The 64,687-nt window shown below is 35.6% G+C and overlaps 3 protein-coding genes across 4 annotated transcripts; 1 reads left to right on the forward strand and 2 right to left on the reverse strand.

Annotated features, from left to right (window-relative positions):
• Window positions 1-20,648: 20,648 nt before the first annotated feature.
• Window positions 20,649-32,074, reverse strand: LOC110449364 (TNF receptor-associated factor 6-B-like). Its single transcript, XM_021496191.1, has 7 exons — window positions 31,992-32,074; window positions 27,354-27,532; window positions 26,482-26,554; window positions 25,820-25,927; window positions 22,838-22,993; window positions 21,805-21,969; window positions 20,649-20,998 (listed from the first exon to the last, which is right to left on the reverse strand). The coding sequence occupies exons 1-7, from the start codon at window positions 32,013-32,015 to the stop codon at window positions 20,792-20,794; spliced, it is 912 nt and encodes a 303-aa protein (XP_021351866.1). The 5' UTR covers window positions 32,016-32,074; the 3' UTR covers window positions 20,649-20,791.
• Window positions 32,075-41,980: 9,906 nt separating this feature from the next.
• On the reverse strand, window positions 41,981-51,433 carry LOC110449398 (voltage-dependent anion-selective channel protein 2-like). Its single transcript, XM_021496255.1, has 9 exons — window positions 51,328-51,433; window positions 48,880-48,950; window positions 47,980-48,114; window positions 47,439-47,559; window positions 46,736-46,846; window positions 45,413-45,529; window positions 44,792-44,942; window positions 42,835-42,892; window positions 41,981-42,597 (listed from the first exon to the last, which is right to left on the reverse strand). The coding sequence occupies exons 2-9, from the start codon at window positions 48,941-48,943 to the stop codon at window positions 42,506-42,508; spliced, it is 849 nt and encodes a 282-aa protein (XP_021351930.1). The 5' UTR covers window positions 48,944-48,950; window positions 51,328-51,433; the 3' UTR covers window positions 41,981-42,505.
• Window positions 51,434-51,612: 179 nt separating this feature from the next.
• Window positions 51,613-60,610, forward strand: LOC110449408 (sphingomyelin synthase-related protein 1-like). Of its 2 annotated transcripts, none has more exons than XM_021496274.1 (5): window positions 51,613-51,711; window positions 53,552-54,223; window positions 55,505-55,622; window positions 56,214-56,364; window positions 58,129-60,610. In XM_021496274.1, the coding sequence occupies exons 2-5, from the start codon at window positions 53,565-53,567 to the stop codon at window positions 58,470-58,472; spliced, it is 1,272 nt and encodes a 423-aa protein (XP_021351949.1). In that variant the 5' UTR covers window positions 51,613-51,711; window positions 53,552-53,564; the 3' UTR covers window positions 58,473-60,610. The 2 variants fall into 2 exon arrangements, with proteins under 2 accessions (XP_021351949.1, XP_021351942.1); XM_021496267.1 differs by having other exon boundaries at window positions 51,613-51,702.
• Window positions 60,611-64,687: the final 4,077 nt, after the last annotated feature.

The raw sequence follows: 64,687 nt of genomic DNA on the forward strand, positions 1-64,687 counted from the left end.
TTAAGATGTGTGTGTTTTAATCAGGTTGACAAATACTACCCCGCGACTATTTTAGTGAGTTTTACATGCAATTATACAAGGAATGTGATCAGTTATAGTGCATACCTACAAGTAAGATGTATCAATGTCATATGAAAAAATACTGAACATCTGTTTTCGTTTTAGGAGACTTCAAGCATAGTTGTAATACAAATTCAATTCGTGCATAGCGGAGAAAATCTCCTTCAGCATTAACTCAACGTGTTTCAATAGTTGGTCTGCATTCTACATCAGAAGATATGCTACTCCTAGCCAATCATAGAATGTATAGTGTTTTCTTCTGTCATCAAGAAACTGGGCTCAGCTGTATGGAGACTCCCACCCACATCAGTTCATTAGAAGGTTTTCTCGCATGTATAATTTTTGAATCTTTCTAGATTTTTCATCGTCATGGATATTTTTCATATGTTTTTCCTACATTCCGTGACACGCTGTCGTCCCTATATTTCAGTAAAGTATAGCGTGTTTACTCTTAATACCTTTTACAAGACATGAGGAAATGTGTAGATAAATCATAATGACATGTTTATTCTCATAAAATTCATTCTTTGTTTTTGTATATAAAGACAAAATATTTGTGATTATCGAATTTTGACAAATAGAACGATAAAAATGTTGTTAGTACACATGCAGAGGTCATAAGTGTGTGGAGTAAGAAGTCATTCATGACTACTGAAAGACCAAGTGTGTGAGGTCAGAGGTCATTCATGACTACTGAAAGACCAAGTGTGTGAGGTCAGAGGTCATGAATGGTTAGTGCAACATACAAGTTTGTGAAGTCAGAGGTCATGCATGACTTTCGTATGCATGGTATATTTTTAATACACAAAATATTGACAAATAAGAGGTATGAGTGTTGCAGGGGGTGTGGCTGGAATAACGGATGTGGTCAGATCGAACGTGTGGTTTAAAATATGGCTTATTTTGCTGAATTACCGTTTTGTTCCAGTTTCATTTACATGACAATTTTGTATGTAACAAATAACACATATAACAGAAAAAAACATATCAAACACAAGAACCTTTTTTTACGCATTTGGTCTTCATAACAATATGGGTTTTTTAATTATTACAGTTATATCAACATTAGTCTGCTTTAACTTCTTCGTAGTATACGTCATTCTGATACTAACGACACTAGCATCTAGTACAGTGTACGTATAAAGAAGGTTTTTTTTTTCTATATCTCTTATACCCTGGCGATGTATATTCAAATTAATTTGTAAATATAATTGACATCCCAACGGGAAAAGTCTATTGTTTGTGCGTAAATATCTTGGTTTAAAGTAGAGGATGACGTCAAACATCGCTGTCTTCACATTGCAGAAAATATTTGCTAGATAAAAAAATAAATACGTCAACTATATTCAAGGTTTTTCGAACATGCAACATATATCACATGTATCTATGTCCTGTGACAGAACACTTAAATAATCCCTTATATTTGGCGCTCGATGAAATATCGGCATTCTGACACATTCTATGAATATTATTTTATTTAACGAGGATTGATAACATTTCCGCTGTACCTGTGAAATAATTGTTGTTTTTGCTGCTATTATTGATGTATGACTAACGTTTGTGACAGCTGATCTGAGCCATATTTCAGTACCTGACATTTTATAGCAATGCGGTGTTAATATTGGTATTATCAATGAATCTTAAAAACAACCGCTATACAAAATTCCATGTTGTTTTTTCATAGATACACACTTTATCAACTTTTGTATAAACAGCTTATGTACAATATCATATTTTGTATTGACAATACATGCGATGCCATTGTGTATTAACATATGCATACATTGTCATATTTTGTATTGATAAAATATTTAATGTCATATCGTTTATTGACAATACATTTAATGTCATATCGTTTATTGACAATACAGACAATGTCATATCGTTTATTGACAATACAGACAATGCCATTGTGTATTGAATTGACATTACCAATGCATATATCGTCATATTTTTATTGACAAAACCTTCAGTCTCATTGTATATTGAGAGCTTCATACATATGCAAGACCACACACTTGTGATTTTCTAACGAATCAGAAAGCACGAGTTTATTGCACGGACGAATATATTCACGAGTGCGCGGAGCGCACGAGTGAATATAGACGTCCGCGCAATAAATGAGTGCTTTCTGATTCGTTAGAAAAACACAAGTGTGTGGTCTTGCTTTTATCACATACCTTCCGTATTTGGTAGAGATCGATACAAAGATTTTATAAACTTTGATATTTTTTGCAAATACCGGGAACTTTTCAGTTCGCCATGGCAAGGGGATTCCCGTAAAAAGTAGTTACGGCTAGTAGGGAAATACAACATTCCATATTGCACATGTGCAATACAGAACGTTGTATTTCATGGTCTGAAAATTATACTATAACAAGATTCAACAGGTATGTGATAAAATGTCATATTGTATATTGAGAGCTTCATACAATGTCATATTTTGTATTGGGAGCATCATACAATGTCATATTGTGTATTGAGAGTTTTCATACAATGCCATATTTTGTATTGAGAGCTTAATACAATATCATATTTTGTATTGAGAGCTACATATATGTGCAGTCTGCTTTAGTGGACGTACATGTGTGCGAAAATATGCCCTACCTTTTGTATAACTTAGATATTTGTTAAAAATATTTTTCTCGTTTGATAATTTCTTCCCATTCACTAAGTTTAACAAAGACCAACATACCACAGATAAGGAATGGCATCTCTATATAACTAAAACCATAGTTTGGTTATATACTAACAATACTCTCGGTAATGAATTTAATTTATACTAATCTGACACTTTTGTGCAAAAAGAAATGGTTTGAAATATGTTATATGCACATTCAGTGATTTTTAGAATGATGTTATAACTACTAGTGATTCACGATTGATAATTAGAGGCCAAGAAAAAGTCAATGGTGTTAAATAATTTCTGTATCAATGTAGATGTTACAGTTCATCAATGTAGATGTTACAGTCCATCAATGTAGATGTTACAATCCATCAATGTAGATGTTTCAGTCCATCAATGTAGATGTTACAGTCCATCAATGTAGATGTTACAATCCATCAATGTNGTGTAGTTGTTACAGTCCATCAATGTAGATGTTACAATCCATCAATGTAGATGTTTCAGTCCATCAATGTAGATGTTACAGTCCATCAATGTAGATGTTACATTCCATCAATGTAGATGTTACAGTCCATCAGTGTAGTTGTTACAGTCCATCAATGTAGATGTTACAGTCCATCAATGTAGATGTTACAGTCCATCAATGTAGATGTTACAGTCCATCAATGAGTGTACTTCCGGGTCTGCTTTACTAAACAATATTATTCCTATACTTTTTGTTTCCCTTATAACTTTCATGCCTGCTAGTGGAATTGTTGAATATCATAACCTATTTTTTTGTTTTTATACGATCTGATAGAATGACAAAATAACAATACTCTCACATGTTTAAATGTACCTATTTAACATGAGGTGTGGCTGCTATCTCTCCTCGATTTACTTCGTGAAAGGTTCGAAATTAAGAATTGTGACTGGTAAGACAAATTGTTCAAATATGCTTCGATGACGGCAAATTGTTTGCTTACACGCAAATGTTAAATTATCTGGATACATGTTTGTACGGATGCGTTTGTCCCTGACATGTACATGGCTCTGTGAGAATAGTGTGTATGACATTGTCAGATATTTGTATACAATTTTTGTTTATATATGCGTATCATTTTGTAAACAAGAGCGTCATTCATGACGGTGTTTGCTTGTCATTTTTTTCTATTGCCAAATGTTATTGTCTTAATTACAACTTTTTGTTGTTGACAAGTATGATTAACTATATATATAAATATATGTGAATATATATTAATCACATTGCATATCACAAACATGGATGCCGTTTTATTAAAATTCTGATTTTACATGTAAACGATCTTTCTGTTGTACATAATTTATCTATTTCTTTTTCTTTTAAACTGCTTTAGGAAGTATTCCATATGTCTATAGGACAACCCTTCCTTAGTTACCCCGGATCTAACCGATCTATAACATCCTTTCGTAGTCACCATCGATCTATAACATCCTTTCGTAGTCACCATCGATCTATAACATCCTTTCGTAGTCACTATCGGTCTATAACATCCTTTCGTAGTCACCATCGATCTATAACATCCTTTCTTAGTCACCATCGATCTATAACATCCTTTCGTAGTCACTATCGGTCTATAACATTCTTTCGTAGTCACCATCGATCTATAACATCCTTTTGTAGTCACCATCGATCTATAACATCCCTTTGTAGTCACCATCGATCTATAACATCCTTTTGTAGTCACCATCGATCTATATCATCCTTTCGTAGTCACCATCGATCTATACCATTCTTTCGTAGTCACCATCGATCTATCCCATTCTTTCGTAGTCACCATCGATCTATCCCATTCTTTCGTAGTCACCATCGATCTATCCCATTCTTTCGTAGTCACCATCGATCTATACCATTCTTTCGTAGTCACCATCGATCTATACCATTCTTTCGTAGTCACCATCGATCTATCCCATTCTTTCGTAGTCACCATCGATCTATAACATCCTTTCTTAGTTACCATCGGTCTATACTATTTGTCCTTAGTCAGCACCGGTCTATCAAACTTCCGTCAGTGAGACGAAACCCGCATGGTTGGAGTCATGTAGGCGATAAACCCGTCAACCAACCAACCAACCAGCATCGGTCTATAGCGTTCTTTCTTAGTTACCATCGGTTTATATTATTCTCCCTTAGTCACCACCGGTCTATAGTTTTCTTCCTAAGTCACCAACGGTCTATAGTTTTCTTCCTTATTCACCAACGGTCTATAGCATTCTTTCTTAGTCACCAGCGGTCTATATCATTTGTCCTTAGTCACCGCTGGTCTTCAATGTTCTTCCTTAGTTACCATCGGTTTATAATATTCTCCCTTAGTAACCGCTGGTATATAATATTCTTCCTTAGTAACCCTCGGTCTACAATATACTTCCTTAGTAACCACTGGTCTATGACATCAGTATTAAAATGCTTTTTAGTATTCGGGAACATTATACCTCAAACCAAACTGAAGGACTGTCTTCGTTGTCATATTATCAGACTTTCTTTCCCAAGAAGGGCGAACGGCAATATTGAGAAATGAACTTTTTATTTCTCAACAGTAAACATTCTGTTATATATACATACGGTGTTAACATATTGTAGTTTGACTCAGTATTAGAAATCTTACTCCAAATTGGATAATTTCTGCGATAAATGTCGACTGCTCATTACGCATCGGGGTTTCGAGTAATGCATATTGATAATGACAAATTGTAAGGTCGTTGGCATGATCTCATTGGGAAATATACTATTTCCTTGTTCAATATGAAGATCGATATTTTATCATTCTTATTATATTGTCTTGTTTTTGTTTACATTATCCCAGCTCTCGTTTTGAGGATATGACATTGATTGACCTACATTTACATGGCGGGTCGAAGATGCGAAGACGCGTAAATTTCCAGAAAATGTGTTCTTATTCTCCATGTACTCTTGAAATTATGGCTTGGTTGACGCTCGGTATTTTCTCTTTCTTGTTTATTAGGTGGTGGACATGTTTAACTGACCGTAATATCAGGTACATATAAATGCCGAGTCTCATTCGTAGTAAGGTCGAAATATATAGGGATGTTAGAGAAAAAACAATATGGGTATTTAACGAGGAAATTGGCTACGATAGCAATAAAGACATACGTCTTACGTTATATGCACGTCTTGGTTCTAAAATAATGAATCCTCGATGGATTTCAGCACACATATACATTTCAGATTGATAATGTAATTAATAATGGTAAGTGTATTGATGTTACAGTAATCCCCTCCCCCTCCAAGGTTACTAGCCTGTAAGATGTCAAACACACTAAGGCTGGGATGTTAAGCATACTTGATGGGTTTATTAGGTTTGGTTTGGTTTGGTTTAGTATTTTAACATCCTATCAACAGCTATGGTCATTTACGGATGGCCTCCCCTGTGCACGCGTGTAGTGTATGCGTGTGTGTTTTGGGAGGCTGTGATATGTTAGTGTTTGTCTCCTTGTGATAGCGCGAAACTGATTCCGACGTTATAGTGCTATCTTACTGAAACATACTGCCGAAGACACCCAGTAGGACACCCCACCCGGTCACATTATACTGACAACGGGCGAACCAGTCGTCCCACTCCTAAACTGCTGAGCGCTAAGCAGGAGTAGGTATGTCTCGGCCAGGGGACAGATCCCAAAGCCTTCCTCACAGGGGCGAATACTAAACTAAAGTTCAAAAGTGAGGCATTGTCAAGGGAAACATTAAGAAGAAGAAAGTTGTTTAGAAAGAAGAGAAAAGAAAAGGTCCCACATTTAGTCACCTCTTACGATCATGCCATGGGGGCAGCAAGTACAACTCTTACGCCCTACCTGCAGAGACGGGTTTATTAGGCAATTCGTACGCAGCTTATTAAAACTAACATATGTTGTGTTTTATTGACTCTGCGATGCGATCAGTTAGGAAGGTAGAGCTATTCTAGAGCAACAGGAAATGAGAAAAATGTACACGGCGTCGTGAAACGAAGCCAACACTGTCACAATGCTTATCCCGGGTAGTGTTTGCGTCACTTAGTTACTACTACCGTGGAGCACATGGTCATTATATTTCTTTCAACAATGATTAATACCTTAACCCCAAATTCGGTATTCCCAAACACGAAAACTACGAACGTAACACTAACATTCAAGGATGATGAACACATGGGGCGTTAAAATACAGACCAGTTTCCCGCAGACGGCAACACTATGCTGATATAGATTTTTAGCACGTATATACTCTAAATGGTAACTACATTTCATTTCTATATGCAAAATATATTCTACACCATAACAAAAATTGAAATATAAATGAATTGTATAACGCAGTATTGGTGTTATTATGTAATGACTCGCTGTTATTACAGGAAATAGTCATTTCTATTGAAATGTCGTTTGAACTCAGGAAAGCAGGCTTACAGAACGTATTAGAATTCAGGAAAGCAGGCTTACAGAACGTATTAGAATTCAGGAAAACAGGCTTACAGAACGTATTAGAATATGCCTTGTACTGTTCATTTCCGTTTGTTTGTTTTTAGGGGTTGAAAGTCCTCACCAGAACCAAGGCCATATGAAGACAGGTTCATTTCAATATTATTGTTTATTTGTTTTCAATGAGAAGGAGGAAAAACTACTGATGTATTTATACATAAAGTATTTTTTGCCTCTTTCGCGGTGGGTACATTGTACATGTGGCACAACCGGGATGTGTGTGGCTGCTTTGACCAGTGTTTGAAGTCATTTATTTGATATCAATTAGCAATATCACGCGGGCAAATTACCAAATCTCAATACGAACACGTGGCATGTCTACTGGTACATGATTGTCCTCCGTGTTCTCGATCTTTGGTTGTTTGGTGTACATAATGCAAATAATTTATTTATTTCAACAAAATCAAACCTGCCGGAATATTTCCTTTTTTTTTTTTTGCTTTACATGTACAACACAGAAAAACGTGCCGTCACTTGAGTTTCATTTGGTATGTATTTCCTAAAAAACAATCAATGATCTTAAATCGTAAGCCTTTAATGGTGCCTTTATGACCGAATGAATGTTATGGCATTGTCTTACATTAGATAAGATTCAATGGGGATGAAACAAAATCGTGTTATACATTTGATGCATTTCTTCTCTGTGAGACAGAAACATCGTGTATTGATTTTCAGCTGGGTTATACAGTGTCATATAGAAGTTAGGTTGTAAACAATACAAACTAAAATACTAACGTGTTCAATATATGTATAGAATAAAAGATATGTCCAATTTCTGGCAGCAAGATTCTTCTTCTGATGTAACAAACTTCAACTGTGAAATCTGAGATGGCTGCCTGGTGGCCATCTTGGTTTTTCTTATAAGTCTAAAAGTTAAACATATACAACTACAGGCTAAGGGAAATGTTCATTTGAAATTTGAGGTCAATCTGGTACTTCTTGAGAAATAACAATAAAATGAATTGTCAAAATCCAAGAAAGCTGCCAAGAGGTCATCATGGGTTTTTTCGTTCAGTTTCAAATGAATCATGCTCAACTTGTTTTTTCAGTTAGTGTCCAAGGTAAACCTACATATAAAATTTAAGAAAGATATATTGTACAGCATTTTTTTAAATAAATAGCAATCATAAAGTTCAAACTGTCAAACACAAAGATAACTGCCTGGCGGCCATCTCATTTTTCCGATCAGTAGCAAAACGAAACCAGCTCAGCTACTAACAAAGGAAACCGGGCATATGAAATTTGAGGAAGGATCTGTCCGTTACTTATTCATAAATAGTGAATATTGAACTCTGAAAATCCAAGAAGGCTGCCTGGCGGACATCTTGTTTTCCGATCTTAATCTCTAAAAGAAATATACCCAACTTGTCACCTCCTTAATCTAGTTAATTTCAAAATATAGTTACTCAACTACTGACAAAAGGGAACATACAAACACCATCGAAGTAGGATTTGTGACTACTTCACTGTCAAAATCCAAGATAGTTGGCTGGCTACCTCGTGGCCATCTTTTTTTTTCCCAATTAGTCTCAAAACGACACATGCACAACTATGGACCATGGGGAACCTATATCGAAATTTGAGATAGATCTGTCAAGTATTTCTTAAGAAAAAAATATATAACAAACTCCAACTGTCAAAATCTAAGATTGTTACCAGGTGGACATCTTGTTTTACTAATCAGTCTCAGAATGACCTGTGCTCATTTAAAGTCGGAGGGGAACATACGTGTAACGCACCAAAGTTGTATGCGTTGCGTTGCGTTCAATTATCTGACGACCGGGAGTCCGTAAATTATGCCGGTCGCTACCTGAGCTTGGATACCTCACCTTTGGCTTCCAATATCAGGCAGGAAAGACATTTTTTTTATTTTTTATTTTTATTTTTCTGAATATAAGTAATCCAATGATTTAAGTATCCTCTGTCGCCCATCCTTCGGAAATTCGGGGTTAGGAAACGTTATAGAACATCCATTGCCATGTTTTGAGTATTATTTTTGCATTTTGGCGAAAATTTAGTAGGGAAATCGTGAGGTAAATTCCGATACATTTTTCGGGAGACGTTCCGGTTCTCATACCGTTTGGAGGAGAAATGTTTGTAGATAGCACTTAGGTAGTGGCTGAACATGTTCTGCCTTGTCTACTTAGGGCATTTGCTCTGCCATTTAGTGATAGTTTCTACGAGCTGGGCTCCTCTAGCTCGCGTAAAGAAATGTTGCGAAGATGGAAGGGTTTGACGGGTAAGCTATTGAGTGAAAGTGATAGCCGTATTTTCTCGACCACGTGTCATCTTTATCTCGGGGAAGGCTTAAGAATTAGTTCCAATGTATCTAGCTAGGTTGTAGATGGCGTACACATTAAAGTAAGGGTTATTATATACTTTGTTTTGCCGAATTTTGGTGTAAATTGGGAACCCACTTGTCGCCACGTGCTTTGTTAAGTTTGATACTGTAGACGTACAATAAACGGGTAAATCTCTGCTTCATCTTTAATATATCATTCTTCATTTAAAATCCATGGAATCTGTAAGCGAAAGCGTCAGTCGAACCTCAGTGAGTAGGTAATGTTCATTACAGTTGGCGCCCACATAGGGACCCGTTCGTTACATTAGATAGATCTGTCTAGTACTTCTGAAGAAATTGTGATTACAATCTTTAACTGTCAAAATCCAAAAATTGTATAAGGACTGACAAAGGACAAACAGACAGCAGACCACGAAGTGATTTTGACAGCCTAGCCTAACATCTATTGATGGTTGGTAGGCTAAAAACGAATGTCTTAAGCTTATCCATAATATGTAATGAAATCAACATGTTTAACAAGCAGAGGGCCTGTATCGCTCACTTGGATATCTATGCAATCAGTGTAAAATATTCTCCAAATGAGATTCAAGGGAATAGGCCAGACCCCAAGGTCAATCTTTGAAGCATATCTGTATTATATTTTTCATGCCCAGCAATTTTATGTATGGTTATGGGGTGGGGATCTCGACTGTTTCCAAGTTGTGACTCAGAAACTAGGTCCCTAGGGTTGTAGCCAGACCCCAGGATCAATTCTAATATCATGACTGTATTCGTCTCTTTATGCCCAGCATTTGTATATATAGTTTTGGGGTGGGTATCTCAACCATTCAAAGTTATGACTCAGGGGTTAAGTCTGCAAGGATGGGTCAGACCCTGGGGTTAATTCTAATATCATGACTGCATTCGTCTCATTANCCAGAGGTTAAGTCTGCAAGGATGGGTCAGACCCTGGGGTTAATTCTAATATCATGACTGCATTCGTCTCATTATGCCGAACAATCATATATATAGTTTTGGGGTGGGAATCTTAACCGTTTCAAAGTTATGACCCATGGGTTAAGTCTCCAAGGGTGGGGCAGACACCGATGCCATCATGGAAGCGTATGCGCATTCATCCCTTTATAATCAGCAATTGTATATATGGTTATAGGGTGAGGATCTCAACTGTTTCCAAGCCGTGACTCGGAAACTAGGTCCCGAGGGGTTGGGTCAGACCCCAGGGTCTATTCTAATATCATGACTGCATTCGTCTCTTTATGCCCAGCATTTGTATTCATAGTTTTTGGGTGGGGATCTCAACCGTTTCAAAGTTATGACCTAGGGACCATGTCTCCAAGGGAAGGGCCAGACTTCGGGGGCCATCCTGCAAGCAAATGTGCATTCTTCTCTTTATACTCGGCAATTGTATAAGTGGTTATACGGTGGGGATCTCGACCATTTCCAAGTTATACACTTTTTTTGGCCCCACCCCTTAGCCCAGGGGGTCAGTCCCACCATTTGTACAATTTTGAATTCCTGCCACCCATGAATGCTTCCGACCGAATATGATTGGTATCCATGGCATAGTTCTACAGAAGAAGTCGTTTATAGCAATATAACCAAATTTCTCCCTTTTGACTCGGCCCCTCAGCCCTACCATTTGTACAATTTCGAATCCTCACCACCTAAGGATGCTTCCAGTCAAATATGGTTGATATCCATCACTTGTTTCTAGAGAAGATGTCGCTTAAAGCAATATAGCCAAATAACTCTGTTTGGCCCTGGCCCTCAGAATCCCTGCCTCCCATGAATGCTTTTGATCAAGTATGATTGATATCCAGTGCATAGTTCTCCAGAAGAAGTCGATTGTAGCAATATAGCCAAATGTTCCCTTTTGGCCCTGTCCCTCAGCCCCCTGGGGGGTCAACCCCACCATTTGTACAATTTTGAATCTCCACTACCTAGGGATTCTTCCATTCAAATATGGTTGATATCCATCCCTTAGTTCCAGAGAAGAAGTCACTTAAGCAATATGGCAAAATAACCTTTTTTGGCCCCTCCCCTCCCTTTGGGTCGGCCCCACCATTTGTACATTTTTGAATCCCCACCTCCCGTGAGTCCATGGCATAGTTCTACAGAAGAAGTCTGTATAGCAGTATAGCCAAATTGCCCCCCTTTCGGCCCCGACCCTCAGCCCCACCATTTGTACAATTGTGAATCCCCACCAACTAGGGATGCTTCCAGTCAAATTTAGTTAAATTCCAATCGGTGGCTAAGAAGAAGAAGTCGTTTGAAGAAATTGTTGACGTACGGACGACGGACGCCACGGTATGGCATAAGCTCACCTTGGTCCTTTTAACAATATCACAATTACGACAGTTTCATTCAAATATAAATTAAAACAAAATATGGTTTTACACTGAAATCAACACGTTAACAATTTTACAATTATGACAATTCCATTCAGTTAATAATCAAAACAAAATGTGTTATCCATTTTTTCTGACTAGATTTATTTGATCAACATTATGTGTGATTGATGTATATGAACATAGTTTTACAATTAGGGTGTGATAGAGTTACACTTGTCCACCGCATTTAACATAAACATCTGTTTATAGGAGGAATTATGGAACCCCTTGGAAATGAAAACTTAAAAAGTTCAAGAAATTGATTTGTTTTCAATCTGATGCAAAGGTATACGTATATATTTGTTTAATCTGGGATGTACAATGTAAAAACCCAAACAAGCACATATAAGTATAGGAAAGAGCTATGGCTGGTTGCTTATTTTCCCAAAGGTATGATCCGCTAGTGCGCGCGTCTAGGTATACAGGTAGCTCTATCGGAAACCTGTGTCTAATAATAGATTATTGTAAACAGACGAATTCAAGGCCATTGCTTTTCACGATAAAAACTCGACAAATGCTTATTTCGCGATATGCTGAATAAAACACAACATCGTACAATCATTACCGACAAGTTTGAAAGGATTTAATTTTCATTACTACTGCCTACGTCATGCCGTAACCTATTTTCTAAAAAAGCACACATCTTGATTTTGTTCTTCCTGCACTGCACCTTGGAATTGTAAAATTACATATAGTCTTCGAATAGCATGTCTTACGCGTGTATTTCACTCCTTACTTTGTGTCTTCCTGCATTTAAAACAAATGAGACTGTCCTCGACAATGCATTTTCCAGCATGTTCCGTAATATCCGTGCAATAATAACAGTTTATTTTTTTTGCTTTGCCTTTTTTTATTCTGACGCAACAATCCCATATATTTTGTATTTTGGCATCTCTTATTTGTGTTAAAATAAAAAATAAAAAACTATAGCCAATTGGAGGTAAAACAATTCATCAATATCATTTAAAATTATGTTTTAACTACAAAGTGTAGCTGTACTGTACACGCGTACAGGGATTTGTTGACATGAGTCCATAGAAGTAAAATAGATAGAAGATACATAAATAGGTATGTTTTTCAAATATCAATAAAATGTTCCATTGATTTGAAAAATATTTATCACTTAATCAAGGAAAATGATCACATGCCTAAATATTTAAAAACATATTGTACCTGAACGTGGATTCGAACCGTCACCGTTCACGTCTTCTGGTTATAAGCTAACTGCGTTACACATACGGCTACATATAGGGCATAGACGAAAGTGAAATACAAACTGTTTTAACCCAAGAAACAGCTGTCGCAGTTTTGACAAACTTGATCAACCCTGTTTTTCATTATTTTGAGCACTTACCCAAAGGAGAACCACTTTTCCGTCATTCGACTTGTTTTTTGCATATTACATCAAGGAATCAAAAAGTTTATTCAAAAGTTGGTCCTCGGATTGGAAAGTATTAAAAGTGTTTTAAGTCTGGGAACCCCCGTCACTTTCAAAGATATTAGTGAATATGGCTATATTTGCAGTATTAAATTAACAATACCGAATATCTCAACAGTTCAAAAATTCATACTCAGTTTTTATATCTATTCCATGCATTTTCGTAACTCAAAATTATTTCCTCGTCAATGATTTTTTCCGTTTTCAAAAATGCCGACTTTGGGAAATACGGGCAGTTTTCCGCCTTCGCTCTTTGGTGTGGACTTAACAGTTCTGCTAAAAGTAAAGAAGGATGGAAGCAATCTTGTAACTGAGTATGAATAACAGTGTAAACTATGACCATTGGTGTAACTCTTGCTTGAAAACATCAATGGCTGTTTTTGTCAGGAAAGCAACATTTGACCAAAGGATCATTATAAGTACATGTAATAATATTATAACCACATCCATATACTCCTTAACTTCATGTAAGTATCCATGTATTGACTGTTAGGACTAAGAAAATGCGTTAAATGTCCAGAATATGGACATGAATTTTTGATAGTTTAATCATAAAGCTAACAAGGCTGAGCACATAAACTTAAAGCAAGGCCACCTTATACAGTACACTATGCCTGTCTACACACGTGTTGTACACAAACAGTGTATTATGTTCAATTCAATTCAACATTTTATTTGCACATTTGTAACTACAAAGTTTTTTGAAGGCAAAATAGAAAAACACAGTGAAATACATGCATAGACATGTACATGTAGATAAGTCGCAAAGTGAATGCTCATATTTCTAATATACAGTAACATGAACAAAATTAACATAGCTTCAAAAAGAAAATTGTATTTAAACATGTTTAGCTTCAAAGTCCATACCTTATACTGTCAGCAAGCCCACTCTCCTCAGTTCTAGAGACTGTTTAATGAATAAGCAATAGTCCAATATAAACTGTTTGTTTGTAGATAATATTGAGGTCAAATAATTGGTATCTAAGGTAACATCATTGTGATTAGGAATGCATTTTTGGAAATATTCTTTTCTGGCAGATTCATTAAGGGAACAGTGAAAAAAGAAGTGCACTTCATTTTCTAGTTTACAAGACATATATACATGTGTAAGTACGTACATATTACAGTGACTCCTACACAAAGTTTGACTGTTCATATAAACACTGCTGATTATTCTCCGACAGTCTGAAGTCTTAATGACATAAAATGCAATGTTTAGCTTTGCTTCATATTGGTAAGTGTAATAAAAATGTTGTTTGCACTGGTAATGAATGATGTTTGAAAAATAACGTAATTTCATTAAATGTACATTGCAGATAAGTGTTATTGTAATGGTAAGTGCAACTGCACTTTTACAATGAAATTTGTTATGAAATTTATTACATTTTTGCCAATGACATATCGGATTCTATCAACTTGATAAAACTGATATCTTTCACACTATGACAAATATCAAAATATCACTTTTTGGTATTGACCAATCATAATGGTAGCTTCTATTCGCTGCAATCAAAGGAAGCTCGCTCGGCTGTTTTTGAATGCGCCGCGAATATCGTCAGCTGATCGTTGTCATAATCTTTTGTCAGATTAATAAATGAAATCTGCATTTTTTGTTTTGAATATCCTTTATCTGCATATTATTATACTGCTTAAGTAAATTTTCATTTTATTAAGTTATACGACTAACTTCCGGTCAGGCGCCATTTGTTTATTGATGTCGTCTGGGAGGCAGAACATTGTAAATGACACGTAAGAGGGGGTATTTCCGTTCAGAAAAACAAAGTAAATGTAGAGAAAATATATCTGCTGCACAAGTAAGGCGTTGGACCCAAAGAAGACTAGATATAGTTCGTCTGTCCCTGTCCGCCCTGATAACACAACTCCATTTGATTTGCCTGATCTTTCCTTTGTCGAGAAAGACGTTTGTGTCGGAGACAGTGATGATTGGAGGGAAGGGAGGCGGGTGGTTGAGCTCTCTGTTCTTGCAGATTGTCTCGCTGGGTGTAAGATGTGCAACAACCCATTATCTTTGTCGCATACAACCTGTGTACTGAACTATGGACATGGAGCACTGTTAAAGATACCATGTCTAAATACAGACTGTAATTTTACAAACAAATTACCAACAGGAAAGAGGCATCAACAGGTGTTTGATATGTTCTTTACATTTTAAACAATAGGCTGGACTTACTCTTTTTCAGTCGTATTTTAGAGGAGGGGTGTGTGTGTGGGGGGGGGGGGGGTCTTTTATATTTTATCAATTTTGCAGTGAAAGGTGAAGGAATCCTATACGAATTTGTACCATGTCTGTTATTTTTCTCTCGTTATAACATGATCAAATAGCTGACAGAATGCTAAAAATACTTTGATAATAGATGAAAATACTGAAAGTCCATATAATGGGTAAACAGCTTTAAAATAAGCAAGTGTACAAACCTAAAAAAAATATTCATATGTGCATTGGGAAAAACACAATATTTTTTATATGTACATGCAGACTTATGTATCCGGTACAGGGTCTAAAGAACAGAACTTAGTATTTTTGCAAGCATTTCCTGGGTAGCCCTGAACAGAGAAAGTTTTTCTATTCTTAAAATTCATATTTTTTTTTAAACCTGCATGCTCAGAACGCCACATATTAGTTGCATACAATATTCTTTATGGTTAAAAGATAATGATCGTCAACCGCTTAACATATTCTAATATCTGCTTGCTTATTCTTACCAAAATTAATGGGGTTTTTTATATGGCTAATTTATAGGAAGTTATTGTCCCTGAAATGTATTTTTTTACCAATTTTGGCACTGAATTATCTCACGAGAAAATTTAGATACCATCATGGTAAACATAAACATATATATCAAGGTAGACATAAGAATTATTTTCTAGTAGTCATAGCATCATATTCCTTTGATGTGGAGTACACCAAAGAGGTATGGCGGGTTGCTATGCCTATTTCCCCAAAGTTATGTTACGCTAGTGCGCGCATCCAACCGTGAACTGTTATGACGCGTCATCAGGTATTTTTAGACAGGTATACGTAGCTATATCGGAATCCTTTGTCTAAGAATAGATTATTGTAAACAGACGAATTTAAGGCCATGGGTATTAATACATGCGTTTAACGATAAAGGCTCAACACAATGATTATTTCACGTTTTTTTATATTGATTTATAACAAAATATACGCTTATATGTAATACAAGATCGTGCAATCTATACGAAACAGTTTTGAACGGATTTAATTTTTAACACTACTACCTGTGTTCGGTAAATCGGTAGCATTCAGAATGAGTTCTGAGAAAGTATCCGGTCTCGGGCGATAATCCGCATGTCGCACTAAATAGTAACGAAATTATTACTAACAAAACTGATAAATCAATAGGTATGTTATTAAAATGTAAACAAAATTTTCCATCGATTTGAAAAACAAAATATTGCTTTATTAAGGGAAATGATTACATGCCTAAATATTTAAAAAAGAAAAGAAAAAAAACCTGAGGGAGGATTCGAACCTGCACAGTTTATTTTTTAGTCACAAGTAAACTGCGTTACACATTCGGCTACATAGAACATATAGATATTGGCAATTACAAACTTATTTAACCCTAGAAACACCTGTCGCAGTTTAGAGAGACTGGATCAACTCTGTTTTTCATTTTTTGAGCACTTCCCAAAGGAGGAGCACTTTTCCGTAAAAATACGATTTGTTTTTGCATATTACATCACGGTCACAACAAGTGTGTTCAAAAGTTGGTCCTCAGATGGGAAAGTGTTGAAAGTATGTTTTTAAGTCCGGGAAACCCCATCACTTTCATAGATATAGCGTATATGGCTATATTTGCAGTATCATATTAGCAATACCTAATTTCTCAACAGTTTAAAAATTCATATTCAATTGGTTCTATATCTTTTGTATGCATTTTTGATACCCGAAATGTTTTATTCCCTAATTTGTTTTCCCGTTTTCATAAATGCCGACTTAGGGAAATATGGACAGTTTTCCGCCATACCTCTTTCCTTAAATAATCTTAAGTGCTAGTGATTTTTTTTAATAATAACATAATTAGAAGTTTATATTTTCCCTAAATTTACAAACTTACAGGTATAACTCATATTGTTTATTAATTCTATAGGTGTGCTTCATGCTGGAATTGGTACAACACAAATAAACAGCATCTTGACAGCTCTCAATATACCTGCTGTTAGTCAGGCAATGGTGGATAGAAGGCAAAGGGAAACTGGTGATGCACTTGAGACCTTGGCACACAAATCTACTGAAGAATGAAGAATTGAGGAAATGAGATTAACATTCGAGTAAATATACCCATTTTAATAATTCCAATGTGATTTTCAAAACATACAATGCAGGGATTTTTAATACCAAATATTTTTAAAAACATCAAATGCAATGATATCATTGGCAAATCACAACTTCTGGAGACTTGACACAAAAACACACAGCATTAAGGAGTAAGAGCAAAGACTGGTCCACATATGAGTAAGAAGATTGAAGCTTTGATTTGAAAATGATAATAGCGAGAGCAAATATGTTTCGATGTCTTTCAAATAGTCTGTAAAGTGTACAATGTTAAATAATGGCAATTAGCTGTTCAGAAAGTCTAAAGTTGTAGAATAACTCCTTGTATGAGTTATTGCTTTTATTGTCCATTTCAAGGTTTTGGTCAAGGTAGTATTTGATGATGTAATTAAAGTCCAATCACCTTGAAACTTAGTACATATCATGACATGCTAAGCATTGTCTACCTTTTCAGCCTTTGTACTTAAGGGATTTGGCTATAGAAAAAGTCCTTTTGATTTGATTTGTCCTTCAACATTTGTATTTGTGTTTTTTTTTAATATTTTGGCCTGAAGAGAGACCAATTGTCAAAATGTCCTCCTGGTGCAATACAATTGGTATGGTTTTTGATATTACATGTATGTTTGTTATTTGTTTAACTTTAAAACATGAATGTTAAACATAGATTTACTATTATCTGTCCATTTTATCTGGGTCTGGGTCAATTATATTTCAACATTAACATCTGAAAGAAACAACATTTTTTTATCGTTGATATTAGATTTAAGTCATCCCGACCAAAACTCCATTAGAAAAGTAAAAATTCTATTTTTGGCCACAAGCGTCCCTTGACTTCAAATGTCATCAAAAAAACCATTTCGACTATGACATGCCATTTTTTTTATTCACTTTGAATATTCATATATTTAGGTTAAAGTTAAAATGAATGGTCAACTTCAAAAAATTGTTAAAAAATGGGTGGGGTTGGGTATATTGTGCAAAACCAACATGGCCGCAACAGTATGTCCAAAATAGGCTGCTACTAAAATAGTTAGCACTATGACCCTTGTTATTTTTGGCTTTAATTGAAAGAGGACATTCATATGCATCTAAAAATGTATATATGATAAAAAGTTAATTATTTTGAATAACATGAGCCAGATTTCCTTAAGGGTGTGTAAAGGAGATGGTATTTTATGACGTCACATTCTGGTATGTATGGTACTGTACTACGACTCTTCGTGATGTGTATTGAAATGGTTAACACACGACACTGAACCAGGTATTTTTTTGTGTTAAACGTTAGTAAATGGCAAATGCAGTATTTTGATTTAATTTCCACAAAATGAAAATGTGATAAGATTGATTGTGACGTCAGGGGATGCAAACGAAAAGCAATTTGAATAATTCATTAGCTGACGATTAAAGAGGTTTCATGTTACTACATTAATGACAAAAACACAGTCTTGACTCGCACTTGGTTTATTTCTTTAAACTGGGACAAATCATTGAAGTACCGCAATGATATAAAAATGTGTTACTCAATCGTGTGTCTGTTTCTTTACTTTTCATATTCAACTACAGGCGATTGAATTAAATCCTTTTCTAGCTGCAGTTACATGCATTTAGATATAAAAATACCCCCCCCCCCCCCCCCCCCTCTTTCCCGAATTATTTTATGTCCCCAAAAGACTGATTTTCACTCGTCACACTAGACAGTATCTATTTTAAATGCTCTTAATTAATCTAACAAATAATCATTCATCGGAACGTTTCTTTGGTCAGTAAATCTTGACCGAAGTACATGCAGCTTGCTAAAAAGACAGTTTAATTGTCTAAAAAAACACCTTCAATTTGTATTCGTGATTTTCGAAATAATCCTATCATTTTCAAGTTAGGACTGATAGAATTCATTACCAGATATTGCTGATATTTGTATGACAACGGAAAAAATAAAAAAAAATGTAGCTGTATACTGGTTCACTTCAAAGATATTTTGATAGCAAGGTAACTGTACGACATAATCCCCTAATCATCTCATTCACTACCGTGATGTAACTGTGTTAGTAGTGTCGTTTACAAAAAGATAGAATAACTATCTGTAAGTTCAGAACCAGTAATACATCTCTGCCTATAGAGACTGGGCAATGGACTAGAACACCACGTGAAGGCAGAATATGTCCGCTTTGCTGTAAGCGAGTATCATTATTTGTTTATATGTTCAAATGATTATGTAAGTCAAATCCGCAGAAAATATATACCTATTTATTATACCTCTAATCCATCTGTTCATAAAATGAAAGGATTAATATCAATATGTAATGTTAGAATATTATCAAATCTATCGCTGTTCATACAATTACTAGAAAGACAATTAAAAAATAATATGTGAATTTCACACATCAAACTGTAAACTTTTGTATACATATAGATATTACTGATCATTTGCTAAACCTAACATAATTGTATTGCATAATGAGTGTGGTTACAGCTTGCTTATCATGGTTTGTTTGTTATCTGTCTATTACAGTATTGTATGATGGGATTGTAACACTGTCTATTATACCTTTGTAATATTATATGGTATGATGAGTATTATAGTCACTATTATGCCATGGTATGATTGCACTGTATAGTGTGGTATACTATCTATAATATATGTATCATGGAGTGCGAGTAATATATGTGTAATACTTTTATAATATTATTGTAGGATTGTACTGTAAGATGGATGCAACAGTGCCTGCTATACCACTGTGTGAACGAACGGTATGTGTAAATGTATTGCTATGTATTATACCATCGTAATAGTATTGTAAAATGAGTGTAATAATGTATATCACAGTGTATGATGAGTGTCATTGCATGAGCAGTGCGTTATATTGTCTATTATAACAAGGTATGATAGTACGTATGAACAGTGTAATAGTGTGTTTATCATTGTATGAGGAGTGTAATAGTTTCCACTATATTATTGTACGCTAGCATAGTAAGATGAGTGCTTTACGGTCAACCATATCATTGTTATATTGTACTTTATGATGACCTCTTGTTGCGCACAATAGTGTGCCTGACTGATAATAAAAAAATATCTCTAAAATAAAAATAAAATATCTCTGTAAATGTTCCAGTATCATAAAAGTGCCCACTATTGATAGTCCGAATTGAAGGTTAAAAACCTGTTCATTTATCACAAAATATCATTGTCTTGTCCATTTCCGTGTATATCGCCGGTAGGACATCGCTCCGTCTGCTGACCAAGTACCTGACGGATCGTTGTTATTTCATTTACTAACTGGGCAATATGTCGATCCTGTGTCCGCACGTGCGCCATAACGTAAGAGAGATGGGTATGACAGCTGTCCTGTAAGTGGGACGCCATACATAGTCTCGTGGTCTGCAAACATATATATATAGTTTTTAATCACTATTTACTCATGAAATACACTGTTTGAAATCAATCATACATGAGAATGTTAATTTTTGACATTAAAAGGTGTTTTACGTTAAGCAACAACATAAAAGTACTGATATTAAGAGCAGTGCTAGTACTACTGTAGTAATGGCATCCCCATATCAAACGTACCTATTTTTATTTATTTAAATGCATACACAATCCAACATGTATTTTATTGTAATGTCTCAGATAGCACACGTTATTAAATGCGGGCTGTTGAGTTCCCAAGTGTTACATGAAGAAGGGCATGTGCTATACCTCAAATGTACAGCTGTTGGTAGGTCACTACTGTTATTTATGTACGTGTATATGGCTCATACATATCATGTGGATAAAAGTATCAGTTTTTCTACAGACAAACCTATCAGTCAATGTGAAGTTGGGACACTGCTTTCTCAACACATTCAAATTATTCGAATATTTGACCTTTCTGACAAATATAAAATTTAAGCTACCGATTTGGAACTTCGGATCTATCATGCATTTTGCCACTTTTTGAAGTGTTCACCTTACGGAAAATAATCACAAATGTTTAGTGCCAAAACTTGAAAACTGATTCAATTATTCATGGTTCTGTAGCTAGCTCATAGAATATTGAAGAGGAAACTACATATACATATGAATAGTCTAACATAGATTAAACTACCAAATATTCAATAGATATAAATAGACTTCCGAAACATTGAATTTTCCCAGTGTAAAGCGTAATGGGTTCCTTTTGTCTTACTCAACTCCATGAAACTTACGGTAACTTGACAGCCGTACACACGGAAAGGACAATCAATGATGGTGATGGGGCAATCTCCTGTCTCCTTGTTCATGTGGTTGCCGATGTCTTTGCGTTTCATCCCAACCTGACCACACTGTAAGCACTGGACGGGGAAGTTTTGACACACCAACACCTCGTGTTTCTGTGTTAGAAATAAAGAAATAACGCGTGTGAACATTCTTTTATCACACTGCATATAGAGGTAGAAAATATTTAAATGTGAGAATTTCTGAGTTTCTAGTGAGCTTTTTTGCAAGAGTTGAGAATAGTAATAACTGACACACTAGATCTGGTGTTTTTATGTTGATAAAAAAATCATACAAGAAGTATGTATGGGCATTTCTATATATAGACTCGGGCGATCAATATTACTCCGAGGGTAAATATCGGACTGGGATTCGGTGTACGGAGGCTCAGCAAAAAGATAACGAAACTCGTTTGCTGACCGTTCAATGGGAGGTAACTCTTAAGTTACGATAGATACGCGTATAATTTACGAGAGATGTTATGATTAAGACATGGTTTCATGGTTTTTTGACATCCTTGCAACAAAACGGATAATATGAAAACGGGTCATAAGTTGGACACAAGACAACCATGGATTTTTTGTTCAGATGTAAAACCAGAGGTGTTAACATATTTTTAGACATCGAAAACCAAATACGTATTTTGTAGATTCCGTATTGTTATAAAATAAAATAAATCGACATCAGGACACAGGTTAATGAAACGATCTTAAGTCTAAATTTGTTTTGACTTAGCTAATCACAGATAACGTCATGAAAAGTGACATCATAAGTGATTGACTGAGCAAAATATGTATGTCTAAGATTGTTTCATGATCCCGGCGCCCGGTTCTACATCGCTGAGTCAAATGCCGCAATTCGCTCCCAAAACTCTGCTGCAAAAAAATGTTCCTGTACGTCTTGATGGATAACGTATTCCATCCATATACAGTGCATGTAGATGAAGTTTATATTTGGTAACACTCTGATAGTTTATATCCTTACCGACATGATGTTGTGGGTCATTTGTTTCTGACAGTGGGGACAGAAGACGATCCTGAGGGAGCATCCCTCCAGGTGGTGGGGCATCTCCTGGCGGATCACTCGCACTCCACAGCCGTTCTCACAGGCAATCACCTTGTACTTACACTGCTCCTCGTGCTGAAACAATCAATCACGTAATATGTCCACATCACCATAAGAATAAGAATAATATACAACATAAGCCACTCTAAAGCGCTTTACAGTATATAGATATTCAATTAATACAACTAGCATATACATTTATTAATTCATTTTTTTTAGGAATTCGCAGGAGCTGCCTTATCAGGCGCTAACTACTAGTCCTATGCCACCTGGCTAATATCTCCCTATGTGTGTATGCTTGCGTGTGTGCTTGAGATTTACATCTGTATTGTGTTCTGTTTTAGTGGGACCGTGCTTCCAATGGCATCTTTTAAAGGAACATCACGTGAAGAGTCATATTTTTTTAATGAATGTATGTATTGCATGCACTTCCACTTATGTTACCTCGCTATTCCCATATTCATAGTCCGTTTCAGATGTCCAGTTTGACCACCTGAATTGTTCGGGAAAGCCCTGCTAAAATAGCGCCGATAACGTCACCTGACTAGGCAGTAAACACAAGTGGTCTGAGCGAAACTGCAACTTCTTACCGCACTATGACGCCAAGTAATATGATTTTTAAGTCCGTATTCAAACTCATTGAACAGTAATTATACATCGTCAGAATTAATTGCACTCTTGCCAATATTCAGAATTTAAATTTATTTAGCTTTAAACATATTTGTTGCCAATAAAATTGAACAAGGGATGGGGCACAAGTTTTTACAATTTATCACAGCCTTCTCCCGTTATACATTTACAATTAAATATCAACAATGATAATTGGCATACACATAAAGTAAACATATATAAATATATATTGAATTTATTACCGGAATGTGACCGGTACATATGGTACGGGGCTAAACACTCTTTGAACCATGGGACAAACCTTTCTGTAAAAAGGAATATTCGCGAGACTAATATCCTTTTTCAAATGTTTTCATAAAATGCATATATGCAATGACAAAATACACGCGTATAAAAAAGAGAAACGTTTGTGATTTTTTTTTTTTTATTGCATTGAACAACTCAATGTCTTTGGCCATTTTGTTTTTCTAGACCATGCATATTCATTTATGTATACTCTCTTTCCTACTTTCACTGTCTCCATACGCTAACACTTATAATTGGTAAGTCATATAAGCTAAGCCATCACACACACTAAACTGTATAGCAATACCACTACGTGTACATGTATAATATGTGTCAGGTATGGAACGTTTTGAGATACTTGATAATTATATTTTTTCAATACTTTACATAGATTAAAGCATTCTTGGAAATGGTCCTTTTTATGCTGAGACAACTATTCTTTAATCATTTCTTTTTAGTCCGAAACAGAAGTCGTAGTTATCGGCAGCACGCGTCATTTTTACATTGTAAACAAATGTTTTCCCCCTGTTTTCAATACGTATTCCGATTCTATCTGAAGTAGAAAATTAAATCTTTATAGAGAAAAGGTTGTTACATGATCATACATTCTAAGTCAACATCATATGAAAACATGAACTGTTGAAAAATTAAAAAGTTATTCATATTAGTACTAATTTAAATCTTGCATGTAAAAACAACAAAAAATCGTTCAATTCAGCAATATAATTAAATCATACGATTTTTTATTTATATTATAAATTATGTTAATCTAATAGCGCACGTATCTCATTTGACCTTTCTGTAAAAAGGAATATTCGCGAGACTAATATCCTTTTTCAAAAGGACCCCGAGTACCGACAGAGGAGAGAACAGAATACGCCGTGGCCATCACAACAGTTATCCCTTGGAGGGCCTCATGGCAAAATCAAACTAACCATTCACTTATCCTTTCGCATAAACCACTGTATAATTATAGAAACACAAAGTAACCTCTCTCCGATACATGTCCATTAACATATTAAACTGAGTTCATCTGTGTTCAAACTCGGACAAAGATACTACCGAGGTTAATAGTTTTAGATATTTATTCATAACATAAACAATTATTTTCTCTTTTGAATACTTCCAGCCTGCAATAACGATTCCGTAACGTACTCCTTGCGCCATCTTTCGACCATTTGGCATTTTTTCGCGTAGTAGCTGTGACGGTACAACACTTTTCTTTCACTTACTTCACACGGACAGTCATTTTGTTTACAAAGAAATTGTGTGCTATGCGCACGCACTCGTAAAGGGAAATCCCTGAACCAAACGTTGGTCAGACAGGTGGAAATACCGATGATTATCTTAGATTTAATAATATTTATGAATCTATTTCAGTCAATTCCGATCGTTTTTTTCCATAAGGAGTCTCACTTGATATATTCATGTAGTATTTGAAAAAAAAGGCATAGAAATTACTTCACCGTGATGCCCCTTTAAAGTGCCACCTCACTTGAATGCTAACATCACAGATACTGCAACATCCACCTCACACCATTTTATACTCAAGCTGGGTTGTTGGAGTTGTGTTGGCAGGAGAAAAACACTTTCTCTGATATTCGATGCGTACGACGACTTCGAGGATCGAACCCCGGCCGTCTGCATGGAAGGCCGAAGTGTTAACCACTCGACCAAATCCACCCATGTAATGTAATATAACAAATAGTAACGCCCAATGTCGTTCATTGGGCCGTCCGTACAGGTATTCATCCTAGAAATCCAGGGCTTTGCTTTAAATTTTTATACTCCGCAGAGGAATCCTTGGATTTCCAAGATGACTGTTATGTAAATCAATAATCTACATGACCGACTAATTACACATCAGCGTTCGAGATAATTGTGAACTATAAGAAATCTCGGTCTCATGAAATCATTTTCCCTAAAAATAAATATAGAAAAATATTCACGATAGCTAAATGACCAAAACCCTCACTGTCCACTCACCTCGCTGTAGTTCCGGAGTTCTCCGCTCCAATCACATTCATTTAGGACGTTTTGACACCGGACATTTAATGACAGAACTTCCCGCTTGATGGCATTGTCGGGAAATAACTGACAACAGAAAAGAAACGTTTAGTCATTAATATGAGGTCATATTTTTGACAAAGCTGGAAAAAGTCACTAGTCTCGGCCCTGACTAAGATCACTATACCTAATACTAAAAATATAGTTTGAAAACATATAGTAGCATACAGTATATAAGCCAAGTTTAGTTGATACTGACTTAGTCCGATATACCCATTGCCTGTAAAAAATAGTCATTGGGCAAAGGAGACAGGCATCACTTCGGACTTACAATGTATACGGAACATGTAGTAACTTGGAAACTGGTAATTCTTCTGAACAATGTACATGGTGAAGACAGACTTCCGGACGGACGGGAACCGTCAGTTCATTAGAATTAGCCTGTATAGTGCATTGCAATGCTTGTATTGTAGAAATTATAATATCCTACGTCAAACTTCATTACAGACACATATCTTTGTTCTGAACAAGAATAGTGCGTAGCTGGATCATGTCAACGGCCACACCAAAAGATCGGTCTATTACAAGTAGTTTTAACAACACCAGAACAAAATAGTAGTTTTTACGACATTTATGCTTACCTCTTTCTCGATGTGGAAGTACGTGTTATCCACAGGACACCTGGAATACGGTACCCGGGTGTTGTTTCGGACTCTAAAATGACAAAGTGATAGACAAATAGAAAATAACAGTAAACACATCATCTCCAAGTGTTGAAAACAAATACGCGGATATACACTCATGTATGGCATGCGTATACAGAAATCAAACACAAATACCAAAGGCTAATTATCGCTTGCACTATCCAAACATCCTAGATAGCTCTCACAGAAACGCGAAAAACAGTCTCAGACTATAAACGCTCCAGTAAAACAATATTTAGCAATAGTTTCCTTACATGTGCCCAACTGCTTCTACAAAGAAGCCTTTTTAATTTTGATCTGAAAATCCAACTTTCCATCTTACGTCAAATTGGCGATTCCAAATAGAATATTTCCAATGACCCAATACAATGGCGATGTGATGCTCTTTTTGAACGTAGAACAGTCATGCAATTTATTAAACATTTAAGAGTAACATATATTATACACGTAAGGCCATCTCGGACAAGCGATCAAAAGGTCGCGTATTGAGTTATCTAATTATTCGCTCTAAGTACATTGTACCATCACCTGTGCAGGCGATCATCATATAGCACAATCAGTGAACTGATTGCATGTACGTGTGAACGTTTAGGTGATGTCTTTAGTCAATTATCTTCATCGGTCAAATGTATGTGATCATAATCTGGTTTACTAATTGTCACCGTTAAGGTCATGCATGCGATCATGTGATATTTTATTCTTAATTGTGGATTATCGGATACATTTCCACGCATGAAGTAAACAGTATTTTAGTTGATTTTAGGTAATATTCTATCTTAGTTATTGACAGTTTGCAATTACATACTTACGTCGGCAGGGCGAATGTTCCCGTTATGCACGCCTTACAAAAGCGGTGTCCGCAAGAGGTCTGCATAGGATCTTTCAGGACACAAAGGCATACAGGACACATATACTTCCGGTCAAGGTCTAAATCGAACAAGGGTTCGGGTGCATTTTCTGTCGATAGGTTTGCGGACTGAGGAAGTTGCTGAAATATTAAAGATACTTTTCTATAAACAGATTCGAATAATTGTTATTTCACACTAAACCTGCTCTCAGATTGGATGGTTAAGGAGGCTCCACCCTTTCGCAGTTAGCCATCAGAATTCAATGAAAGTTTCTCATGATGGTTATGTCACCATGGAGAGATAATTTTATGAAAATCTAAGCATTCCGATAAACTGTGATTTTTTTGGTAAAAAATTCCGAAAAATTCATTTTTTGTCAAATTCAACACTTCCACATTTTTTGAGCGTGTGGCTTTGTTCAAAACTATAACAACAATAAAATAATGAAAAGAAACATTGCTAATCAACCCTACAAATATTGTATCTATCATAAAATATCTACAACGTGTTACAAAAAGCCATTTTTATTGAAACTATATGGATAAAAGTTACTAAATACGAGCCAAAAGGAAACAGGACACATAGTTTCATGCAAAAAGAGTGAAAAAAGTCTTTATAATTAATTTATTTATACATTTTTTTTATCCTGATTAGAGTTGTCTACCTTGAAAAAAATCGGAACTTTTTGGCAGAGGGATAGAATTTATACAGTGACACTTATTTTATTTAATATACCAAAAACGACGGAAATAAATTCAATAACTATATTTATTTGTCAATTAACTGTTCTTTTATGGAACAAATTTACTCTCAATCATATACACTTTGGACATCATTCCATAGCCTGCTTACGCATGGTATATTAACATGTCAGGTACATATGGTATGCTGTTATTACGTGCACGCACATGCACTTGCATTTTAAAGGGATCTTGATATTTTACAAACCACTATTTTCACAGAGTTATTGTAATTGCATTTGTGAACCGATTTATCTGACAGAGCGTAACTCGCTCGACAACAAAAGTCGTAGCGACCAAGAGCTTGTGAACTACTGTTAGCACGTGATACGTACAGGTGAGGTTGGTAAACAAATCACATCAGTCTGCATTCCATGCGCCTCATATACGACCTTCTTGAAATCGTCTGATCGTATGTCAGTGTTTTCCCGTGAGTTAATTAATGTCTTTGTATCATAAGCTTTATTTCTGAAGCACATTTCCAAGTTAAGTCTCGATATCGGGTGTTAACATATCACGTCACGCACGTGTACTATTGTTTACCCGGTGTAACTTAAGCATTGAACTGTTTTTGTATGGTATTTATTATCTATTTGAATGACACAGCTTTGCAAGCAAACATAATAAGCGCTCGCGCATTATGATTTTTTTGCTTGCAAAGCTGCGTCATTCAAATAGATCCTAAATACCATAAAAAAAATAGTTCAATACTTATATTTACGTTTTCTCTGCCTCTTATGTTCGTTTTTTACTTATAATTTATATTCAAAATTAAAAATGCCCGCCTATTCGACAGTCCACACAATTTCGTTCAATAGTTTGAACAGCGTATTGTCGCGTGCTGACTGGCAAACAAAGTAATACTTTTAAATTTTAACAAACACTTCAATTCTATTCCACAATTCAGTATCAGTACAATTGCTTATGATATGTCTATAGGGTGATTTAAGTTTATCAATAGAACTCTGAGCTGAAAGTTATATTTGAAATTGTTTCGATTTTTCCCCGGAACAAATTTCGCGCATGGACAAATACAGTGAACACCGTAAATCCGACCTTGCCCTCCACGAGGGAGTTATTTTTGGAAGTTAATTTGAACTGTTCTCTTTGCTCATTTTGTGAAGAATCCAGGCGTGAATGTATTTGTTGATTGTATGGGAACCTGACGACAGTCGGTAGATTCCATAACTCCTTGTTATTTGACATGTCGTCAGAAACTAACGGCCCGACATGTTTGCACGACCGGAAGTAAACCCGACAAGGGGGCACTCTAAAAAGCTCTACAAAAAAGCATTCCGATTAAACATCAGCAAAAACATCTTCAGCAACAGAGTTGTCAACATATGGAACAACCTTACAGAGGAAGTAGTTTCCGCAGAAAACATCAATACGTTTAAGCATCGACTGAACAAGCACTGGAATACTAATCCCAGGAAATTCAGTGCTTCCTTTTATTAAACAGTGAACATTACGTGTACATAAACTGTAAATAAACTTTACATATTAAGCATGCGCGCGACCGCAAGTGAAGGCGTTAAGGTTAACGCGATTAAAACAAAAAGAAGAGGCATCGCAACAATCTCTATCGGGATTTCCAATGATGGAAGATTACTGTGATTACTGTGAAACTGAGGAATGGTGGATGCGAGACGCGTGAAACATAGCGTTTGAAGTGAGTGTTCTTGCGACGGAGCACAGGTTCGTTACAAACGTCTGACATGTTTATGTGTGCTGTGACTCATATCAGTAGGTCTGTAACATATGTGTCAGTAGGTCTATAAAATATGTGTCAGTAGGTCTATATAATATGTGTATTTCAGACATTTGTAACGAACCCCTGTTGATCAGTGCAGTGTAACAGACGATATTTCTGATAAATTGCATGAGCGTTAAAATTGTTTCCATTGCCGGCATTGGTGATTTCAACCGATGTGCATTTTGTACGATATGGCAGACTTTGGTCTTGTTTTCGATGTAATAAAAGTGTTTTTTATTTTATTTTTTATTTTGCACATAAATTTACAATGCGGGCATTGTCAAATCTCACGATGCCCAGCCAGGGATCAATCTAGACTTAATTCACTACCGTTTATGGGTAGTTTCCCCTACAGAAGAAAATTCCGCTGTTCTTTGAAATTCCCCGTGTGCTTCGAAATTCCCCTATTTCAACAAGAAAATAGCCGTTTTTCTTCAAAATATTTCCCCCTATACAGTAGATGTTTTCTTTAAAGTTCAACAGTAAAAATGCATAAAACTGCATATACACATTTTCTCCACATAATTTACCGAAAAAATCTACAATTTTAAGCTTAAAATTGTTTAAAAATTGAAATATACTGCACACATGTATCAAATTTTCTAATTTTCCCCAAATCTGAAAAAGGGTAATTTCCCCTAAAACCTAGATTGATCCCTGCAAGCGATATTTCAGCAGCCGTCATGTTTATTTTTATTGGTTTTGTAGTACCTGTCAGTGTTGTATTAATACGCTAAGAAGTGTGTCTCGTGATGCATGGTAATTAAAGTCCCATCAACGACACAGCTTTCAAATAGGCTATATAGTGACAATGCGATGCAAATGTAAATATAATAATTTACACTATGGTAATGGAATGCCCGATACGCAATACGGAAATGACGACTTGAAAAATACGACAATAAAAACATGCGATTTAAGTGTGAAATATTATTTGTGACAGGAGAAAAATGTCAACTATATTTTCACTGTAAAATCTGTTATTTCATTGCTTAATTCAATCAAGTAAAACAATTTTGGCCTCAGTTGGCGCTCTAAAAATACACTAGTGAAAGGGAAGTGGTGAGTACTACTCGCGGATGAAAGTTAGATTTGAATATAAGGATAGTTCGAGACTGTGACGTCACAGCATCCGATTGCAGATTGTTCAATATTTATCTATTTGGATAAGAAAGAAATGGTTTCCTATAAATTTGTTCTTTTTTCAATGTCATTTGAGCCCTCTACCCTACCCATGTGATGGTGTCGTTTTTAAATAGTTGTGATGAAAGTTGGCACTTCGTGATAAAAATGATATCGAACAGGTATCTGTTAAAAATTAAGTAAGGCTACTTTGTTAATACTATATCAATATGCGTCTACATGAATGTGCACGATATACATGGTTGTACACAGGTTTCGATTAAGGTCGTTCAAAACAGACTCGGAACGTAATATCTCTGTCCAATACTGTTAAAATATTGATAAACATACCAATGAAGATGAATTATGGCAACATACTTAAAGTCAGGAAAAAACGCTAAATATGAAAACGTACACATCCCTAAATTCTTATCAACTACGATCACATGTCTCAGTGTTCGCGCTACGAGAGAAAAATATATTCGACTCATGTGCTGGCCGATTTATGCCATTTTGTTTTTTTTATTATATCTTTTCATTTATCATCTGTTCATTGAGACATTACAAAATACGAATTTGTCAAAATGATAGATAGCATCCACTTTAAACTCGAGATAGTGAATCTATATCCATACCATTTAGTTAGCATGTATAATATGATAAAAATTACATATAATTTTAATGAAATGATGCATATAAATGATATTAAACTAAAGATATTTAATTGTTTCCAAAGCGAAAGGATAAGACAACAAAGGCGCTAGTTATGATGGGCAGGTGATTCAGAGTACTTTTTGGAGTAGTGATATGAAATTGTAAACATACGTTAACTCTCTTACGAGATCTGCTCAATATCTAGATACGACAACATTCATGCAGCTTATGAAAAACCCAGACATACGATCAATGATTTTTTTACATATAATTATGCATCATACACATATATGTTCTTACCGTCTTATAATAAAATAACCAACATACCTGATCATTTACCGTGGTCGCCATTGCTTTCTCCTTAGTGTTAGAAGACAATCTGAAGGATATACAGTGTACCAGTGACCCGTCTAAGTTCTGATCGTAGTTCTGAAAACTACTCAGGGTCACGCGACCCAAGCTAGCGTCGTTGATTGACAGGTGAGCAACACCTGCTACAAAGGTTCTTTAGATGTCACCGTGCGACTAATTAATTGTATTACGTAATTATGACAATGATTTAGTTAATTCTTGTTTGAAAACAGACGTGGTAAAAAAAACAGTATTCTATAAATAGCAATTAAACGTGTCACATAATCAGGTAACGGAATGAAATGTTTGTTAAAATAATAATGCAGCGAAAATTATAAGATTCACTTAACATATGAACTTTATTTATATTACAACAATTATGAAACAAGCTATTTCAACTTAAACAAATCACTCTTAGTAAATATTTAAAAGACTTCCACAGGACATATGTTTTAGCACGGACTTCGATAATAATTCCGTGGTTTTCGAAAATTGCAATAATGTTAACTTAAAAAGCTTCTATGTAATATATTTGACGCATAGGAAAATATGTACTTGTGAGATTTACGCCCGTGTATGTCTTGAATTACTCATTAATAGTGTTGCATTTTGGTGAATAAATAATGAAATTTCCACTTTCAGATTAACTTTGAGCAAAGTGGAGTAGATTTATCAGGGCTATGGGACGAGACACATGAACACAATCTCGACTACGATTTCGACTTTCTATTTATTGATGGGATCATATCGCAGTTGATCTGTTTTCAAGAGCTTGCATCGAATACCTTTTACCTTATTTTGATTATTTTGATAGAATGTGACTGCTGTCTATGTTCTATGGAAAGTTTTATTTTCGCCATCATGATCTTTTTCTTTGTGTGATATTTTGAATGTCGATGTTTTTGATTATGCTCATTAAAATGCCTCAAGTGGTTTTGGTGTCACTCCTGAGTACTCGGTGAGAGGACGCGACATTTCTTGGGTTTGATGTCACTCCTGAGCACTCGATGAGAGGACGCGACATTACTTGGTTTTGATTTCACTCCTGAGTACTCGGTGAGAGGACACGACATTACTTGGTTTTGATGTCACTCATGAGTACTCGGTGTGAGGACGTGACATTACTTGGTTTTGGTGTCACTCCTGCGTACTCGGTGAGAGGACGCGACATTACCTGGTTTTGATGTCACTCCTGAGTACTCGATGAGAGGACGCGACATTACTTGGTTTTGAATGTCGATGTTTTTGATTATGCTCATTAAAATGCCTCAAGTGGTTTTGGAGTCACTCCTGAGTACTCGGTGAGAGGACACGACATTACTTGGTTTTGATGTCACTCCTGCGTACTCGGTGAGAGGACGCGACATTACGAGGACGCGACATTTCTTGGTTTTGGTGTCACTCCTGAGTACTCAGTGAGAGGACGCGACATTATTTGGTTTTGGTGTCACTCCTGAGTCCTCGGTGAGAGGATGCGACATTACTTGGTTTTGATGTTACTCCTGAGTACTCGGTGAGAGGACGCGACAGTACTTTGTTTTGGTGTCACTCCTGAGTACTCGGTGAAGAACGCGACATTACTTGGTTTTGGTGTCACTTCTGAGTACTCGGTGAGAGGACGCGACAGTACTTTGTTTTGGTGTCACTCCTGAGTACTCGGGGAGAGGACGCGACTTTACTTGGTTTTGATGTCACTCCTGAGAACTCGGTGAGAGGACGCGACATTACTTGATTTTGGTGTCACTCCTGAGTACTCGTTGAGAGGACGCGACATTACTTGGGTTTGATGTCACTCCTGAGCACTCGATGAGAGGACGCGACATTACTTGGTTTTGATGTCACTCCTGCGTACTCGGTGAGAGGACGCGACATTACTTGGTTTTGGGGTCACTCCTGAGTACTCGGTGAGAGGACGCAACATTACTTGGTTTTGGTGTCACTCCTCAGTACTCGGTATGAGGACGCGACATTACTTGGTTTTGATTTCACTCCTGAGTACTCGGTGAGAGGACTCGACATTACTTGGCTTTGGCCAAGATTCACATATCCTTTGATGTCACTCCTGAGTACTCGGTGACAGGACGCGACATTACTTGGTTTTGGTGTCCCTCCTGAGTACTCGGTGTGAGGACGCGACATTACGAGGACGCGACATTTCTTGGTTTTGGTGTCTCTCCTGAGTACTCGGTGTGAGGACGCGACATTACGAGGACGCGACATTACTTGGTTTTGATGTCACTCCTGAGTCCTCGGTGAGAGGACGCGACATTACTTGGGTTTGGTGTCACTCCTGAGTACTCGGTGACAGGACGCGACATTACTTGGTTTTGGTGTCACTCCTGCGTACTCGGTGAGAGGACGCGACATTACGAGGACGCGACATTACTTGGTTTTGATTTCACTCCTGAGTACTCGGTGAGAGGACACGACATTACTTGGTATTGATGTCACGATGTTTTTGATTATGCTCATTAAAATGCCTCAAGTGGTTTTGGAGTCACTCCTGAGTACTCGGTGAGAGGACACGACATTACTTGGTTTTGATGTCACGATGTTTTTGATTATGCTCATTAAAATGCCTCAAGTGGTTTTGGAGTCACTCCTGAGTACTCGGTGAGAGGACTCGACATTACTTGGCTTTGGCCAAGATTCACATATCCTTTGATGTCACTCCTGAGTACTCGGTGACAGGACGCGACATTACTTGGTTTTGGTGTAACTCCTGCGTACTCGGTGCGAGGACGCGACATTACTTGGTTTTGGTTGCACTCCTGAGTACTCGTTGAGAGGACGCGACATTACTTGGTTTTGGGGTCACTCCTGAGTACTCGGTGAGAGGACACGACATTACTTGGTATTGATGTCACGATGTTTTTGATTATGCTCATTAAAATGCCTCAAGTGGTTTTGGAGTCACTCCTGAGTACTCGGTGAGAGGACTCGACATTACTTGGCTTTGGCCAAGATTCACATATCCTTTGATGTCACTCCTGAGTACTCGGTGTGAGGACGCGACATTACGAGGACGCGACATTACTTGGTTTTGGTTGCACTCCTGAGTACTCGTTGAGAGGACGCGACATTACTTGGGTTTGATGACAATCCTGAGCACTCGATGAGAGGACGCGACATTACTTGGTTTTGATTTCACTCCTGAGTACTCGGTGAGAGGACGCGACTTTACTTGGTTTTGATGTCACTCCTGAGAACTCGGTGAGAGGACGCGACATTACTTGGCTTTGATGTCACTTCTGAGTACTCGGTGAGAGGACGCGACATTTCTTGGGTTTGATGTCACTCCTGAGCACTCGATGAGAGGACGCGACATTACTTGGTTTTGATGTCACCCCTGAGTGCTCGGTGAGAGGACGCGACATTACGAGGACGCGACATTACTTGGTTTTGGTTGCACTCCTGAGTACTCGTTGAGAGGACGCGACATTACTTGGTTTTGATGTCACGCTGTTTTTTATTATGCTCATTAAAATGCCTCAAGTGGTTTTGGAGTCACTCCTGAGTACTCGGTGAGAGGACGCAACATTACTTGGTTTTGGTGTCACTCCTCAGTACTCGGTATGAGGACGCGACATTACTTGGTTTTGATGTCACGCCTGAGTACTCGGTGAGAGGACGCGACTTTACTTGGTTTTGATGTCACTCCTGAGTGCTCGGTGAGAGGACGCGACATTACTTGATTTTGGTGTCACTCCTGAGTACTCGTTGAGAGGACGCGACATTACTTGGTTTTGGTGTAACTCCTGCGTACTCGGTGCGAGGACGCGACATTACTTGGTTTTGGTTGCACTCCTGAGTACTCGTTGAGAGGACGCGACATTACTTGGTTTTGATTTCACTCCTGAGTACTCGGTGAGAGGACGCGACATTACTTGGCTTTGGCCAAGATTCACATATCGGGTGTCTCCAAGAACATGTGTTCTCCTGTTACTTTTTCAAAGGTCTCAATGTAAATCTGTGTTCACATATTGCCCTAGTTTTATCGATTTTGAATTGTTATTTTGCTGACAAGTCGTCGTTCCTTCTTATCTTACCCATTTTTAAACTACAAAACAAAATGTCTTTACATTAGCATCACTGTATATATCCTCAAACGCGTAATAGTCTAAACAATTCTCCTTTATTATATTTTATTTAATGTAATACGGTTTTGTGTAACCCTCACACAAAAAAAAGTCACCATATACTTTGCTTCGTGTTTTGTTTATTGTTCGGATATATATGTACATACTTACGACGTAGACGTACTGCTTAAATGTCTGAAAGTCATGCTTGGATGTGCTATTAGTTATTCAAGATGAAATGCGCTAACAAATCAGTCTTCCATGGGTTTCGAGTTGTCTTGGTCGTTCTTGTGACATCATTATCGCGTTTCATTTGTTTATTTGCGGAAACAAATACTTCGATAGTGGTGGTTTAAGTCAGCTTTCTGTTTTTCTTAAAAACAAGAGAAAATTACCCTGCCTCTCAATTAGTGTATTTAGATCCATTTTGGCAGAGTAAGTTGGCACTACAGTTCAGTGGACGTATGCTCAGGTACAGTTTGGAAGTAAAAGTCACTAGTTTGGTGATGTCAATTAAAGCAAGTTAAGCACATTGATACTTTTCATCTATACAATTTTAAATCCCAAGTGTAAAAAGCCTTGGTTGAAAGCTACCGCGCACCTTGAAAGACAATGTCACTTCGACCTCTTCTGACCAGCCCTCACATCTAACGAGTGTCAACGTCATTCTTAGTTTATTTACTTATCCCTATGTGTTGAGAATGCCAGATCTGTAATTTAGAGGAAATCCAAACATAAATTCGGAATTAAATCTCCACTGCAATTTGGCTGAACTTTTCAAAGTACTTTGGGACCAAGTCATTTAAAGCAAATCAGAAAATTTGAACCTTTTACAGTCGCCAGGAGAGGACGGTCCTGTATTTTATTTAGTTTTATCCCCGATGGCCAAGCATGCCAACACAGTGCCACCAAGACTTGGTTAAAGGCAGGAATAGTAGATAGCCCTTACTGTGAACTGTGTAAACTAGTAAGTCAATAGAGCATGTATTATGGGAATGTGACAAGTACAAAATCTTTTATTAGATGCATTAATTATTCCATTTGATTACAATAAACAAACATTTCTTTTTGGTTTATTTACAACTATAATGGACTTAATAAGTAACAATGGTATTATTTTGATAATGAAACAATATATATACAAGGCAAGATGTCTTAAAGTGCCTTTATCTATACAAGGAATTAAAAGTTCAATTAAAGAACATTACAATATTCAAAAATATATTGCAAATAGTAAAGACGAAATATATCTCATTAACTTCCAGAATGAGTTGAAAAATGGAAAAGGCTTATTGATATTTCCTAGACCTACATTTTGCCGATTATGTTTGATATTATTTAGATTTATTTGAGAAAAAACATTGTTTAATACTGGTACTTCTCCTCCTCCGGCTATCTTTCTGTCAATTTACCCGTCTTTATTTTTTCTATTTCTTTGTTTCTCTTATCTGATTTTCATTCCTTTCTAATATAACATTACTAAACAGGAGGCCCATGGGCCTAAACGGTCACCTGAGTCCTACAGTATTAATTTTTTGTTGTTGAAATATGTACAAGTACAAAATAGTTAAGTATAACGTTAACTGAAGTTTGTCAGGACCATGAGCTGATCATTCCTAGACCGAGTTTCAGTTAAATCGGCCTATTAGAACTTGTTTTTAAGTTTGAAATAGTTTTTTTTCAAAATGGCGGCCGTATTGAATTTCTGATCGACCCGAAAAATAACAGCACTATGTCAGGACCATGAGTCAATCATTCCTACAAAGGTTCAGTTCAATCGGCCCAGTAGAACTTGACTTTAATTATGAAATAGTTTTTCAAAATGGCGGCCGTGGCGGCCATATTGGATTTCTGATCGACCCGAAAAATAACAACACTTTGTCAGGACCATGAGTCGAACAAATTCCTACAAAGTTTCAGTTCAATCGGCCCAGTAGAACTTGACTAAGTTTGAAATAGCTTTTCAAAATGGCGGCTGTGTCGGCCATATTGGATTTCTGATCGACCTGAAAAATAACAACACTTTGTCAGGACCATGAGTCGATCATTCCTACCAGGTTTCAGTTCAATCAGCCCAGCAGAACTTGACTTTAAGTTTGAAATAGTTTTTCAAAATGGCGACCATATTGGATTTCTGATCGACCCGAAAAATAACAACACTTGGCCAGGGAGATGTCAGTAACCCTCCCATGAAATATTAATGAAATCCCTTTGCCAGTATTTCAGCTTAAGTTGAAAATGTAAAATGTTAAAGGATGACGGACGAAGACGGATAGCAATAGGTCACTTGAGCTAAAGCTCAGGTGACCTAAAAATAAAATACCACTAACAAAAAGAGCAATATTTATTAGTATGAAAGTATGTGTGACAGTGGAATTAATTATGTTTAATGAAATATATATGTTATTGTAATGCAAAAAAAATAAAAAAATAAAACAAGAGGCCTATGGGCCTTAACGGTCACCCGAGTCCTACAGTATTTAATTTTGTTGTTGAAATATGTACCAATTTGAGTAAAAAAATAGTTAAGTATAATGGCAGCCAAATTATATTTTTGATTGACCCGAAAAATAACAATACTTTGTCAGGACCATGATTCGATCATTCCTACAAAGTTTCAGTTCAATCGGCCAAGTAGAACTTTACTTTAAGTTTGAACTAGTTTTTAAAAATGGCGGCCGTGGCGGCCATATTGGATTTCTGATCGACCCGAAAAATAACAACACTTTGTCAGGACCATGAGTCGATCTTTCCTACAAAGTTTCAGTTCAATCGGCCCAGTCAAACTTGACTTTTAGTTTGAAATAGTTTTTCAAAATGGCGACCACGGCGGCCATATTGGATTTCTGATCGACCAGAAAAAAATAACAACACTTTGTCAGGACTATGGGTAGATCATTCCTACCAACTTTCATTTCAATCTGCCCAGCAGAACTTGACTTTAAGTTTGAAATAGTTTTTCAAAATGGCGGCCATATTGGATTTCTGATTGACCCGAAAAATAACAACACTTTGTCAGGACCATGAGTCGATCATTCCTACCAACTTTCAGTTCAATCGGCCCAGCAGAACTTGACCTTAAGTTTGAAATGTAAAATGCTAAAGCTCAGGTGACCTAAAAACTTAAAATCGGTGCATTGCATTGGATTTGTAGTTGTGAGACATCAATGAAAGCAAATCAGCCAATTTGACCCCTTTATCCCAGGCAGGCTCCTTTAACATTTATCTATCCCCCTTAGCAAAGCATGCTATCAGTACAATTTGGATGACGTTTGATAATATCCAGATGACGATTCCACTATACACTTTTGTAACTGGAGTGATCTCCCCTTAATTTCTATCTGTATTTACTGTATCAAAAGGGACTTGGCAACGGTATACGGTTAAAACGGCCGCACTGCAGTAACGGCCCCACTCTATATATAGTATAGTATATACTGTATAGTACTGCAAGTACTATAAGTGCGTAATACAGGTACATAACTTGATATTAAGTTAATAAAGTTACATGCACTTTCAAGAAATAAAGATATGTACATGTACAGATAAAAACATTATAATTGTGTTTGTGTTTTCATTGATAGTTGACCCTCCTCAGTCTCAAATACCTTTGCAATGGTGTTTTCTATTTCAGTGTTTAATTTAATTTAATTATTTAGAGAAAAGAATTAATTAAAAAACTTATTGAATAGCATTTGAAAAAAATAGTTACAATATTAACTAATAATAATTTAGATATGGGAGGAGGGTCTTTGTTGTTTTAACAGAGTACCTCGGATTGACTCAATTAAAACAACAATTAACGGGATTGGTCAGAGGGTGTAATAAATTGGACGAATGTGTAGCAAAATCTTCACGTATCATTTGAATTTGAATAAGACTTTCAACCATGAGACCAGCATTGATGACCTGTTTTGAGTGCGACAGTGTTATCTGCACTGCAGTGCGATTGCTGTAGTAGATGGCATCATAGAACGTGTGGTACCGGTAAGTGATATAATTGTCTTATAATTATTATGTTCATATATATATATACGTCCCGTTATACTTATCTTATAATTATTATGTTCATTTATATATACGTCCCGTTATACTTATCTTATAATTATTATTTGGTCGATATACAAATTTACGTGCTAGCACGTTAACGTTACGATTAAAATGATATTTTTTACCCCAACAGACGAGTATTGCGGACCCACCCTCAGTCACTCCGGCATCGACAAATCCTGCCTCGAACCTTGACTCCACTTACATCGTCCATGAGGTAAGAAATAAATAGCGGTTTTTCGGTAACATATCGAGTGTTTTTGGATATAAGATATATAATAAGATATAATATAAGAGATGAATGGAGTTAAACTATATAGTAGTATTTCATTTCTTCCATTTCATAGCCTCCAGTGTTGTAAGTGTCCAACCTCCCGATGTCGCCACCACCACCACGAAGGAGTCTGGACCAGCCTCCCACCCTGGAGTTGTCGGTACTTCCAGCCCCACACGCAGACTCAACATTCATTAGGCCGATGAATTGGAATATCACAAGGTATTTATAAAATAGAGCGCAATGTCATAATTATACTCATCCGAACATGTATGAACTAATAAATCTAGACAACAATATATGAACTTATATTTCCAATCAACAACATCAAATCTATTTATTTTTCAGAAGTTTTGGTTTGTCCCCCGTACGCCATGACGCCAACCAGACATTTGAGGTCGCAGCAGCCGAAGAGATCGCGGTAACTTTATCTGTTACAGGTTGGCACCATAGATTGAACGGCAAAGCAGGACGGGCCAATTTGCCGTTCTACATCCTGGTTCCCCTGCTCCTGAAGGAAGGCTCACTGGTCAGCATCCGGATGAGACTGGTGTCCGAGTCATCACTCCAAAGACACCAGAGGACGACCTACCGCCGAATCCAGGGGAAGGTAGCGGAGCTGTGGGACCAAGATGCCATCTCCACCTCGGCGTTCCTGAAGAGGGTTGGGCACGTCTATGCCCCGAGAGCGACGGTTGAGCAGCAGCAGGGTATCATATAATGTGAACAGTTTTTACAGATTTGGACATTTATGGTTTGATAATTAGAAACATTCAGTTTGGACAATTTTTATAGTGAAATTTCGGTAGTAACTTCGGCAAACTAAATTCGTGTGGCTCTTACAGAGGGAGCCTCCACGTGGCAAGAGCTGGACAACAACAATGTATGCATTGGTGGCTGACACCCTCTAATTATATTGACTAAACATAAATAACAATTATCTTATTGGAAACAAATTGAATGCTAGCTTAATTTAAAATCCAATCAAATTGTATATCACGATTTAAAAAGTAGGGCCGTTTTTACAGTAGGGCCGTTTTAACTAGGGCCGTTTTTACACTGCGGCCGTTTTGACCTGGATTCAGCCACCACTAGGGAATAGTTTTATGGAATTTTCCTCGCAAAAGGGGTAGAAATTACCCTATTTTCGATGAAACTTCCCCATTCCGGTAGGATTTCCCCATTCCGGTAGGATTTCCCCATTCCCGGTAGGACTTCCCCTTTTCTGNAGACAACAGCAATGTATGCATTGTTGGCTGACACCCTCGATTTAAATTCACTAAACATAACTAACAAGTATCTTATTGGAAATAAATTGAATGCTAGCTTAATTTAAAATCCAATCAAATTGTATATCACGATTTAAAAAGTAGGGCCGTTTTTACAATAGGGCCGTTTTAACTAGGGCCGTTTTTACACTGCGGCCGTTTTGACCTGGATTCCTTGGCAACTGATTGCTGGTGATTAGTTACTCTACTGGTCAGAGCAACTTTTTGTACTTGTACCTCAACATTACAAAATTTCTGTTTCAACATTGCAAGGAACATAAAACACAAACTATGTTTTACACATCACATAATTCTTTAATTAAGATACATATTTGTACATTAATTTACCAGCACTGAAATGTTTTGATAAGCTCTCAGGGACAAATTCTCTGACACATCTAACCTGCGTTATGTCGAATGAAGGTTTCTCGATTGGTGGACAGTGGGAAAACAGCTTGTTTGCTATGCAACGAATGTAACCTAATGGAAACAGCAAACAAGAAATAAATCTAAGTACAAATCAATATCTGATTGATCATGTCATTTTCTTGAAATCCACAATCAATTCAAAGTGGGTGGCAAAGTGAACATCAAATCCGTCTTCAGTCTCTGCATGCACCAAACTCTGCCATGCTTATGCTGTCGGCAGTGTCAACACTGGGAATACTAGATAAAGATGAGGTGAAGACTGGACCCTCACCAGACTAGCAAATGTTTAATATGTTGTGTCTCCTCTCCTGGTTAAACACTGATGATGAATGAATTGCTTTGCATCCAAAGGTTTTATATTATATCACTAACCACTTGGACATGTAACATTTAGGCATCAAATTCAAGACCCATTCCGACCTTGTGACCACCTTGGTTGAAATTCTTGCCCTCAACCAATGAAGAAAGGTTCAGCTTTACACCTGAAATTATAAACAATACTGTCTCAATAAAACTCTCATTAAAGTAGTAAATATTCAGTTCGCCCTGCCCTGATTTACAAGGACAATCTTGATATCAATCAATTCATTCAGAAATGTATCATTTTAGGTAGATAATCAGTTTAGATGCCCTTACAATTAACTCACTGGCCAATTTAGAGAATGTGACTTAATGATTGATCAATCTACAAGCATGACATGGGGAACCAAAACACTTACCTTTCCTAATGTTTTGAGTGTAGCCCATTCCGATTTGGAAAGCATTATTTACTTTCAACTGCAAAAGAAAACACATCTTCATCACAATAGATCTCGTAATAAATTGACAAGGCATTTTGCAATCAATAGAAATCCTGTATGCACTCCATAGTTACAACCATCATGGCTGTAGCATCCTGTTTGCATGCTCTTTCAATATCGACATACCAAACACTGCAATAACTAAGATTTTCTAAATACTGTAATACTACCCTAAACCCCCTTCATGGTCCTGACAATGCTTACATATAAATGACATAATTTAGCTGCAATTTAATTTGACATAAACATAATTAATCATTAATTATACCTGGAAATAATAGAGAGGTACCATGGCCATATATGCAGTTTATTATAAATGAATGGTAATGTGTGAGAGTAATATTATAATGTTTATGCATAATGATATATTTGCATTGTTATAAACTTGGGAAAGAAAATACTACCCTAAAACACTGTTAAACTTGTATGATATCAAGCATGATTTAATGTCATACAGGTACGTCTTTTTTTATCTTTATGGAATCTTTCCTTCATTTTTGTTAGTGAAATGTTGTTGCAGTCACACAAAACTTGCTCACAAGAATAACCATGGCTAAATTACCCTTAGTGTGAATACTGTTAACCAGGTTTTTTTAATCAAAGCAATTGCAGTTTGATTAATTAATGAAAACAAAATTAAAAGAAAGGAGTAACAAATTGACAGTAATGTGTGTAGATAACCAAGTGAGTTACAACTATTAAAGGGACAATTTAGTGAAGTAAGTTTTTTTTTATAACCATGCCACAAAATTCTTAATGATTTATAGTTTGATAATACTTATGAGCAATTCATGTCTTATTTGCGATGTACTGTGTGAATTCAAGAATGTGTTGTGTAAAATCTCATAACTGATATTGTGTTGTCGGTTGACAGCGTAGTGCTGAACATGTTAACTCGTCACTGAAAAGCCCGGATATTGCACTATTTTGGTTGTAGCTATTAATATCACCAGCTGTCACAAAAGATAAAACTGACCACACTAGACGTTGGCTTCAAGTCATGTCATTATCAACTATGTAGACTTTCGTTGGGATATACATTTTCAATATCGACTCTATTTTCAGGTTGCCATTTGACTAAATTATTTAAAATAGCTCCTTTAAACAGACTATTGTTGCATGTTGATTTCAGTCAACCCATGGTTTTATCCCACCCACCAAGAACAACAATATTTATTGAGGATGTTTATACTTGTTCTTAGTTGCTTTGAAAAAAGTTAATATGCTGCAATTGTTTTTATACATATTCTCCGATCATTTTAAGGATGATTATGCGTTGGTTGTGAAATCAACCTATTGTAAATTGGAGTCTGTGGCTTTGTAATATGGAAAATCATGTTGAAAACCCCCCCAGACTATTTTACCAAAATTGACCAGCCTAAAGTTTCAAATATAAAGTTAAACTATCTTTCTTTAAAATTGATTTTTACCTTAAAATGTTAGATGAAGAATTATCATTTTAAAACAAGAACTAATTAATGTGCAAATTCTTAAATGTTATATTCCCCATTTTCAGGACAACGTAGCTGTGGTGCTTACTGTAGTGTAGTACATGCCAATATTTTTAGGGATATACCGCATAGATAGCGAATTAACCAATCAGAAGTGTGTAGCTTCAATTACGAATGTCTGAATCTACAAGCATCAAATTGGCAATTAAACTAAATTAAACAATTTTTAAGAGTTGATCTACAGAATTTAAAAGTGAGAGACAGATGCAACAAAGTAATATCCCTCACTTTCTTTCAAAGCAGGGGTAAAAAAGAGCAATCCCTTTGTTTTTCTTACAAAGGAGGGGTAAAAAAGAGCAATCCCTTTGTTTTTCTAACATGCAAGCAAACCATTAAATCTAAATTATTCAATATTTTTTCCTTACATTGACATAAGCATCTTTGTCTAATGTGTATTTTGCCGCCAAACCAAGCCGTGTTGAGCTATTTCCAGCAGACCAGGACAAATTTACACCAGTCTGCAGCTTGTCGTTCACTTTGTTATAAACAGAGCCTCCAAATTCGGCGCCATCATTTCTGGTGAAGTGAAATAAAACATTATTGCATTAGTAACAAAAGAATTTCTGAAAATTCCCATCATCGGGTGCAGCCTTCATGGGCTCTTCTGTTTGGCAAGTGTAAAAAGAACCACAATCTCTTTTTACGTGAGCACTGAATGGAATAACTGGTATCAACACTTTGATTTCAATAAATTATACTATTAATAAATATGATTAAGTTTATTTTTTTCAGCATGTTCAAAGTGCAAATAAAGCATGATCAAATATTACTTAGCAAAAACAACTGCATATTATTATATCATATGTCCTAATATAATATTGACTTAAGGAAACAAATTGTGGAAATAAATACATGTTCAACTTGCAATAAAATGGAATTACACTATTAAAGCAATATATCAACATCGCTTCTTAAAAACAACATCAGAAACATTACACTGACCACATAATGTAGCACATGATACGTCAAGGCAGTGTTATACTTACATATTGCAATGGAGTGTCATATCATCTGAAGAATATCCAAAAGCAAAGTTGTTCTTGGAAAGCTTGGACTTGGAGGTATCAAAGGACATTTGGTAGCCAGCCAGAAAGTTGTTATACCTGTTGGATAATCAACATGAAGATACTGAAACATATCTTTCAGAAACCTACTCTTACCAATCATCATGTTTAGCTAGATTTTTTTTAAAAAGTTAAAACAGTTAAAGAAAAACAATACTGTAGAAAATCTACATGCTAGGTTGCAAATCATTAGAAATTAAATAGCCAAAAAATAATTGCCTTTCCTCCCCAACCACTCATGTATGTACTGATTGCAATAGTCCTCTTCACTAGCAATGGTAGGCGACAAAGGCCAAACAAAAAATATTTGGTGTTTCCAGTCACCCTACATACCCTGATTTTTTTGTGGTAAAAAAAATACCTACCTACTTACCCTAAATTTTTCCAACATATTACGGGAGACACACATAATTTTTTTGTCTGGCCTAAGTGTTCCAGCTTCCAGCAGAGGGAACATTTATACTCTCTCTATATACATATATATAATTCAATCTTATTATCAGATGTTTTTACTTTTACTATCGAACATTTGTAATATGCTCCGTTTCTTTTTCCATATATTTCATCGACACATTTAATGCAAGTACATTGATGTAATCTTTTTAAGACATTGCAATTTCTAGACGTCCGCATTATGTGTACTTTTTACGACATCCTTAGTATGTGTATTCCATTTACGACATCAAAATTAATTTTTCAAGCGCCTGAAGAGCCCCAAGATGGGCTAAAGCCCTAGTGATTATACTAGATTTCGTGTTTTGTTTTATTTATACATATATATATATTTATCACATAATGTACCAAGTTATCCAGTGAATATACCCATGTCATATTTTCTTTTACATGTAATATGACCTTTCAGCCATGTGATTGGTGGTAAGTTTCAATTGTTTAAATTGGGACGTCGCACCTAGGACAAGTCCATGACATCACAGACTTACGCACTAGAGTCAAAATGGCGGCATTTTACATTTCAAAGTTATATGAAAATTGTTGTTTTACAAAAATGCCACAAAGTTTGATCATGTGATAAAAAGGATCATACACTCGTTTTCATTTCATATGAAACTTGTCACAATTTTTTCATTTTAGCTTCACACACTCGCTAATTGAAAATTTTGTAAGACTTGTTTGAAACTCATGTAAGATCCTATATATATATATATATATATATGCAACTACAGTGTACGATGATCATGAGTGTGAGTGGAACACACTTTTCGCCAATTTTCACTTACTGCTTACCCAACTACTGCTGCACCATGAACTGTTGGACCCGCAAAGTCAAAGTCAACATCACAACTTGCATTTAAGTAATCCATCTTGTAGGCAGTCTTAATTTTTCCATTCTTCTTACTGAAAATCAATATCAACAAATATTTCTAAATCTGAAAGTAATTTGTTTGAATATCCAACTTTTAAGTACAGTATGGCATTTCTACCATATGCATACATTTAAACAACCAGGACAAAAACTAAAGCTTAATCAAAAAGAAAAACTTCAATTTAAAAGGGTAAATAACTTTTACGACTCATACAGGAATGTCTTGGGAGTCACATAAAAAATTATATGTCAAACAATGGGCGAAGGAAATTTTAACCAAACGTAACCATTCATCCCAAATATGGCAACGCCTCCTATTTTAATTTTTGGATTACTGCGACACAATTTTTCCTAAAGCCAAAGGCAAGCCTGTCTACATCATATTTCTTTTCATAACACAAGGCTTTTCTCCTACTATTTTGGAATCTTTGCATTTGGAATTGAGAAATTTGACTGCAGTACTTACAATTAGATTTTTTTAGAATTGTGCTAAAAATTGTTTCTTATGACCAAATAAAACCAAATATTTCAGCATCTTACTTATGAAACATTATTTCATTATAATGCAATATTGTCATCAAGCAAGAAATCAAAACTTGTATGTCAATAATTAACTGTGTTTACCCTGTCTGTGGTGCAAACGAAGATTCAAAGGCCAATTTAAGACCCTTGCAAAGCTGATCTTCAATAGTGATTTCTGTGGCAAGAACATTGTCAGTATTCCACTTTTCTACAAATGTCAGTCCTACAAGAAATAAAAGACATATTAAAGGAAACAAAATCAGCTATTTTTTATGGGGGAAATGAGATGAATGTTACAATCACTTGTGTAGACAATCAATGTTCTAACAAACAATGGCACTTTACTGTGAATTATAAGCGAGCACCCCCTCCGGTCCCCACCACTCTCAAAACATATCAATTTATATATTCATCACTAAATAAGTCTGAAGATTTTGCATCTATTTCTTTTTAACCAAAGAATGATAAATTCATCAAAATATAATGTTTTTACTTGTCAGATTCCATATATGTGGTGCTGTTAATGTCAAGCAGAAATGGAATTAACCGTTGGTCTGCTGGCCCTAGAATTTCATCAGATTTAAATCATAAAATAAATCTTTATTGTCAGTCAATAACTCATTATTTTTTTCTGTTAACCTACCATGCTCGGAAAGCTTGTACTTTGTTTCTAAGCTTCCAGAGACTTTTCCAGAATCATGGCTTGAGCTTCCTTTTGTTGTGAATTCAACTCCACTGCTAGATTTCGTTTTACATTCAAGTTTGTACAGTCCAAAATCTGAAGAAATAAAAACAGAAAATGTAAAATATGAATAATTAGTCTAAAACACATATTTTTATTAGATTATTTGCGTTTTTCTGGGATGCTGTATTTATGTCAAATGTATTATTTTTTTGTCTCGGACAGTGAGAAAACAAATATAATGGGATAGACTATAAATGTGCAAATGAACCATACACACTATGATAGAAGAAATATGGATTTATACTAATGATAAATGACACACTGAAATGGTTGTGGAACGATGGAAAATTTAAAGAAAAATGGAACCAAGACTGATTGATGTGGTAGTATTTTAGTTGCAAATGGGTGAATTTTTAAACTGAGATAGGAAAAAAAGCTGAAACAGGTGAAAATAATACCAAAATTGGGGAGGGGAGCTGGCCCAAAAAGGCCTTCACAATTCTTTTTCATTTTTTTAAATAAAAGAGGAATGCAATATATATATACCCAGATGAATATTTGGTCTAATTTAGTCCCCCCCCCCCCCCCCCCCCCCCAATTTTCTAAACATTGCATTCTGGTACAATTGATGTCATTAGGGTTTAAGTTTATTTGATGATGGATGACCAAGTTCACTAGCCTAAATATTGATGTCAGGGGAAACCCCTTGTTGTATTGCATATTGTTCAAAGTAGAAAATTTGAGGGCCTGTAATTTAGTGTAAAAAATAATATGCAGCACGTTATTTTTTTCCCATTCTGATTATGGATATCACCTCAAAATTCTGTTACACAAGAACTTCTGCATAATACTACTTACTGTAACCTTTGTCAGAAAGGTCTTTCGCAGATTTTCCAAGGTCACTGTATGATGGTGGTGCCATTTTGAAGCTATAATGAGAAAAACAAATATAACAATACAATTTGTTTCCCCCTTTCAATATTTACTAGTCTTGAACAACACATTAGATGAGGATAATCTGACCACAAGAGCTGAAGAAAATAAGTTAACACTTTCACCACTGTAGACCATCATAGACTTGTCCATATATATCAATGCATGGTAGAATCTAATAAGATTACATAGGGGTGAAAGGTTAATTCATAAGTACATCCCTAATTGAAAATCCAATGTAGGGAGACAGTATCACAATTTCCGCATATTCTAATGTTTAATATTAATCTGATAAATATTTTATGTTTATTATTGACAGAACAGTATGTTTTTCAATATTAAAGTATTTCAAAGCAATCCAGGCATTAATTCAGTTGTTTTTTAATCAATGAGTCACATGTGTCCATTATTCTTTACTTCAGGAAACCGGCTACCTATTTCACTACTGTTAAGTTTTTCAAGAATGATAACTCTTACATGCAATTACTATGTGTATACATATGGTTTTATTATAAAACGTCAATTTTTAATCGTTTATAGATAATCAATTTTACACAATTTCCGCATTTATGAAATTGATATACATTAATGCAATACTAATCTGTCAATAACCTTTTAATTGACATTATTTGGCATAAAATTATGTTTTCATTTTTTTTTTTTCAAAATTCACTCCTTTTTACATAAATTTCAATGTAAAATCCTTTAAATTCTGACAACCTATTTACTTATTTTTTTGTGGCAGAAAACTTTTCTTTACTTCAAATGAATATAACTACAAAATTTGAAGTCACATTTGAACTCTTCCAAATCAAGGTTGGATTAGTCCATTATGAAATTTCAGGGGTGAATGAGTTAAATGACCTAGCTGTTAATAGAATGTAAAGCAAAAAAAACCCAAAGTAAAACCAAACAATAATTGTGTGATAATTCACAAATTGCGCAAAAGAAACACATGAACTTGCTTAATTCAATTTTTACACAAGCAAAATCCAGAACAGTCTCTGGGTCCAATTTAGCAGATTATAATACGCTTACAGTGACTCAGTGAGACGCTTGCATAGTAAGCAAATCAATGCCTTCTGTCACGCTAACCTGAGCGAGAATATTTCAGACGATTGAATCATGCCGCTTTCAAAACAACAATCGCTATTTAAAATAAGGTTCGCAAGACGTTCTCATCCTCCCGAACCTAGTTCAAAATTCAAGTTTACACTCCTCCACTTTCGAGAGGTAGGCTTAGGGGTAAAAAAACACACCACATGTTCAAAAGTTATCTAGAGCACTGCAAATCTGTCTTCCATTTGATACCTTTACTTTCATCTGACATCAATTCAATTGCTTCCTACCTGTACTACTACAAGAATGTCTTCATGAATAAAAGGGCACATTTTTATCATAATTTTTTTAACAAATAAACTGCTGTCAGATGTTTGTTTTGGCGACCACATTACTTCTAACCAATCATATAATGGACACAACAGACAGTCACGTACAGACAAGCCCATACCTAGGACTGATTACAACTATCAGGGGATATGAAGTGGAAAGAACATATAGCAAGTACCACAAAAAAGGCAAGTTCTACCCAAGGCTTCCTAAGACGCAACCTACAACACTGCCCCAGGGAATGTAGAAAGACCGCATACATTGCTCTTGTCAGATCCATCTTGGGTCTGATCCAAAATTATGTACCTTATATACATGATAACACTTACTTTTACTTCGCAATAAACCACTCTCACTGAAAAAGCAATTCACTGAACAGTAATTCATGTGGATCTAAATGACACATTTGGAAGGTCGACTCTCAATGACATTAGTATACGTAGAGGTGTGTCCATTTCTGGTCACTGAAAATATGGACCCGAAAGTATCTCTGCGTCTCGTTTAAATACAAAAACAAAGAATATGTCTCTTTAAAAACATGACCATAACGCTCTAAATATTGCGTGGTTGTACTATGTCAGTGTCCACAACTATGATATTAAACATCAGACACCATTGTAAACATTTTCAAAAGCAGTCAAGGTCACCTGTAGTCGTGTAAGATAGCTACTTAAAGCTAGACATTTGCATCATTTTGCTTAGCGGAAAAAATGCATCACACACTGTCTTTCATTCTTGTCATAACATCACAACTGATCAATCAAAAGATGATGGCAAACGAGATGAACGAACACGTGCAAGACAGCGACTAAACATTCTGCTATTATTTTGTTCAACAGACACCAAGTTTTGTTTTGCAAAGGTACTTATTTTTTTCTGAAATACTCGAGAACTACGATTGCAAACAGAAATCAAATCATACACCAATGAACAAAAAGCAAAAAAATCCCACAGAAAATTATTTTCAAGACTATGCTTCCTCACCTTTTCCTTGACTGCTGTAATGTCGGAGAGACTTGCAAGCTGAAGGTCACTACGTCATTTCCGTTTCAGGGGGTCCCATATAATTTTAACGGACTGATTATTATGATCTTGATATTTAATAATGTTTAATGGAATTGCTCAGAAACGGTATGAGAAAATAAAGATATCTGCCCAATAAGATAAAAAATAATGTTCGCTGAATGAAATTGACATTTTTTACGTAATACTTGTTTTCCCATCATGCATTTCACTTTCTAATTCCTCTAATTCCGCTTCCACTGTAAACATGCGTGGCTAACTGCCTATTCCTGGTTCGAAGTACAACACTTGAAGACACTTGTAGATGGTTATGACAGAAAGGAGGAAGATAACTTGGTGCTGAAAGTACGAAACAATGATATTTGTACCGATAAATGTTTAATTGAATATTTAAAGTTCATAAGAGTACACACGAAGTTGATATAATTAGCGTGAATTAAGACTGACAGATGATTCATGTAGTCATGACACTAAACAGGATCTTGAGGATGAGAAAAACTTCACATGTGTAAACAAATATTGCTGCATTTGGTCACTGTTTATTGTCACAGGTTTATTAGGAAATGGTGTAGAAAGTGAAAGTAAAATACATTAGTGCTTATAAAACAGACAGTTTTTATTTCACATCTGATGTTATTGACAATAAATAAAAAATAAATGTTGTGAAGTTGTCTTTTACCAAATATTTTTAATGATATATATGTAACAAGTAGTTAAATGCAATGACTGGACCAGCATTTCAACCCAGAAACTTCAAACTTAAGATGGATGATCCATGACCTATAATAATAAATAAATAATAATAATGTTCATTCAGTACAACTAGTACATGCACGACACATATAAAGATATACAAGACTTGGATAAGATATAAGGTGCATGAAGGTAAAAACTAGTCTTACACCAACAGGATTAAAAAAAAGTGTTTAGGATAAATAGAAAGCAAATATACATTATGTACATCATAGCACTATAATATCTGGATAGGATAATATAAACTGAGCACTATATATATTACAGATAAAAATGTGTTATTAAAATTAGCACTATTTCACTAGATTGCACCCAAATTAGAAATTTGGTAAATTAAAAATGACAGACTAGAAGTGTAGGGACATTGCCATTATTCCGCAGGACAGCCCATACAGATATGTAATATCTAAATTCCAATGGGCACCTTGACTTATTTACGATTTGTTCATTCAAACACATTTTATTGAAATCAAACTGTCAAAGGGATTGGGCACAAGTTCTTGCGACTTACTAGGCCCTCTCCAACGGCAATTGTACAAATGAAGGCCACTATGATTTGTTGAAAGAAAAAAAAAAGAATCAAAGAGTTAATCGAGAGGTTATATTACATTTAGAAATAAAAGTCAGCAGTTTGTTTACAGTTGTTTTCCGGGTCCTGAATCAACCATGTCTTCCTGATTACAACACATCAAAGATGCAGATTAATCATCTCTTTATACAAGACGCACAGACTGTATTAACTACAAATGTATGCAATTTACAGAAATTTCAAATCTGATATAGACTTAATTAACCTGTTGTCCGATTCTTTGGTCAATACAGTATTGACCAAAGAATCGGACAACAGGCTAAGCCTATATCAGATTTAAAATTCATTATTATACTGTACTATTATCTGATTTAATATATACAACTTACATGTTTGTATTATAGATGTACAATGTATTGCCAATTAAAAAAAAAATGAATTGAATTGAAAATTTTATAACTGATTGATCCAGAATGACCCTGAAATCCATCTCAAACCAATTCTGTGCCGTAACTGTATTTTGATATATTGATTCTATTCTCTAATATTGTTTTTCAGTACATGTAAGTTTAAATACATGTTTAACTTTAACCTGCCGATAAAAGGTAATGCTCATATCTTACAGTTTCTTGAAATTGTATCATATTTGCTATGTACTCAAAACTAAGTGGTGTTTGGCACATTGGTGTTTGTAGTACAATTGTACCTACATTGCAATTTACGGAATATATCAATATCTTTTCTTCACAATGTACATTGATCAGCTAATCTGAATACCATACATTTTTTAACAGCTGACCAGAAATGTATAAACAATTGCGTTTCATACAATGAAGATGTATTGCAGTCTGTACTTTTAAAATTAATTTGTAAAACATCAAACAATTTTTTATTGATTTTCAGAAACTTAGTCACAATGGCAGATGCAGAAACATGGACCTGTGATCAAGTTGCACAATGGTTGGAACAGAATCAGTTCAGCCAGTACATGGAGTTGTTTTGTGTGGTGCACAAAATTGATGGAAAGGCTTTGTTGACACTAAGTGAAACAGACCTGCGCCAGCCTCCTCTCCAATTATTAGTTCTTGGAGATATCAAACGTTTAATTTTATGTATTCATGATTTACAATCAGAAAGTGATTCCGCCTTCTCTATGGGACACCATGGAAAAAGAAAGTTTAGAATTAATAAATCCTTTACATCACCATCAAAGACGAGGAGAAGAACAAACATCCATTACTCAGATAGTGAAGATTCTGAATCAGAAAATGATAGGGAATACTTACATGAAGAAGGTTTCCAGCCAGAAAGGAGCCCTCGACAATCAAAACATTTAGACTCAGAAATATGGAAGACAATACTTGGTTTCCTTTATGCATTTACAGTATTTTTGGTGACTTCATTTGTAATGGTTGTGGTTCATGATCGAGTCCCTGACACAGACAAGTATCCTCCCCTTCCTGACATATTCTTAGACAACATACCTTATACTCCATGGGCGTTTGAAGCATGTGAAATCATAGCTGTCTGTCTTGGAACAATTTGGAGTATTGTGCTGGTGTTCCATAAGCACAGGTAAGTCAATACTTGTATTCAGTTGATGCTTGAAGAGGGGGAGGGGTCATATTTTTATTGAGTTCTGCCCTTTTTTTGCCGAAAAAGTGCATTGTGTAGTAGTTTAGTAAATGCAAGAACTATTTTTATTTTAATTTTAATTATTTTTTCTCAAATTTTGTACAGTAATGCTAGAAGCAATGTAATGTTCAACATTTATGGGTTTTTCTGTCAAGTTCGCATTTCAGAAGTTTACGTGCATTTTTGGCGGGGTTATACTTCTTTTATTGCCAAATAAGGGAATTGTGAAGTAAATGTAAGAACTTTTTTATTTTTTAATCAATTCCTTTCAAATTTTGTACGTCAATGCTAGGAGCAAAAATGTTCAACGTTCATGTATATTACAGTTTTTTCTGTCGAGTTTCAACTTTCCACGTTTCGGCATATCCTTTTACGCAATAACTAAAGCCAAAACACTTTTCTTACTAAAAGTGCTGATCATGAGCAGGCGACACATCCACTCCCTTTGAATTCTTGTTGTCATTATTTTTTCTTGTTTATATGTAATTACATGATAACTCAAACAATTGTTCTCTGATTTTTATTTAACTACTTGGTTGTTTCATTACCTAAACGCTTTGTATGAGTTCTTAAATTATGATATTTAAACACTATTCGGCAAAGTATATGCCCCTGTTTGATTACCAAATAAGGGAAACTTTTTAATTATTTGTTTAATTCCTTTTCAAATTCAGTATGGTAAAATACAAAAACCAAACATGTTTAACATATATAACAGGTTTTATTATAGAGTTGTTTCCCTTTAAGCACAAAATTTAAAAAACCTCAATATTTAAGTAGGTATTGTTGTTTTGTGTCTATTGGGGTCAGTTTTGGTACACTGTTATCGTAGATATTTACATAGCTACTGAACAAACAATTAAGGTAACTTGAAGTTTATTTACTGTATCCTATATTTGTAAGTCTACAAAGTATGAGACACTTACTGCATCCAATATTTTAAAGTCTATAAAACATTTATATACTATATCCATTTTTATATAAGTATAAATAGTGCTTACAGCATCGGCATTTGTTAAGTCTGTAACACATTTACTGCATCCAATATTAACAAAAGGGTCAGGACAAGAAAATAAATAAAATGCTACATAAATATGGTGTTTTGACTGTGGATTTGCTGACAAAATGATGTGTATGTAAAGCACTTAAGCAGAGGAATGTTTTAAGATATTTACCTGAGGAGTGTGTTTCTGGTTTGATTTTGCTGTGTTCTATTTTTAGATTTATTTTGCTGAGGAGAGTGTTCTCCATCATCGGTACAGTTTACCTCCTACGTTGCATCACCATGCTGATAACATCTCTGTCCGTGCCTAGCCCACATCTTAAGTGTGAAGGAAAGGTAAGAAAACAAAAACCTATGTATAGTTTACCTCCTACGCTGTATCACAATGCTGATAACATCTCTGTCTGTGCCTAGCCCACATCTTAAGTGTGAAGGAAAGGTAAGAAAACAAAACCTATCTACAGTTTACCTCCTACGCTGTATCACGATGCTGATAACATCTCTGTCTGTGCCTAGCCCACATCTTAAGTGTGAAAGGTAAGAAAACAAAAACCTATGTACAATTTAATTAAGCAATGTGAAATAATATAACATTTTCAAGATTCACAGTAAACTAAAACTATATCAAATATGTGGTTGAAAGGCTACATGTAAAATGAGTTATAGCAAAGTTAAAAAAGTAATACACATAGTTTGATGTCCATCCCATAATTTCTATATAACTGAAAATTAAATTGGATGTAACATTTTCTAGATAACCCTGATTAATATGTCTGAGAAATTTTTGTGAAGCTGGAATATTTATTTTTGTTGGACTGATTATTAGATTAACAAGGAATGGAATAACAAAACCTGCATCTAGATTCAACATTTTGTGTTGTTTTGTTTACAAAATGTTTTTGATTTTAATCGTGTCCCCCATTACAGATGTATGGTGACATTTGGGCAAAGGCACAACGTACGATGGAGATCTGGATGGGGATGGGCATGTCTTTGTCCGGAGTGCGGACGTGTGGGGACTACATGTTCAGTGGACATACTGTCTGTATTACACTGCTCAACTTCTTCATTACAGAATGTAAGTACATTATATATTGCCACCAACCCATAGGTGTGGAAACAGGCGTGACTGACTGCCACATATCCAAACAAATTCAGAAATCTGTCGGATATGTCCAAACTATTAAAAGTATTATGCAAATATTTTCACACATATTTTGTGTCTTTATGTCTTACAGACACCTTTAACTCTCTGTTCTGGAGTATCTGGATGATCTTATATAGTGGTGCTTCATTTTAATTATAAAGGATCAAGAGTATAAGAGATGTCAAAATACATGGGGTTACCCTGTACCTATGTTAGGTTGTAAGGAGTGGGGTCAAAATGGTGGAATTGGAAAATTTGCTTTATTAAACAAAATCTTTTCCTCAAATACTAGGCAGGTTTTAACCAAATGGTAGTGGTTACATGCAAACACTGGTGTCGTGACTACCAGTTCCTAAATTTCCTCAGATTTGGGCAAAATAAATTAAGATATCTCTGAATATAAAACTGAATAAGTTTTTACTGTAATTCATTGTATAATACCGATATATATGGTTCTTGAAATTAAGATGTGTTCCAAAATCTAAGGAAATGAAGAAATTTGATTTGTAGTCACCAGTGATAGCCCATTGGGGTTGAAAGTTACCCAAATTAAGTGGCTAATATTCTTTGAGGCTCTCCTCCCAAACTTTATTCAGATTTCATCCTCATTCCTGAAAAAGCCAAATGAGTGATTCAAGGCCACATCGATAAGTGTAATTTCCAGTAAAAACATTTGGTGCTGTAATCTTCCAATTACTACTATAACATTCATATTTAACACTGAGTAAACCAAAAGTAACTTCCAAGCATAGATAATAAAATATCAGAACATTACAGAAGAAAAAGGCACTATTTATCCCTATTCTAGGTAGATATATGTGACTGGGGCTATCATTTAGTGATCACTGAGTAATATGAAAATCTTATTGCCAAGCCAAAGGTGGTAAACAGTGATCAGATGACACCTGCAGTGGCTGGAAGGGTTCTTTCCTAGAATAATGTCTTTTAGTCAAGTTAAAATGGTTAATTCTATTTCATTTGAGATGTAACACAACATTTGATTGGTCAAGCAAAATATTTGCGACAATATTACCACGACGTACTGTTCAAAAATTTCTCATTTGCATATGAGGCCCGTATTGCACATGTTAATGACGTCAGTGACCCAACTGACCCTGACAAGTCATGAAATTGATCATTCATGACGTCACGAACAATAGTGTGACCTTGAGAAGGTCCACGTCATTCCGCCTCACGTTGAATATTCCTGACATTACCAATCCACAGCAGACTGACCCATAATTTAAAATCACGTTTCTTTTGGTGGTTTTGGCTGAGTTGAATAAGAACGAGGACAACCCTCCTGTATTTTGAGATTTTCGGCAGTACAAATTTCAATTTTAGCGCTCTGCGTAGCCAGTAAAACTCAATTTGACACAGTATAATCACGACATACCGACGCAAATTTCAAAATACATCGGGGTTATCCCCTAAATATAAGATATAATGATTAGAGGATGACCGTACCTTTGGTCGCTACTGTGGGTGTTTGTGATATTTTGTTGGGTGGCTTTAGGTACTGTCACTTGAATGTAATAGTTATATATTACAGGTGCACAAAAATGAGCCATGCCAGGATCTTACAAAATAATTCATTATACATTTATATAGATACCATGTGTAATTGAGGATGTAAGAATAAATGTTTGTAAGAACAGCCCAACCTTTATGAAGTGAATTTTGTTTTGTCTTCAGACACGCCGCACCATGGAAAGTACTGCTCTTACTACCTACACACACTTACATGGGTGGCCAATATGTTTGGCCTTTTCTTCATTCTGGCTGCCCACGAACACTATTCCATTGATGTTTTCATCGCCTTCTACATCTCCTCCAGGCTTTTCCTCTACTACCATGTCCTTGCCAACAACCGTTCTCTCATGCTGCGTGACAAAAATCGAAGACGTATCTGGTTTCCACTTTTTTCATTCTTTGAGTCCAAGTGTGATGGCATTGTGCCCAATGAATTTGAATGGCCATTCCCAAGCTTTGAAACCATTTCAGCATTTTTTAGGAAGCCATCAGTTAAAAAATTGTGACTTTATTTCTGTATTTGAATTGTGCCTGTGACTTGTATTGTCACTGTATAACAGTATATAACGAATTCATTTTAGACTTTTAGAAATGATAATGCTATCTTTATTTATTAGTAACCCGTATTTTACGCTTACATAGAAGTAAAAGAAACCTAAACTAACAAAACTTTGTTCCAAGTTACATCAAGACATCATAATTCTCAGAGTTTTGGTTTAAACTGAAATCATGGATAAAATGTTCTTTTCTGATTTATAATTTAGCTTCTAGTATAAACTAATTGTGAAAGGATGCTCTGTAAAGGTCATTATACATTTGTATTTGATGATTCTAGGTAGAATAAAAACAAGCCGTCACTTGTTAAGGACCTCTTTGCTCACAGAATAAAAGTGATTTGCAGTACATTACAATGATATTTACACATCCATGCTATGTTAAACATTTCCTTTATGTTCCTTTTATATGAAACAAGAAAATGTTCTGTTTGACTTGAAGTGAAAAATCTTTTAATGAACACATATTTTCTTAATTGAATCTTGTAAATCCTGAGTTTAGTTTGGTTCAGTGTAAAACAGATATGTGTCAAGGCCAGACCCAATTTACATTGTATGCCCGCATGTAGTCTGTGATATGTCAGAGTGAAGTTGTTTTGGCACTGCATCTATTTAGTACTGTGAAAAGTTATAAACCCCTTACAAAGGTGTTTGTATGTTTGTTTGTTTGTATTTATGTCCTATTAGCTATGGTCATATAAGGACGTTACAGGTTTCGGTGGTGAAAGAAAACCCGAGTGCCCAGAGAAAAATCGCCAACCTGCGACCAGTACTTGGCCAGTACACAAGAGTGTTTTTATTAGATATATATGCAATTTGCGATTAGGCCATATAAAGAAATGTTTCTGGTAATGTTTGAAAATGTAGTATAGGTAGCCATTGTAAGTGGGTATATCTTTGATGTTATTGTTCTGTGAACATATATATATAACTTAAACACTGCTTGTTCAAATAAACATACAGTCCTTAAGAGTGATGATCAAACACATAGTTGCTAATGTAAGTAATGCTGTTTGCCTTAATAAGAGGTACCTCAGAACTCATGGAAACTGGACCAGCTTGAAATAGTTCATATTTGATATTTGATATATGGGAAATTATTGGACAATTTAGTCTCTTATTGAGTACCAGGTACTAGCAACTTTGCCCTGTTCAAATGTTTTTTGTTTCAGTATAAGTTCCCTATAATACTCCTGTCAATTTCCAAAACTAAACATGTTTCTAAAGCATTTGCGACCTACTTGTCCCTGCCTTCATAGAAAGTGGGATTATGAGTGATAATCGATACTCTTTTCAGTAGGTACATGTAGACAATGGATATAAAAAATAATTGTAGTAAAAACAATTGTGTTTTACTTTTACACTATTTCCCAACCAGTGAAGGCGTTTTATATTTGCTTAATGCTTATCTGCCCATCAGTGTGAGAATCAATGAACACATATATCACACTGGAAATGCACCCCACTAACATGATCTTAACTGTGATGCTAAAGACAATTATTCTTCATGTACTGTCAAAATAAAACAAAAAGGACTTTGAGTACATGTAGCACTTTTGCTGTTCAACTGTTGTTTTTAAATTTTTCACTATTGGGAAATAAAAACACTATTCAGATATCTTAGCTTATACCATTTTCATTGTATCAAATTTCTAAGACACTCATGTATCGGACCCTATATGGTAAGAAGTGTATATAAGTCCATACCGTATATAAACTATACAAGAGTTATTTAGTGTTTGTAGCATATGGAAAATAACAGTAATTTTACGTAACCGAAGCTTATTACACTTGTGTGATTTGAAAATGTTGGCAATTGGCAAATTAAGGCTAGACATTTCTGTTGTACAAAAATACTGGTACGTGTTTGTTTAGCACTGTTTAATATTTTGTTTATACTATTTACTAAATGTACCAAATCGCAAAACGCGGCGAACGATTGTTAAATCGCACAGTTGTGCTTACCATGTGTGGACGGTGTGCACATGATATATGCACAATGTGCGTACACTATTTTTGGTACGTTTTTCGGTCACACTGTGTTTTTTTAGGTCACCTGAGACAAAGTCTCAAGTGACCTATTGCGATCGCCTTTTGTCCGGCGTGCGTCCGTAAACAATTTACATTTTTGACTTCTCCTCCAAAACCACTGAACCAATTTCAATGAAATTTTGCAGGAACCTTCCATGGACAAAGGTCAACGAAAATAGTTGCCGGTTTAGTCCCAAGCCCCCACGGGCCTGAGGGGCGGGGCCAAAAAGGGTCAAATTGACTAAAATTTCAAAAATCTTCTTCTCAAGACCCAGATATGGTAGAATCAAATACTCTTCATAGATGGAAGGGTCTTAAGGTGCTTTATCAAAATTGTGAATTTCTTGACCCTGGGGTCTCACGTTTTCCCCTGGGGAGGGGGTAAACTTTACTATAGTTTATATAGGGAAATCACATTTTGGACCAACATTTGTTTAATTTCCATTGGAAGTAATTCAATTTGGGTTAGCATTATCAGTATTAGGTAGCAGTTTGATAGTATGCACCTATGAGCCCTGACTGACCCCCAGGGGCTGATGGGTGGGGCCAAAAAGGGNTTTTCCTTGATTAGAATCAGAGGTGCTAGTTTCAAATACTTTTTAGTCTTAAATCTGTATGCTAGATATTGAATAAGGTGGTTTTATTGTGTTTTGTCACTTTGAATAATATTTCTGTACATGTTAAAAACAAAATCAACTCTCTGTATAAATATATCAGGTGACCGTTAAGGCCCATGGGCCTCTTGTTAAGAAATTCATGTAAAGGTGTTTTGGATGATTATGTGGAATATACATAGTAAGTGCATGTAGATGTTCTTATACTTTGTATGAATAACGTTAGTTTTTTATTGTGCAAAAAAAGCAAATTTGACATATAATGAGAAAGTGAAAATGAACTTTTTGTTAGAAATTTGGTTTGTGTGTGTGTGTGTTGTGATTCTTTTTAACATAATGTAAATGTGTGCAACAATAACAAATAATGCAATTGTTTGTTTTAATACTTTTCTTTGGCCATGCATGTCTTTCATTGGCTTGATTGTTTGGAATTAAATCTATGCAATTTCATGCAAATGGGTCAGTTAAACTATGACACTGGGTTTAATATTGTTAAACTGCAATAGTTAATTAATATTTCAATCTATTTTCTATTTGCTCAATACCCATATTTTTTGTAAAAATTATTGACAGTTCAACCTGTAGATGCCTTTTAATAATCTGCTTGTATGTGTATTTGAATGTTCTTTGTTGAAGTAGAAGTTAAAAGGGTATAAGAAGTCATTGTGAGCAGATGTCACGACACCTTCACCTGGATCATAGCAATGATATTGAATTGATTTGGAGCGAATGGTATACAATTATAAGATACAAGAGGAAAGCTGTTATCAGCAACATTGCTCAAATCAATTATTTCAGTTGTATCAATATTTTATCAAACTTTGAGTTTTGAAATTAAACTTTGCCTTTAATAATTGTTTCCCAGTGAAATGATAAGCTACCTGTTTTTGTATGACGTTACCCACGATAGTGAAAGATCAATTCCTACAAATGTATGTCGGAAGTGATACCCATGTTTATATGACAGAACTAATCCAATTTAAATGTTAAGAAAACTTTTATTACATAGAAAAAAGCAGTGATACTTTTATTTTGTATGGACACAAAATGTCTCGGAACAAAGCAACTATGAGTTACGGGTTATGCATTCGGTTTCAAAGAATAGTCAAAACATAGGTCCTACAAACATTAAGGCGTGTGGGATTCGCTGTTATGAGATTGATATCGACATAACCTGGCTAGCCAGATATATAAATCAGGCAAACCTGTTTGTATTGTCGAAATAACCTTTTCACTCATTTGAAAACAGCATGATAAGTGATGGTGATTTCTGTATGATACAGAGAGGGAAACGTGTATTTTTTGGTGAACAAAGTGAATGTAGACTACGAATCCCATTGTTTGTGTTTGATTGTGATATATTGAAATCCCTGAGTTACAGGATGTCACTCACCTCTACTGTAACGTAGGTAAGGGAACCACATGTTTTGTTTTACCGTATGTCTTGTTAAACTTTATAATTATAGATTTATTGTTTATGTTTTGTTATTTGTGTTTTTGGCTTTGGAGGTCGTGGCTAGGAACACAGTGAATGTGTGATGTGATTTAATTGGAATATGTATAGAAGCAACACATACATCAGCATGTTGTTAAAATTCTGATAAGATTTAAGGAATTCTAGCGAATAATTGAAAGTTTTTTAAGATAGGATCCTGCTGGGTGTTGGTAATGATAAACTACTGGAAAGGTAGAAATCAATTTCCTTATTTTCTGCTGTCAAAAAAGTTTAGAACTTTTAATAAATGCCAACACTTCACACAAAAGAAAGGTGCCCGAAAATGTTCACACTTACCATGATCCAGTACATATATTTCTAAGAGTTTAATAATTACCGTACACAGGGAAGGGTAAAGGTCAACATCTCTCTGCCCAGGATCCTGTTTATGTTGTCGAAAGAACATTTTCACTCCTTTTAAAACGGCATGAAAAGTGATGGTGATTTTTGAATGATACAGAGAGGGACATGTGTATTTCAACATGTGTAGGTAATTGACATCTGTATCATGATTAAGTTGCTTAAATTATCATGCAGTAATATTTCATTGTGCAATGAAAAGTGAAAATAATACATATTTATTTAAAGGAAATACTAAGTATTTGTTGTTTATCATATTTTCATCCCTACATACCGATATCCATGACGTTACTGTACTTTTGTAATGACTTGTTATCGTTGTGATAATTACTTATGTGTGGCACTATTGTGATAGTTACTTATGTGTGGCACTATTGACCCTCATTACTTTGATTGTATATCATTACGTTTTAATGACGTATGATCTCCTGTCGTCATTTATATCTGACGTTAAAATAATCACTGACCTTATAGTTAAACTATTCAGCCTTGAAAACACCGCCTTGCTGTTTTGATGTACTGTAAATATTCTTACATTATCGCACAAGAGTTTATCGCAAAGATATTATTACAACATTGAGAGAATATATTCATATATTAGAGAAAGGGGTTCCATCAAATACTCAAACCTCGTATCTTCAATGACTCTTTAATCTGTGGTCCTCTTTTAATCTGTGGTCCTCTTATAAAGATTGTACCCTATGACTGTCCCTAATTTATTGATTTCTAACTATTTAAACGATTGACGTAGTTCCTTCGGTTTTGCGTGCTACTATTTATCAGCCAGATAGGTCTATCGATTTGTGTTAATTAGTTGCAGTTCATTGATGTACCTATGAATAATCTATAACGTTATAATTCGCGAAGTTATTTTTCAAATGTGCGAGACACTCGAGCTGAAGCTTGTCGTTGACATTATGATATGAACCTGTTCAATTTTTGGCGTTTATTTAAGTTTAGGGATGTTTTAAAAACAATCTGAACAAGTCATTACTGTCAACGTTTCTCTTTGTTTGATAAATATTGTAACACAAAACTGTATAATTCATAAGCGTTTACTGACATGTATAATGTAACCTTCAAGTAAATCCAGATGTGCCGGCTTCTGAGCAAAACATGATCAGCTATTAGCCGTTTTAACCGCCTAAAGAAAATATCCGTCTATCGCGAAGACAGTTAAGTTTGTTTGTTAGAGGTCATAGCGGCTGATGATATTTTACGCTGATTTGTCCTTTGGGAGCGTTTAGCTTTGTGGTACTGTTAGAAAAATTTACTTGGACATTTAAATGTGCGCTGGCATTAACCACAAAGTTAAATGAAAATAAAAAAAAAATAAAAAAAATAAGAACGCGATGAAACTTTTGCGTTTCTGTATTGAATATTTGGTTTGCGTCCTAAAATTGACGCGAATGAAAAAGAGTTTAAATACAACATGGCAGTCGCAATGCGTAATACGTGCACGCATAATTGCCCGATTAAGTAAATGGGTTGTTTAGCTAGATATAGGAGATATTTTATGGTAGGTTTTGAATGCTTCGTGTTCCGGCATTGCGGGATCACGCCAGGACGTTTCTTATAACAGACAATTACATTATGTAATGTACATATCTAGTACAGGTAATGTACATATCTAGTACAGGTAATGAACATATCTAGTACAGGTAATG

This window comes from Mizuhopecten yessoensis, unplaced genomic scaffold (assembly GCF_002113885.1).
Source record: "Mizuhopecten yessoensis strain PY_sf001 unplaced genomic scaffold, ASM211388v2 scaffold445, whole genome shotgun sequence".
In the NCBI taxonomy this organism is placed as follows: Eukaryota; Metazoa; Mollusca; class Bivalvia; order Pectinida; family Pectinidae; genus Mizuhopecten; species Mizuhopecten yessoensis.

What these genes read in the sequence shown, in the direction of transcription:
- LOC110449364 (XM_021496191.1), bottom strand. Translation starts at nt 32,015, where the DNA reads ATGGCGACCACGGTAAATGATCAG. An exon ending in GGAACATTCGCCCTGCCGAC is followed by an intron (nt 26,555 to 27,353) that starts GTAAGTATGTAA and finishes TTGTCATTTTAG; the next exon opens with AGTCCGAAACAACACCCGGG. An exon ending in TGACCCACAACATCATGTCG is followed by an intron (nt 21,970 to 22,837) that starts GTAAGGATATAA and finishes TTTCTAACACAG; the next exon opens with AAACACGAGGTGTTGGTGTG.
- LOC110449398 (XM_021496255.1), bottom strand. Translation starts at nt 48,943, where the DNA reads ATGGCACCACCATCATACAGTGACCTTGGAAAATCTGCGAAAGACCTT. An exon ending in TCGTTTGCACCACAGACAGG is followed by an intron (nt 46,847 to 47,438) that starts GTAAACACAGTT and finishes ATTGATTTTCAG; the next exon opens with TAAGAAGAATGGAAAAATTA. An exon ending in CATGGTGCAGCAGTAGTTGG is followed by an intron (nt 45,530 to 46,735) that starts GTAAGCAGTAAG and finishes ATTATCCAACAG; the next exon opens with GTATAACAACTTTCTGGCTG.
- LOC110449408 (XM_021496274.1), top strand. Translation starts at nt 53,565, where the DNA reads ATGGCAGATGCAGAAACATGGACCTGTGATCAAGTTGCACAATGGTTG. An exon ending in CTGGTGTTCCATAAGCACAG is followed by an intron (nt 54,224 to 55,504) that starts GTAAGTCAATAC and finishes TTCTATTTTTAG; the next exon opens with ATTTATTTTGCTGAGGAGAG. An exon ending in CAACTTCTTCATTACAGAAT is followed by an intron (nt 56,365 to 58,128) that starts GTAAGTACATTA and finishes TTTTGTCTTCAG; the next exon opens with ACACGCCGCACCATGGAAAG.